The sequence below is a fragment of the Nuphar pumila genome, chromosome 3 (assembly GCF_984573655.1).
Source record: "Nuphar pumila chromosome 3, dmNupPumi1.hap1.1, whole genome shotgun sequence".
NCBI classification, from domain to species: Eukaryota; Viridiplantae; Streptophyta; class Magnoliopsida; order Nymphaeales; family Nymphaeaceae; genus Nuphar; species Nuphar pumila.
Genome location: NC_143251.1, coordinates 30,011,398 through 30,083,486, shown reverse-complemented (window position 1 = coordinate 30,083,486; position 72,089 = coordinate 30,011,398). Strand labels below are relative to the sequence as shown.

Below are 72,089 nucleotides of genomic sequence, written 5' to 3'. Positions count from 1 at the left end.
TTGCAGTCTTCTCTTCTTCTTCATTTTCGTTAGGCAGTATGAAAAAAAGCAATGACGCACAAACATTCCAACAAGTGCCATTAAAGCATCGTGAGTACCTTTCCATGTCATCATGTTATTGTTGAAGAATGTATGTCATCGTGAGTATCATTAAGGCGTTGTTTTGTTATTGCAGGTAGATTATATCATTTCAATGGTTGGAAACTTGAAGATATTTGTAAGGCAGTGAGATCTTCTGACAAGAATGCTTGGTTACATATGTGAGCAAGGGCCTCTACCCCATCCGGTATCATCCATTCACTCAGTATAAGCAATGTAACCAAATCACGGTTGTAGTAACATGTATATCGATTTATGAGATATTGTTTTGTTTGTTAATATCGAATTGTAATATATTATGCTGAATTGTCGTATATCAATTTGTAAGATATTATGTGTTTTCTACTGTCAATTTGTAAGATATTATTTTGTTTGTTGATATTGATTTGTAATATATTATACTGAATTGTCGTATATCGATTTGTAAGCTATTATGTGTTTTCTAGTGATGATTTGTGAGATATTATTTTGTTTGTTAATATCGATTTGTAATATATTATACTGAATTGTCGTATATCAATTTGTAAGATATTATGTGTTTTCTATTATCGATTTGTGAGATATTATTTTGTTTGTTAATATCAATTTGTAATATATTATGTTGAATTATCGTATATCGATTTGTAAGATAGTTTGTGTTTTCTATTGTCGATTTGTGAGATATTATTTTGTTTGTTACTATCGATTTGTAATATATTTTACTGAATTGTCGTATATCGATTTGTAAGATATTATACTGAATTGTCGTATACCAATTTGTAATATATTATGCTGAATTGTCGTATATCGATTTATAAGATATTATGTGTTTTCTTGTGTCGATTTGTGAGATATGATTTTGTTTGTTAATATCGATTTGTAAGCTATTATGCTTAACTAATCGATAACCGTTGTTATATGCATATTGAATAAATCGTAGTAAATGTATGCGCTGGCTAACGCAAATTAATATTTTGCTCATGACAGTGTTGAGCATATCAACTAGTTGCAGTGAAGATGATGTATCTCAATCATTGGGAAGTCATGGAACAACGAACATCCGTACTATCGATGCACCTGAAGAATTGAATATGTGCATTAATAATGCACATGATAAGAAGGGTGCAGGCACTGGATTCACTCTTGACTTGAATATTCCAGCAGACGAAATACAATTTGATAATGAGGTAGACAATCATGACAATGCACTTGACAAAGGTGCAGACACCTCAAGTTTATATGATAGTACACTTGACTCTGTTCGCGTAGATAGAATGCAATTTAATAATGAGGAAGTTGCATACAAATTTTATAATGATTATGCCTTAAAACTTGGCTTCAGTGTTAGAAGGTATTCTTGGGCAAAAAATGCACAGTGTGTCGTGGTGAGAAAGGCATATGTTTGTTCTAAGCAAGGTTGAAAGAAGTCAAGTGGAAATCCAACAAGGAGCAAGCCAGATTCAAGATGCGGCTGTTCAGTGAGAATGGTGTTAAGAAGACTTCTGAATGGGAAATATATAGTTCATACTTTAATCAATGATCATAACCATGAATTAGCCGCTTCATTTATGACTCCTATGTTAAGATCACATTGTATAGTAACTGAAGCGCATGCTGCAATTGTTGAAATACCTGATAGCGCTGGCATTGCACCAAGGAAGACATATAATTTATGCGCGCACGTAGATGGTGGTTGCGAAAATGTAACATTCACACCTATAGATCTAAAAAAATACTTGAGAAGAAAGAGATTAGAAAACATGAAGAATGGAGGAATATGTTCTTTGGTTGATTACCTAAAAAAAAATCAAACATTGACCCTGGTTTCTTTAGTGCAATGCAACTGGATGAAGATGGGTATGCTGTAAATATGTTTTGGGTAGATTCAAAGTCAAGAGTGGATTATGAATGCTTCAATGATGTGCTTGTTTTTTATACGACAGTGAAGATTAATACAAAACAGTGGTCATTTGCGTAGTTTGTCGGAGTGAACCATCACTCACGGAGTTGCATATTAGGCGGTGCTTTTTTGTATGACCAGACCAAGGAAACCATTGAGTGATTGTTCAAAGTATTTACACAAGCATTGAATGAGAAGCACCCTAGAGTTGTACTTACAGATGGTGATCATGCAATTGCAGCTGCACTGTCTCATGTATGGCCATATGGACATCATCACCTATGTTTGTGGCATATCTTTCAAAATGCAACAAGGAACATATGACACATTTTTAATCAGAAGACAGTTTGATAAAAAGTTTAGATAATGTGTACTTGAGAGCATAGGTGAGGCCACCTTTATGTTTGATTGGGAGCAAATGATTCAGATGTACGACCTTAAAGACTATGTGTGGTTACAACATTTATATACAGACAGAGAGAAGTGGGCATTGGCATATGGAAGACAATACTTTTGTGCAGGTATGATAAGCACACAAAGAACTGAATCTATGCATGCCACACTGAAAAAAACCTTGTATTCATGTTTAACAATGTTTCATTTCATGAAACAATATGAATTATTTATAGACAGTCTTAGACAGATTGAGCTTGAACAAGATGTGAAATGCTTCAACACCCACTCTGTAACTTTGAGCATGAAAATATTGACCCAACTTGCTGATTTGTATACACTAACTATATTTGAATAAACTAAGAAGGAAGTTATACAGGGCATGAATTGTAACATAGAATGACGTATGCAATATGGGAATATGCACAAATACCATATTGTATGGGAGGGCGAAGAGCATCCAAAAAGGCAAGAAGCACATGTTACATATAATATTGACAACAGAATAGTTGAATGTACGTGCCAAATGTTTGAATTCAAAGGTATTTTATGTCGTCATGCATTAAAGGCACTTATTCAAGAAAAGATACAAAAAATACCTGAGTCATATATAATGCAAAGATGGACGAGACAAGCAAAGATTGAACTGCTAGATACAAATAATGTCAGTCCATCTAGTGTTGATGAGAAGTGTCAGATAGCCTCTCGTTACTAACAACTATGTAGGTCACTTATGTATGTTGCAAATTTGGCATCGAAAAGCGAAGAAGCCAATGTATGTATGAGAAAAGTGTCAAGGAAATTACTTGAAAAAGTGCAGTTAATTTACCATAAGTCTGTTGCAGCTTGTGAAGACCAATCTAAGAAAATGAGATCAAACAACGTAGGTGAAAATCACATTTTCCCTGACCCTTGTGAGAAGTTACGCTGAAGCGTAAACATCATCTTCGACAAGTCAGGAGTAAACAATGTAGATTATGATGGAAATATTTATCTAGCGAAGGGTATCAAAAGGAAACCTACCTCTGGTCGTAGTCGTCGGAGGACAAAGGGTGCACTAGAATTGGTTGGCAAGAAAATATCTAAAAAACAATCAACCCCTAAGCAACCAAACCCTTCGCATAAACAGGTATGTAATGCAGTATATTGCTTCCCATATAAATTGTATTACGTGCAATCTATCAATATCTAACTTGTATAATTTCCAACATGCAGCAATACCATACATACATGCACTACAATGTTGGAACCTGCAATCCACCCGACCTTTTTAAGTGGAACGATGACATGAATTTGATAAGTCTTTTGGTATGTAACAATTTTGGGAGGATGTTTGCATTTCTTGTTGAACTTAATATAGTGTCTGATATTATTATGTTTCATGACAGACTCTGTTTAATTCAAAAGTGAGCAACATAACACAGGAATCACATGTGGATTTTTCAGCTACAAAATAGTTGTAGTATTTAACTTTCATATCTTATAAATCGTTGTAATGTTTAGCATTATATAATTCTTTGTTGTAAATCGATAATTCTTTGTTGTAATTCTACAATAGAAATCATACTACAAATATCATAAAAATCGATACTAGAAAACACAATATCTTACAAATCGTTATACAGCAATTGAGCATAATATATTACAAACCGATAGGGAAATTAAACATAATATCTTACAAATTGATATCAATAAACCAAACCATATCTCACAAATCGATACATGAAAACACATAATATCTTATAAATCGATACGACAATTCAGCATAATATATTATAAATCGGTATACAACAATTCAACATAATATCCTACAAATCGATATACGACAATTCAGCAAAATATATTACAAATTAATAGTAACAAACAAAACAATATCTTACAAATCGACAATAGAAAATACAAAATATCTTACAAATCGATATACGGAAATTCAACATAATAGCTTACGAATCAATATTAACAAACAAAACCATATCTCACAAATCGATACTCGAAAATATATAATATCTTACAAATCAATATATGACAATTCAACATAATATATTACAAATCGGTATAAGGCAATTCAGCATAATATTCTACAAATCGATATACAACAATTCAGCAAAATATATTACAAATTGATAGTAACAAACAAAACAATATATCATAAATCGACAATAAAAAACACATAATATCTCACAAATCGATATACAAAAATTCAACATAATAGCTTACAAATCGATATTAACAAACAAAATCATATATGACAAATCGATACTCGAAAACACATAATATCTTACAAATCGATATACAACAATTCAACATAATATATTACAAATCGATATACGACAATTCATCATAATATCCTACAAATCGATATACAACAATTCAGCAAAATATATTACAAATCAACAGTAACAAACAACACAATATCTCATAAATCGATAATAGAAAATACATAATATCTTACAGATCGATATACGATAATTCAATATAATAGCTTACAAATCGATATTAACAAACAAAACCATATCTCACAAATCGATACTAGAAAACACATATTATCTTACAAATTGATATATGACAATTCAACATAATATATTACAAATCGATATTAAGCAATTCAGCAAAATATCTTATAAATTGATATAAGGTAATTCTGCATAATATATTACAAATCGATATACGGCAATTCAACATAATATATTATAAATCGATAATAACAACCAAAATAATATCTCACAAATTGACACTAGAAAATACATAATATCTTATAAATTGATATACGGCAATTTAGCATAATATATTATAAATCGATATTAACAAACAAAATAATATCTCATAAAAATCGATATAATATCCTATAAATTATAAAATGTGTCGATTTGCAAGATATTTGTATTATAATTTTGAAACGTGTGCCTGCAGAATTTACATTATTGTGATTTGGGTGCTTGAGGTGCCGATTTGTGTATTCAACACACGTGTGTCAGGTTCATAATTTTGGTTTATAGATCAATGTGAATTTTGTACACAGTCTTACAAAATTTGTTACAAATGTCTGTACATAAAAAATTTGGAAATTGAAAGTTGAACCAAAAATTGCTATCTCTCTCTCTCTCAGCAGTAGAATGTAACTCTCTTCACGTTATCCTTTAGAACAGGTAGACGTTTAAAATGGCTTCCTCTTACTTCTGGGGGCCTCGCATCCTTCATAACTTTCTAGGTAATCTTGCAGTCTGGGTTTTTGTATCTTCCTCAAGTAGAAAATCCTTCAATTTTTTGCATAGTTTTGTGCAGAATCCAGGTATATCATCCTGAAAAAAAAACCTGAAAGTCAGACCAATATAAAAATGTAGTCACCAATAATATGGGATAATAAAATATGTTGAAGTGTAGAGCATACAACAGTGAATTCTGGTGCTCGTTCATAGTATATTGCTTCAATATACTTTATTAGAAAGGCACCACAATCGATGCCATTATTTTGTAAAGGAGCATCATCTGCGACATAAATCCTCTATGGGCCAATGTCGACACCCAACATGTCTCTGAAAAATTTAACCTGTGGTTTATGCAAAAGTAAGTAAATTCTGGTCCATAGTACAAGATACAGTAATCTTAAAGATAAAAACTTACCAAATACACAATGTCACCGTCTACACCAAAGTCATAGTCCAAGGAGTTGTATAGCCATATTTTTTGTTCTCGTAAATCCAACACGTATAAGACCCAATGCTTTTTCGATTGCCACAATCTAGGAATCAATATCTGCAAATCAGTTATAAAATATCTTAAAAAATGGATATGGAAATGCATACTGATATCATAAAAATTGATGTTAAGAATCAACGTATAAATCGATATTCAGAATCAAACCAATATCTTAAATCGATATTAGGAATCAGCATAGAATCAGAACAACATCTTAAATCGATATAAAAAATCCTATTGATAGCTTAAAAGTAGATATTAAGAATCAACATAGAAATCAATATTAAGAATCAAAACAATATCTTAAATCGATATTAAGAATCATCATCGAAATCGATATTAAGATTTATAGCAATATCTTAAATTGATTTCAAAATTCGTATTGATATCTTAAAAATCGATATTAAGAATCAAAACAATATCCTAAATCAATATTAATAATCAGCATAGAAATTGATATTAAAAATCAGAACAATATCTTAAATTGATATGTTGATAGCTTAAAAATCGATATTTAGAATCAGCATAGAAATCAATATTAAGAATCAAAATAATATCTTAAATCGATATTAAGAATCTAAACAATATCTTAAAAATCGATATTTAGAATCAGCATAGAAATCGATATTAAGAATCAAAACAATATCTTAAATCAATATGCAAATTCCTATTGATAGCTTAAAAATAGATATTAAGAATCAAAACAAGATCTTAAATAGATTTAACATCTTACAAATCAATATGGTCACAAACCTTTTCACTTGAACAAAAGTCTCCCATTTGGTCATCGTTACCCCAGTATTGTATTCCGTCTAGAAATCCAACTGTGTATGGCATTTGACAGACAATACTTTGTTGAACGGAACAATAATAATAGTAAGTTTAAAACACGAAGGTACATTAGTAAATAAAAAAAGAAAATAAATATACAATATAACCGATATACCATAAAATAAGGGGTGATGACGCAGACCAACATGGTTCTTCTCTTGCTTTGAATATACATGACGAAATCATGTATAGTCTGTTTACAACAAATGTGCACTTGTTAATATACATACCCATGACATACGTAAATGTATAACTGATAGTGGTTTCATACGTACAAAATTATTGATAGTGTATCCTGGAAATTTATCCTACATCCGGTCGATATTCTCTTCGAGCACTTTGCTGAGTTTTTTGGCACCTTGTTTTGTAGATGTTGCACTGAAATTAGCTGAATATTCAGTAAAATAACTATAACATTATATTCAGTAAACGAACTGTAAATGACGTAAAAAAGATGAAACAAGTTATAAGAATTGAAGGTACCCTTTTTTGTAGATATTCGACAGAATCGTAGCATCCTTTTTTGACATTGATACAACTTTTGCAACGAAGGAGGTTAGAGGAAACATCGATTTTTCTGTTTGTTGCTCATGAAGCAGGTTATAGGAAAGACTTTTTTTCTTCTTTAAATGAAATGTTGCATGTTCCATGCTCTTAAAGAAAACGTCTTGTGTTCCTTGCATAACATGATGTTTCATTCATTTATTCTTCACATTGTTTCACATACTGCCAGTTTTCAAAATTCACGCAAAAAGAATATTAACAAATAAATAAATTATATTATGCATTAATTAAAAGATGTCGTTTCATTTGCTAGTATCATCGAAACGATGTTAGTACGTGTAAATGAATGACACGTCGCATAACATCAGTAGCGTGTCAGATGACGTCTTCCTAAACTACAAAAAAAAAACCCTAAACAAATGTTATGCGACGTTCCTTACAACTAAAGGAAATGCTATAAATAATAAACCCTAAACCAGTAATTGCTTAACGATTGAACAAACCTAAGTACAAATTGTGGTAACTTCATAATCACTATACATAGTAAGCGTTATTACAGGAATTGCTATACAAAATAAACTCAAAACTAGTAATCGCTATAGGATTTAGCAAACGTAAGTATAAATCATGGTAACATCATAATCGCTATACCTATTAATCGCTCTACTAAGTAATAATTATCACATGAAATGCTATAAGTAATAAAACCTAAACCGGTAATTGCTATACGATTTATCAACAGTAAGTACAAATCATGGCAGCTTCATAGTCGCTATACCGAGTAATCGCTATTACAGGAATCACTATACAAAATAAACTCAAAACTAGTAATCGCTATAGGATTTAGCAAACATAAGTACAAATCATGGTAACATCATAATCGTTATACCTATTAATCACTCTACTAAGTAATCATTATCACAAGAAATGCTATAAGTAATAAAACCTAAACTGATAATCGCTATACGATTTAGCAACAGTAAGATCGTTATACCGAGTAATCGCTATTACATGAATCACTATACAAAATAAACTCAAAACTAGTAATCACTATAGGATTTAGCAAACGTAAGTAGAAATCATGGTAACATCATAATCGCTATACCTATTAATCGCTCTACTAAGTAATCACTATCACATCAAACGTTATAAGTAATAAAACCTACACCGGTAATCGCTATACGATTTAGCAACAGTAAGTACAAATCATGGTAGCTTCATAGTCGCTATACCGAGTAATCGCTATTATAGGAATCACTATACATAATAAACTCAAAACTAGTAATTGCTATACAAGTTAGCAAACATAAGTACAAATCATGATAACTTCATAATCACTATACCTATTAATCGCTAAACTAAGTAATCGCTATCACAAGAAACACTATAAATAATAAACCCTAAACCAGTAATCGCTATACGATTTATCAAGCGTAAGTATAAATAATGGTATCTTCATAATCGCTATACTGAGTAATAGATATATTAAGTAATCGCTATCACAAGAAACACTATAAGTAATAAACCCTAAGCTAGTAATCGCTATACGATTTAGCAAACGTAAGTACAAATCATGGTAACTTCATAATCACTATACATAGTAAGCGCTATACGGAGTAATCGCTATCACAAGAATCATGATACATAATAAACCCTAAGCCAGCAAGTGTTATATGTAAGTACAAATCATGAAAGAATTATATAATTACAAACCTTAGTTTATATAGTCTTGTCGATTTTTTAGTGGCACTTCTGTGTTACACTTATTAGGGAAAGAATTATATAATTACAATATAGAATTATCGGAATACACAAATCACATATGTTTATTCACTTGCACTTGACGACACAAATGGACATAGAAATCATCTCTTTCTTGGACTTGGTGGAGTCTCTTTATTCGGTGGCCTCTTTGTTCTCTTGATCTTAACCCACTGGTAATCATCTCAACCAGTTACCCAATTTGTTTACTCAAATTTTGCACGTCCTTTTGTAACTCTTTATTCTCACTCTCCAACATTGCTAACCTTTGGTCGAACGATATCTTCTTGAGTTGTATTTGCTTCTTATCGTGTACTGCAACAAAGGAAATCATAGTATCCACCAAATGAACACGATGGACATTACGTCTATGCTGAAGGATGACATGCTCAGTGACAAGAGTGAACTCACTTTCAGGTTGCTTCTCCTCAGTATGTTGATTTCCACGCATGGGTTGCCAATATTGTTTGAAATAGTTGGGGTCATATTGTCATTCTTTATAATCATATGGTATGGCACGAACACCTCCTTTGTTCCAGCTATCCAATTATTTCCTAAAGTGTTCATGCCAATTTACGTTTCTGGCCCCACCACTATTCATCTTCTTTTTCAATGCCACAAGCAATTTTGGTATCGACTGTCTCAAGCCAGCTTGTAGGAGTACTCGACTACCATGCTGCAACTCGACTTCACATTTGCTGAAGAGCCAAATATCATAGACATATAGTCTCGCAACCTCGGCGACAACCTCGTTATCCTCGTCCTCCCCATCCCCATAAGGTCTTCACACAACTTGTACAATCGAGATTGTGGTTTAGATATAGACATAATTATTCATGCAAAATGTTGAATGTGATAACGATTTGTACTAAGGAAGACAAAATGCTGAATGCGATTATTAGTTAAGAATGTTAAACATTACAATGATTTACGGTAATGAAAGTTAGATGCAAATGTGATAATGATTTGTACTAAGGAAGACGAAATGTTGAATGCAATGATTACTTGAGAATGCTAAACATTACAATGATTTACGGTAATAAAAATTAGATGCAAATGCGATGACGATTTGTACTAAGGAAGACAAAATCCTAAAGCGATGATTACTTAAGAATACTAAACATTATAATGATTTACGCTAATGAAAGTTAGATACAAATGCGATAACGATTTGTACTAAGAAGACAAAATCCTAAAGCGATGATTACTTAAGAATGCTAAACATTACAATAATTTACGCTAATAAAAGTTAGATGCAAATGCGATAACAATTTATAATAAGAAAGACAAAATCCTAAAGCGGTGATTACTTAAGAATGCTAAACCATATAATGATTTACGCTAATGAAAGTTAGATGCAAAGGAGATAACGATTTGTAGTAAGGAAAACAAAATCCTAAAGCGATGATTACTTAAGAATGCTAAACATTACAATGATTTTAAATCATTTACCTCATTTAATTGCATCCCATCTAAAATGAATTAAGCATTTTCCTCCTTAACATTTATTGAAGCCCATTCGTTGATCTTGGGAAAACCACAAATCGTAAGGCCACATTGAGGACGCAAGGCGACAATATGCTCCCACGTTCAGGCCTACAAAAATAATATATTAATAAGACTACAACCTTCAAAGAGTTTAGTCCACAAGCACTAAATATGTAATAAACAAATACCTGAACAAATGACCAAAATCTCCCGATGGTTTTTGTACCCCTACTCGCACGATAAAGTTGATTGTACAAGCATGTGAGCATAGCAGCACCCTATGCCCAGTTATCGACTTCATCTAAGTCTTCAAGGAACTACAACAACAAGTAACTTATTCTCGAAACAGAACAATCGAAAAATAAAGTAAGTCCAAAAAAATAAAGAAGGAAGCCGCACAACTCTTGGTCAGCTGCTTCAGATGCACATGCAGCAGACCGACCTTCTCATTTATTACGAAAAAAATAAACTTTCATTATTAAGGAATTGCCTCCACCAGAAATACACTCATGTCATTCCTCCATCAATATTCCTAGAAGAGTCGTGCAATTGTCCCTTGGGTTATAGTTTGAATCTTGTGTTAGGACAACACTTTTATGGTACTTAAGGCCCGTAATCCGTGTCACATCTTTTAGGGTCATGGTGATTTCAAAACCCCTAATCTGAAACGTGTTTATCTTATGGTTCCACTTATTGACCAAGTGGGCCATGGTGTTCCAGCAATTTTCAAAATAATATTGGTCCAGAAGGCCGCCAAAGTGCATCTTTCGTAATCGGTCCTTCTGATATTCACTCAGCTTTCTGAACCACGACAGAACTACAGACCACTGACACCGCCTTCTCAGCTTTTCACCTGCTGCTCTACTTCTCTTTTGACTTGCTTGTAACACAAAATATCAAATTACAGTTAATCGCTATACATAGTAATCGCTATTGCAGTAATCACTATACAAAGTAATTGTTATCGCAGTAATCGCTATACAGAGTAATCACTATACATAATAATTGCTATACATAGTAATCGCTATACAGAGTAATTGTTATTCATAGTAATCGTTATACATAATAATACCTATAACAGTACACTACGACATACAATAGCGATTAACGTACCTTGGTCACACTTTTTTTCTCTTCATCCACTCCTTTCCTCTACTTTTGTACTTCTTTCTTCCTTCGCATCCATCATATGCTTTTTCCTTTCTTTTTTCTTATCTTCCTCGTCCTGCTTCTTCCTTTTTCTTTCCTTCTGTTCCTTGTCCTCCTTTTCCTTTCTTTGTCTTTCATTCTCTTCCTCGTCCTCCTTCTCCTTCCTTTGTCTTTCCTTCTCTTCCTCATCCTTTTTCTCCTTTCTTTTCCTTTTTTTCTCTTCCTTGTCCTCCTTCTTCTTCCTTTGTCTTTCCTTCTTTTTCTCGTTCACCTTCTCCTTCTCCTTCCTTTGCCTTTTCTTCTCTTCTTCATTCTGATGCTTCTTACTTTGCCTTTTCTCTTCCATCTTCATCATTCGGCTTTTCTTCTCTTCCTTCTTCTTCTTCTTCTTCTTCTTCTTTAACTGCCTTTCCCTCTCCTCCTTATTTTTTTTTGCCTTTCTCACTCCGCCTTCTTCATTTGCCTTATCATCTTTTGCTTTTTAAAATATTTCTGCTTCATTAGTTGCCTTTCCTTCTCTTCCTCCTCCTTCTTTAATTGCCTTTCCCTCTCCTCCTCCTCCTTCTGCTTCTTTCTTTGTCTTTCCTTCTCTTCCTCGTCCTCCTTCTCCTTCCTTTGCTTTTCCCTCTCCTCCTCCTCCTCCTTCTTCTTTTGCCTTCGCTTCTCCTCCTTCTCCTTATTCCTCCTTTGCTTTTCCCTCTCATCCTTTTGCCTTCGCTTCTCTTCCTTCTTCTCCTTATTATTCCTTTGCTTTCCCCTATCCTCCACCTTCTCCTTCCTTTGCCTTGATTTTCTTTGCTTTTTTTTCATTATCCTCCTCCTTCCTTTCATTTTGCTTCTCTTCATCATCCTTCTTCTTTTTCATCTGTACTTCTTCCTCATCATTCTTCGTTGGATTATCATATTCAATATCTGACGGATTAGGCTTTGCTCTATACTTTACCAGCAATTGCTCCCTTTCTTCATCATTCTCAATCTTCATTATTCTGTAGTATGCTTCTAATTGCTCATACAAAGCATACTGTTGGACGATTTTGTCAAGAGTTTTCCTCGTTGACGATGAAGCATTTCTTCTCTTAGAAATGTAAGTCATTGGTAACCTGCACAACATAAAAACTTACTAAGACAGCAAAGGGTGCTTCGACAAAAGAAGATGAAGCGTTAGAATTTTTGTGTAACATTTAAGAAAAAATATTATGAAGAACACCTTTTATAGCTGAGGAGTTTAATGCTTATGGGACCCGCCAAAGATTTTTTATCGGTTCACGTTTTTGGCGGTTCATGTCATATAATAAAAGATTTTATAATGACGTCGTTGTCGACCACAAAGATTTGCCTTTGTTACAAAAATATTGTCATAGTATAACGCAATTCGATGATCAAATATCATACAAATAGATATGAAAATTAGTGTTGATAGCTTATAAATCGATATACAGAATTAGGATAGAAATCAATATTTAGAATCAAGTCAATATCTTAAATCGATATGAAAATTTCTATTGATATCTTAAAAATCGATATTTAAAATCAAAACAATGTCTTAAACTGATATTAGGAATCAAAACAATATCTTAAATCGATATTAAGAATCAACATAGAAATCGATATTAAGATTTAGAACAATATCTTAAATCGATTTGGAAATTCGTATTGATATCTTAAAGATCGATATTTAGAATCAAAACAATATCTTAAATCGATATTAAGAATCAAAACATCTTAAATTGATATTAAAATTCCTATTGATATCTTAAAAATCAATATTTAGAATCAAAACAATATCTTAAATCGATATTAAGAATCAAAACAATATCTTAAATCGATATTAAGAATCAATATAGAAATATATATTAAGATTAAGAACAATATCTTAAATTGATTTGGAAATTCGTATTGATATCTTAAAAATCGATATTTAGAATCAAGTCAATATCTTAAATCGATATTAGGAATCAAAATAACATCTTAAATCGATATGAAAATTTCTATTGATATCTTAAAAATTGATATTTAGAATCAAAACAATGTCTTAAATCGATATTAGGAATCAAAACAATATCTTAAATCGATATTAAGATTCAGAACAATATCTTAAATTGATTTGAAAATTCATATTGATATCTTAAAAATCGATATTTAGAATCAAAATAATATTTTAAATCGATATTAAGAATCAAAACAATATCTTAAATCGATATGAAAATTCCTATTGATATCTTAAAAATTGATATTTAGAATCAAAATAATATCTTAAATTGATATTAAGAATCAAAACAATATCTTAAATCGATATTAAGAATCAACATAGAAATCGATATTAAGATTCAGAACAATATCTTAAATCAATTTAGAAATTCGTATTGATATCTTAAAAGTCGATATTTAGAATCAAAACAATATCTTAAATCGATATTAAGAATCAAAACAACATCTTAAATCGATATGAAAATTCTCATTGATATTTTAACAAACGATATTTAGAATCAAAACAATATCTTAAAGCGATATTAAGAATTAAAACAATATCTTAAATCCATATTAAGAATCAACATAGAAATCAATATTAAGATTCCGAACAATATCTTAAATCGATTTGAAAATTTGTATTGATATCTTAAAAATCGATATTTAGAATCAAAATAATATCTTAAATCTATATAACTAATCAAAACAATATCTTAAATTGATATACAAAATCACAATAGAAATCGATATTACGAATCAAAACAATATCTTAAATCAATATTAAGAATATTATGCTAAATTACCGTATCGATGATTAATATATTATGTGATATGTATATCGATGTGTAAGATATTAGGTATTTTCTAGTATCGATTTGTAAGATGTTATACCATGTATTGTTCTATCGCGATCTACACAATGACGTCTATGTCGGCCACAACTAGATGAAAATCGCATTTTGCATAAGTATAAATCGTGATACAATTGCACAGACAAATCATTGTCTCATCTAGCCTTCAAATTTACACATCGTTTACGGTTTAGGGTTTAAGTATAATGTTTAGGATTTAGGTTTAGGGTTTAGTGTTAGGGTACAGTAAGATATGACACAATTTGTAATATATTTTGCCATATGTACATCGATTTATAAGATTTTATGTGTTTTATAGTGTCGATTTATAAGCTATTAGGCTGAACTTCCATATCAATTTCGTTCACAAAGAAAAAGCTTTGGGATGAATCCATTTTCATGAATCGTGAGCCACAAAAATAGAATTGTTAATATTTTTTTGCATCACCATTCATGAAAATATCTTCATCCAAAAAGCACGTGAATTCTGTTTAATAATGTATCTTTCACATGTACAAATCGTTATAACATGTATCATTCACATGTATAAATCGTTGTCACATCTACCCTACAGAGCTACAATTTTGAAAGTCCTGTTGATAGCATCATACAAATCGATATGAAAAGTCCCGTTGATAGCTTATAAATTGATATACAGAATCAACATATAACTCAATATTTAGAATCATAACATATAAATCAATATTAAGAATCAAAACAATAACTTAAATCGATATCAAGAATCAACACAAAAATCAATATTAAGATTCAGAACAATATCTTAAATCGATTTGGAACACTAGTATAGATATATATAAAACCCTACCCGACACAACCTGACCTGTTGTCAAGGTGTAAAACCCTAGTCTATTTAACCTCTATTTCTTTTTTTTGCAGCAACACAACTTCTTCTTCTTTCTCCTTCGCCTTCATCATCTTCTTCTTCTCCTTCTTCAACATTTACATCAAACACATATCTATCTTTTAGAGACTCTCATTTTTATGGAAGAGATCACCAAAACATCCATAGCGTTCATCGTCAAGTTCATTTCCTACTGCAAAATGATTCTATATGAAGCTGCAGATACATCCTCTCCAAGAAAACGAGCTCGTTAGTAATGGCATCCCACTGCACCATTTTCCTCGGACTGAGGTTGATAGAGACTCTAACAGTGTTGCACTCTTAAGAATATGCTTCACAAACTTCAACGCAGGCATTGAGCCCTTGAAAGAGCTGATGGGCTACATCATAAGTCGCTTTTACATATTTGTCTTCGATATACTTTATGACCAATACATAAAAGAGATTTATGATGTAGCCCATCGGCTTTTCAAGGGGACAATGCCTGAGCTAAAGTTTATAAAACATATTCTCAAGGTGCACCATTGCTCGAGTCTCTATCAGCCTCAGCCCAAAGGAAATGGTATAGTGGCATGCCATTACTAATGAGCTCATTTTCTTGGAGAGGATGTATCCACAACTACAAATAGAATTGCTTTGCAGCAGGAAATAAACTCGATGATGAACGATACAGATGTTTTGGTGATCACTTCTGTAAAAATGGGAGTCTCGTAAAGATAAATATGTGTTTGATGGAAATGTCCTCCCATAAATAGCTTTCCACATTCTTGCACCTGGATTGCATTAGAAGCTCATCACTAATTTAGACGTGGGTTTCATACTTGTGATGATATCTGTTTTCTTTCTTGATGATGGTCATGTATTGTATCTAAGCCAAACCATTGGTCATGATGTATTGTATCTAAATTCTAATATTTTTTGTATATGAATGTGGTTTTAAATCATGTAGATTTGTAGTTACAAAATTGCAGCGAGAACATATGTGTTTGTAAAAGCAAATCACGATAGCATGTGGCCTTCATACGTCATTGTGTAAATCGCGATGGTACGTGTCATTCACTTAGACAAAGCTCATTGTCTAAAAGACAGATGTCATTGTGTAAATTATGATGGTATAACAATTTACACAATGACGTTTATGTCGACCACATCTAGATAAAAATTGTGGTGCATGAGTACAGAGCACGTTTATGCAAATTGTTTCAGTCATTTATCAAAATTTATGCAAAGTGATTCATTACTAATAGATTGCTTTTATGTTTCATAATTCACCATTTTAGACGTTTATTAACTCAACTGTGTAAATCGCAATAGGAAAAACTCGTAAAAGCAGATCCATGGCATTTTCACTGTACACAAGGCTAAATGATTGTTTGATTTTTATTTATGAGCGCCGATCATTATAACGATTTGTTCAGTGACAACAATTTAGTCCATTTGCCTTTGTTACAAAAATATTGTCATAGCATCATACAAATCGATATGAAAATTCATGTTGATAGCTTATAAATTGATATACAAAATCAACATATAACTCTATATTTAGAATCATACCAATAACATATAAATCGATATTAAGAATCAAAACAATAACTTAAATCGATATCAAGAATCAGCACAAAAATCAATATTAAGATTCAGAACAATATCTTAAATTGATTTGGAAATTCATTTTGATATCTTAAAAATTGATATTTAGAATCAAAACAATATCTTAAACTGATATTAAGAATCACAACATTTTCTTAAATCGATATGATAAATCCTATTGATATCATAAAAATTGTTGTAATGTTTAGTCAATTTACCTTTGTTACGAAAATGTTGTCATAGTATAACGCAAATTGATGATCAAATATCATACAAATCGATATGAAAATTCCTGTTTATAGCTTATAAATCGATATAACGAATCATCTTCATAATCAAGGGTTTAGGTATATGGGTTTAGTTTATAGGTTTTAGGGTTAGGGTTTAGGGTTTAGTAATATATTAAGGGTTATGGTTTAGCATTACGGTTTAGTAAGATATTAAGGGTTTAGGGTTTAGCATTACAGTTTAGTAAGATATTAAGGGTTTAGGGTTTAGGGTTAGGGTTTAGTAAGATATTAAGGGTTTAGGGTTTAGGTTAAGGGTTTAGGGTTAGGGTTTAGTAAAATATTAAGGGTTTAGGGTTTAGGGTCTAGGGTTATGGTTTAGTAAGATATTAAGGGTTTAGTGTTTAGGTTAAGGGTTTAAGGTTTAGGATTTAGTAATATATTAAGGGTTTATGGTTTAACATTACAATTTAGTAAGATATTAAGGGTTTAGGGTTATAATAAGGGTTTATGGTTTAGCATTACGGTTTAGTAAGATATTAAGGGTTTAGGGTTTAGGTTAAGGGTTTAGGGTTTAGGTTAAGGGTTTAGGGTTTAGGGTTTCGGGTTTTAGGGTTTAGGGTTTAGGGTTTTAGGGTTCCTGCTTTAAACGTACAAATTGGTGCTTCAAACGTACAAATCAATATAAAAATTGCATCCTTCATAAGTATATATAGTTATAACGTTTGAACTTCAACATTAAACATCGTTGTACGATTTAGCAAACTTGATTACAAATCTTGGTAACTTTATAAATCATAAATCTTTATTGCATTAAATGTATAAATTGTTGTTGCTTTAAATGTGTAAATCATAAATTATAAATCGCTACAACGATTTGTCTTTGTTACAAAAATATGTGTCATTAATTTGTAAAAGAAACATCGTTTCACATCCCGCTCGTTGTAAAAAATTGATATGCCTTGTGAGACCTAGATTTTGATTGTGATGTTTGCGATTTAAGCAATGACGTCTATGTAAGCAACAACGATTTGCCTTTGTATAAAAAATATTGGAATAGTATAACGCAAATCGCAGTTGTAGTAACATACTATCAATTTGCGAGATATTATTTTGTGTGTTAATATCAATTTGTAAGCTATTATGCTGAATTTTTGTATCCATTTGTAATATATTATGCGATATGTATATCGATTTGTAACATATTATGTGTTTGTTAGTGTCAATTTGTATGATATTTGTATTATGATATTAAAACGTGTATATGTGACATTTACATTGTTGCACGATTATGGTGGTGATGTGCGTATTCAAATCGCTGTTCATTTAGCTATTAAAATTAAAATTGCTTCGCAACATCGTAGATGTCATTAAATTGTTGTCTCTTGAATTGCTATTGTCAACACACATATACGATAAGTCATTTCTTTTATTGGCACGATAAATAACAACTCGCTGCATAGTATAGTGCGATATAACTGACGATCGTGACAAATAACATGAAGAATAATATGCATATAGATTTAATTTTGTATGGTCGACACGAAGAAATCCTTTTGCCTCATAAGTGAGCGTAGTTTTCATTCTCCTCCTCCTTCTTTCTTTGCTTTTCCTTCTCTTCGTCATCCTTCTTCTTCATCTTTAGTTCTTCCTCATCTTTCTTCGTTTGCTTTTCATCTTCAATATCTGATGGATCAGGCTCCACATAATAAATATCCAACAATTTGTTCCTGTCTTTTTCATTCTCAATATTTTTTACATAACCCTCATATATATCGGATTAGCAAATGATTTCTCCAAAAGTCATCCCCTCAAACGACGAAGGCTTTCTTGTCTTACGAATTATAGTCATTGCTAACCTGCACAACACATAAATTTAACTGCATCATTGTATGTTACAACCGCTTTCCCAAGTATATATTATTACAAATTATCATATTCGTTACATAATCACCAACATTACAAGCCGTCGTAATATTTGGCTTCATAAATAAACACGGTAGTACGATTTAGCAAAATTAAGTACAAATCGAGGTAACTTCATATTTACACATCGCTACTGCATCAAACGTATAAATCATTGTTGCTTCAAATGTATAAATCGTTGTTGCTTCAAAGGTATAAATCGTTGTGCAAATCGCACCCTTCATAAGTACATATCGTTGTAACATTTTTGCTTCCTAAGTAAACATCGTAGTACGATTTAGCAAACTTAAGTACAAATCGTGATAACTTCATAAATCATAAATATACATGACTACTGCTTCAAACATATAAATTGTTGGTGCATTGAATGTATAAAGCGCTCCTTCAAACGTATAAATCGTTGTAGAAATCGAACCCTTCATAAGTACATATCGTTGTAAATCATAAATCGTTACTGCATTAAATGTATAAATCATTGCTGCTTTAAATGTATGAATCATAAATCGTAAATCGTTACTGATTCAAACATATAAATCATTGCTACATCAAACAAATCGCTACTATATTAAATATATAACTCTTTGTTAATTTCAAACTTACAAATCTTTTTAAAAATTTAGCTTTCATAAGTACATATCGTTGCCTTTCACGACTCTTGTTTGAGTATGAAACTATGTGTTATTTAACATGTATAGTACAACCACTTGTAAGATTTAACATTCGGATTTACAAGTCGATTTGTTTGCATAACGAAAACTTACACAAAACTCACTTTCTAGAACATAAGTTTTGCTAATCCGATAATGAAGGAGAAACACCTAGAAGGTAGATGCAGCCGATGGTGACAATGGTGCTTTGACTATGCTCTAGCGGTAGCAGACGACAATAAAGAGTGCTCCGACAGCAACAAACGATGACAAATATTGCATCATCAAAAGAAACTCTTGTTACAGTAAATGGTGCGTCGTTAAAGGATGATCCGAGACGTTTAGGGTGACATATTGTGAGAAACTCCCTAAAGCATAGAAGTTTACTCCTTAAAGCAAAAATAATGATGATTTTAACCCTTTTTTGACAAGTGAACATTTTTATCCTTTATTTGAAACATCATTTTATAACACTAACGGTGAGAAAGAATACTTCACTATTTGCAGTGAAAAAATATTTGTCTTTTACTCAAAACATAATTTTATGGTGCTAATGGCTATTTGCAAACGCACCGGACTTCGATGCTAAGTGACGGAGAAACACAGGAAACGAGACCCTTATTCATAACCCCCCCCCCACCCACCACACACACACGTGCTTACGTACGGGGCCCTCATTCATAACACTGTAACATGCTTCGGGAGAGTAGGGTTCTCTTTCTCCTTTTTCTCTGTTTATGTGCGCGTAGCTTTCATCCAGGGAGATGGCGAAGGAAGGGGGGAAGACGGTGACCCTGAAGAGCTCCGACGGGGAGGTGTTCGAGGTGGAGGAGGCGGTGGCGAAGGAGTCTCAGATGATCAGTCACATGATCGAGGACGGTTGCGCCGACTCGGGCATCCCTCTCTCCAACGTCACCAGCAAGATCCTCGCCAAGGTCATCGAGTACTGCAAGAAGCACGTAGACGGCCATAAGAACGGCAACGACAAGACTCAGGAGGACGAGCTCAAGGCCTGGGATGCCGAGTTCGTCAAGGTCGACCAGGCCACCCTCTTCGATCTCATCTTGGTATCCTCTCCTTCCCGTATTTTTTTTTCTTTGCTTGTTTCTTCACTAGGGTTAGCTTGATCTGGGTCGCGCACTATTGTGATTTGATTCTTTGCTGCTTCTTCTTCCTTTCTTTTTCAATTTGATCGATGATTCTTATTAGGATTTTTTTCGTCTTTTTTATTTGCGTTAGAGGTCTCGTATTTAGGGTTATGATTGAGTTCTCAGTTCCGCTCTTTGATGTGTCCTGCAATATTTGGATGGTTGTCCTTTTGATCTTCTCGTCAATCGTTGTGGAATAGGCAGCATACAAGTTGATTGCTGTCCAGAAATATTGACCTGTATCACCCGGTGTTTGCTTTGTATAGGATCTGGTAGTTTCCTTGCCAACTCCGTGTGGAGTGTGTAAAAAAATCCAATCCGATCTATGTCCTGGTCAAGTACTTAGCCGATTTATTTGTGTTGGCTTTGGTTTGATTATTTATTTATTTATTTTCTGTTCCAACGGTGAATTTATCTCTGGTGTTTTTTTGCACGTTCTTGGGGTTGCATTGCGTTTTCTTCTTTCTTATGATCTTAATAATGTTGGTCATTTGATTTCAACTATTTGTCTATTGGCTATTTACACCAACAAAACAAGGTCTAGCTTTTAACAGTGGTTTGCAAGAAGCGTGTTACTGGGGTTTATTTATTGGCATTTTTATTAGAAATTTTAGGGAATTGTGTGCAAATCTCAAATCTTTGGCAGTTCACATGACAATGATTACTGGAAGGAGCACATTTTATTGAATAATTTGTTTTGTGATATGATAGGTCTTTTGGTTTCCTGAAGCTTTTATATTTGTTTGTCTGGATTTGAGATTGTTTACCTGCTATGATTGATCAAGTGAGGATTGCGATGACTAATCTTATTGGCATGTGGGCTTCTTAGGATTGCAACTACTATTGTTATACACTTGTAAGCCTTTTCTTCCGATTAATGCTGATAAAACTCATTTATTCTTGGCTTGAGGAAATTGTTTCATAGGCTAAATCATCCCCCCCCTGCTTCTAAACATCAGAAATGGAACTCTGAAGTGCCTGAAACGCTATGATGGGATTCAAGGCAAGAGTGAGGTGCTCAGAAAACCCCCAATGTCAACTACTCATCAAAATTTTACAATTAATTCACCTCCGAGAAGGGAGAAATTGGGTAACAAGTTGCTGATTTATAATTTGATTCAGTTACTATCTTGAGAACAAACATAAAAAATTCTTGATAAGGGTGCCTAAAATCTGCTTTGGGTCATTCATGAAGAACCAATTACAATCTTGTCAGGTGCTGTTCACAGAACCCATAGCCATCCTTAATATGAAATTCATAAGGTACGCTATGTCAAGTGATTTGCTATGTAGGGTACTTTGTGGCCGGGAAGAGGCTCCCTATGGAAGAGAGTCAAGTAGCTGTCTTCTTAAAATGGGGGGATGTGGGGCCTGCAGAAATGACACTGTTTCTGTGCCACATAAATGTGCCTTAAAGTAAAGGAGATGCTTCTTACTTTTTCAATTTCTTAGCACATAGAACTTGGAAGTTAAGAGCTATGGCATTGTTCAGTAGAAAGCAATTAAGGAAAATGCCTCGTTCTTAAAAAAATGAAAATATTGAGCAGATTTAGTTGTATGTTCCTGCATAATATTGATGTGTCCATTTCCTATTGGAGAGGTGAATTTGGTAATTAATGATTTTTGTCCTGAAAAAGAAAAAATGGGAGAAAGACAAGATGTTTGTGCAGTTGCTTCATGTCCATGTCACTTTCATGCTGAGCCACCAAAGCTTTCCTTATCCTTGCATCCTTCCGCTTGTAATAGCATTTACATATGGATACTTAATAGAATTCTTTTTTTATTAAATAATTCAAACATGATGCAGCTGCCAGGCACAAAGTTTACATAGTTAAGAATATCCATTATTGTGTAATGGAATTATGGTTTCCTGACTGTGGTTTAGATAAGATTTGGGGTGTGTTTGGTTGGATACAAATGTGATTTGAAATCTCATGCAAATAAGAGTATGAATCTCATTTGCCCCGCTAACAAAACTTGTGATTTTTAATCTCATGCAAATGAGAGAATGAATCTCATTTCAAAGCTAACCAGACATGTAATTTGGAAACTCATGCAAATAAAAAACGGAATGTGATTTGAAATGAATCTCATGTGATTCCAATTCACATGAGATGCAGCCAAACGTATCCTTATGTTATTATGTGAGAAGCATCTGACATTAGGCTAGTATAATCATAGACTTACATATTGTAAATTGGATTTGGTTTCAGATAGATCTGGACAGATTGGATTTATCAAAATTTTGCATGTGAGGATGCTGAAATCTATTTGTCAACTGGATTTGTAATGTGAATGGAATTTAATACTGAAGTAAAAGCAAAATCTAATAGAGGTCGGTTTTGCATAGACAATTTGATTGCCATAATCTCTATGGTGGCTGAAACTTTGTCAAGCATTGTAATAAATGTTGGAAACATTTGATTTGGAGAAAGAAATATGATGCTACAAAAAAAATTTGAAGGTTATATAAGTGGTGAAGCATCTGAAGGAGTGCATGCATAATGACTTTATCTGGTCTTTATCATCCTTAGGCTGTTGTGACATGCGTCTGCTGTTATTAGGCTATGTAGAGATATTTGCATGTTTTTTCTTGGATACATTTGTTTGGCTATATCTTTCTTCAAAACTGAAAACTCTTGAAATAGTTCTATAACGTGAAAGTCATGTAGATCTTTTACTATTTTTGCATGGAGTTGGAGATCTTCTTGGAAGTCAGTTTTGACACGGACTTACCTTTTTTTTGTGCTAAATGCATGTCACTATACACGAGCGTGTGCATGCACTCGCTCACAAACCATAGTTACTGGAAGCACCTGTTTAGCCTTGGAAGGGTTCTTCTAAAGTGTGAAAACTGTGTGCTTCCCTGTAAGTAAGGGGAGCATTAAAAAACTCATTTTCATATTATGGAGAAGTACACTTTTTAAAGATGAGAACCATTCTCAATATTGAAGGAACACATTCTCATAAAAGCGACTCACATTTCTCTTACATGTAGAATCACACTTTAGAACGAATGACAAAGGTGCTTTGTGAACTTGATTTAAATGATAAAAATGCCCTTAAAATCCAAAAGTCCAATACTTTTTGGCATTTTAAAAATATTTGTGGCAATTTCTTTTGCCTTTGAGTTAGTTTGTTAGGGGCAGTAGGAAGAATTGAGGAAAATAAACTACTTGCATTCTTGGATTGAGAAGAGAGTTACCGGAAACAGAGTTACCGGAAATGCCTAGGGAAGTGGGGAAGCGTGCTTCCACGAAGCGCGTTTCGAAAGCGCAAAACGTCGCTCTTCGGAAATGCCCGGGGAAGCACCATTTTTTTTAGTATGGGAAGCGCGCTTCCCCCTCGCTTCCCCCACTTTCTTCTAGTATTTGTGAAAATTATTCTTTAATTGTACTTTTACATCTCTTTGTAGCAATGAATAGGAGCAAGATTGGTATTGCATTCATATGGATGAGAGTTTAGCTGATAGCAAACTACTAGGAAGTAGATGCATAAAGTCAAGAGCAGGTTGAGCTGATATATGATTATGATCATTTCTAAGCATTGATTACTTGATTCAAGTTAAAAACCTAATCAAAATCCTTCTCTATTAGTTGAAACAGCCCTTATAGCTGGAGTAAGTGGTGAACTGGTGATCCATACTTGTTAAGGTGAACCATTCATGTATTCTTTAGTTGTAGACTGGGGATCCTAGCTTAAGGCATACTCTTCACTGACTAGGGAATTGCTACAAGGCTTGATGTATTCTGCATATCGAGCATTCACAAATAACATGACCCGACTTCATCTTCTCTTGAACTTGTATCTTAGGTCAATTGGTGCTATAAAAACAGAGCCACTCTGCTATTCTGGTATATGAGGCTGCTACTACTGGGAAAGTGAACATTTAATCACTGGTGGGTTGAGTCAGAGTTGGAACAAAGATGTACGTAGCATATATATTGTGTTTACTTTTATTTGCTAGTTTTTGTCACTTGGCTCGCTTTTCCCATTTATGGTTCATTTTTTTTTGGATTTTTTATTTTTATTTTTATTTTTTTTTTCCTTTTCTTGCTTCCGGTTCACTTCCTAGGTCGCTTCCGAGACGATTCTTGATTCACTTCTAAGTCGTCCCACGCTCCTCGCTTCCTAAAATTTTGAAAGTCCTCGTTTCCCGTATCACTTTCTGCTCCCGCTTCCTCGACTGGCAACCATGGTTGAGAAGAATGTTGTGAAAGGCGTTGAGGCGTAGCGAAGCGCTCCACCAAAAAATGAAGCTAGGTGTAAAACGTAAGCCTCAAATTTTTTTTTGAAAACTTCAAAAAAACTTTAAAAAATATATAAAAATATAAATAAATAAAAAATGCTTTATTGATGAAGCAACAACCAATAAGAAATAGAAAATCTCAAATAAATATAAAAAAACATGAGATTAACATATAAAAGTAACATTAATGCAACTTGTTCTATGTAAGTATCTAACAAATAGGAAGGAAAACATCAAGGCCATTCATAACAGAAACCGTATGCGGGGAAGGAAAACATGATTTAAATTAATAACAGAAATTATCTGTGGGGAAGGAAAACAAAATTTACATTCATAACAGAAATTATCTTTAGGGAAGAAAAACAGAATTTACATTCATAACAGAAATTATAAAGAATTCAATGGATTATATAAAGCCTGAAAATTACACTTTGCTTATGTGGTCTACGGAGGGTACAACATGGCAATTCCAAAAAATGTGGGTATAGGGACACAACTATATATATATATAGACATAAATACAAAATAAATTCAAAATAAACTGAATATAATCTAAATATATATGTTATATCTAAAATATATATTATATACTGAACATATAAAGTTATAAACTGAAAATATAATTATAAATTATAAATTTAATACAAACTTGTATGTACAGAGAGTAAAATGACGTGTCCCGGTGTCGACATGGGGACATGGGTACAAAGGGTAAAATGGAATGTTCTGGTACCATAGATTGGGGGCTTTGAACCCCATTTGAACCAAAAACCCTGAGGTGCACCTCGCCATGAGGAGTATGCCTCATAGCCTATGAGGCTCATGCCTCAGGGCATTTATGCCTTATCAGCACACCTCAAGGCTCAAGGGGCCTCGCCTTGAGGTGAGGTGCGCTTTTTGTGCCTTGAGGCGTGCTTTTCACAACTATGGTTGAGAATTACCCTACCTTTCCATTTTTGACTCTTGCTATAGGGTTTGTGGTGGTAAAATCCAGTCAGTGAGGGCTTGAAGCAGTGGGTCAGCTGGTTGTTACCAGCGAGTGCTTGAAGCAGTAGGGTGTGTGGTGATAGAACCCGGTTTGCTGGTTGAGCAGTAGGGTTTGTGGTGGAATCCAGCCCGTTTATGTTAGGATCAAAGGAATGAAATAACAACAACATTTAGATGTATGGGGAGTAGTTTTACCTCTAGTTTTAAGAACATTCGGGTGGTATTTGAAAATGCTGATATGTTTGTTTATGCCTTATGGTTCATCCCCCCTCTCTCCCTCTCTAATGGCATGTATAATATATGCATGCAGGTATTTATATGTATGTACATCTTCCTGTTAAATTCCAAGTCTTGGAAATTTGGTTAGTTTTGAAAACTGTGACAGTTTGAATAATTAAGAATTGCAAATACTCGTCACTCTCTCCTTTAAAAGCGTTTAGAAGATATACATGTTTAAATGGTAAAATCTGCTGCCAAAGCATACCTGGACTCTCGTACAGGAGTCTCCACGGCAAGAGAAAAGAGATAGCCTAAAAGCAACACTGTCATTGCAATGTTCTTCCTTGGAGTCATCCATGGCTAACTGTCGATAAAAACAGCCATCATCATGGCTGTGCTTTGGGTAAATCATTTCTGCATTTTTTCACAGAATTTAAATTTTATTTTCCTATTTAAAAAATTTTAGTTGTACTTATTTTGCTCATATTTTTTTGATATAAAAGTCTAGACCTCTTTTTTCTTTTGAATCTTTTATGGACTTGTTCATTTTAATTTCATTTCTTTGTCGCTTCAGTTTTCGTTTTGCATTCCCTTCCTAGACGTTTTCTTGATGCTTCCTAGACGTTTCAAGCTTTCATGTGCTGCACGTTTAAATTTGCTCACATCCCCGCTTCTGTTTCACACAGCTTCCCATACTTGATTTGTATCCTGGTAACTATGCAAAACATGCACTAATTCATTCTACACGTGCATACACACATGCATGCGTGTGCATGTGTGCGTGTGTTAATATTGAGATTTAACCTTAGGACCATTAAGTGATAAGAATTTTGGTTCGTAGTGATTCTGATACCATGTAATGCTGGCATTATATAGACCATACTATTTCCATCATTAATGGATCACTGCTAGAGTGAAGCACCAAACATAAGTTTACTGGCTTTTAAACATTAATAATGTGTTCCAATTATTATTGACGTAATGTCCCATAAAGGTGATATTGTGCCATGTATGTATCATGACATTATGTGATAGAGTGAGTGATTATGTTTTCAATATCTTCTATCAATGGCGGCATTTGAAAGCATTTCTGCTGTATTATTACTTGCTTTGGGTGGTGAGGAGTCAACTACAGCTTCTGGCATCAATCATTGACATAACAGTTTTACTGTTTTGTGATGTCCTTGAACTTAATGATGGATCCAACCATCCACCCTTAGCTGGCTTGATTGTCTTCGCTGTGATGTTTTTTCTATTGTTGACTGTTTTCTTTATTTTGGGATTTTAGTCAGCCAATTATGATTGGCAAATTTTTTATTATTTTATGGTGCTTTATTTTCTTTTTATGCCCCCTGCCTGTCATGATCTAAATATTCAGTGTTTCTTTTGAGAAAATGTATTGAATGGTGTGTATTCCTGCTTTGAGGATGTGATTGTGTGGAAAGGTTGTGTAAAAATCGGATATGTAGGTGTATAATCCTTCTTCCCACCTAATAATAACAGCTTGGAACTGGAAATACATTGCCTTTTCATGTCTGTACTTAGTGTGTATGCCTCTGTTGTGCACGTGTAAAGAGGTACCTGAGATTAGCTGCTGCACCATCTTAAACAGTGGGATCTCCATGAATTAGTGGTGTAATAATAAATAGGGCATTGTTGTCTCTAGGAAAGGTGCGTGCATTGGAACCCCTGATGCCTAAGCTAATTTTACGTTATACAGATTTGGTTAAAGATTTTGTGGTCCCGACTCCTTTGATTGCTCCATTTGGTTGTCTATTCCTTTGTGAATTTGAAGAGTCTTTTTCCCGTATTTGGTTTTGCTTGCTCTCTTGTTGTTGATGCAGCAATCTAGGTTTGCTCTGGTATCTGTGCAGTAGATCCTTGAGAGGGTGGCTGGCTGGCACATTTTGTTTCTGTTTGCTGCACGCTACTGTTTGAGCAACCAAACCAAAAGCTATCTGAAACTGATAAGAAAATAAATTTTTTGATCATGTGGTTTCAGGCTGCCAATTACCTCGACATAAAGAACCTGCTCGATCTGACGTGCCAAACGGTGGCTGACATGATCAAGGGGAAAACACCTGAGGAGATCAGGAAGACATTCAACATCAAGAACGACTTCACTCCTGAAGAAGAAGAAGAGGTGCGGAGGGAGAACCAATGGGCGTTCGAATGAAAACTTGTGGACCATCCCCCAAGAGATGGTGTGGTTAGTCATCTGCCATCTCGGATTCATGGAGCTCGTTGACTCTTCTCATACAGTTTGCCTTGGTTTTGAACATTTCAGTTGTTTTGTCTCTGGTTTGCGTGGACCCCTTCAGTTTGCTGTTCAAGTTGTAAATAGGAAAAATATGACCATATAGCGGCCTGCACCACCAGGCAGTGACCTCTTTGTCATCTCAAGACCGTCGACTATTTACGTGTTTCTAATGATTTATTCTGTGCCCATGATCTTTTTTCGCTTTTGATTGCAATATATGCAATGCATTCCTATTATTCCTCGATTTTGTTGTATGTGGTGTTAGGCAGCTTTATGCCGAGTCTCTTGGACTTTGTTAACCACTCCCTTCTTATACCAAGCCTGAAGAACTCTGGAATCAGGAATTGAACGACCTTGCAGCCAATTGACCCTGCCTCTTCTAGTTCAACTTCGAGGGTATGCACGGCTCAGGAAGCCCTCACTTCTCAACTAAGAATCTAGGGGTCATGGTCGATGGGCTGAGTCGTCCATTCACTTTGCAGAAGTTCGATTACTCTTGGTACACGAGCCTAGGATAGGATTTTGTTGATTATGCCCTTATTGTTTTCGTGGGGACATGGGTTTTCAGCTCTACACGTAAAACGCCCTTGATTCTCCGTTTCAAAAGGTGTATGTATAATAGGTTAACCAGATCTGCAAAATTTTGTTCTCGAAGTTTTGAACTTTCAAAGTTTATTTATTCATGCATTAGGCTAAGAAATCTGATCAAATACAAAGTGTGCCGTTATCAGACACTGCTGACGGCCTGACACTATACTTGCCGTTTGTCCAAGTTAGTGATCCGAAAAGATCATTGCTTGATGTTGTAGAGCTTGAAGAGAAGGTCGCCTCATTGCTGACTTGTCTTTGAGCGAGCTAGGGGAGACCACCACTTTGAGCTCGGCTGGAAACTTGACGTTAACAACTTTAGTGGTTTCTTCATCACCAATCCCACGTTTGAGGCGCTTCTTTTCACTGTTCTTGCAGTTCCGTTGAATTTGGAGATGGCAATCGAAGGGTAATTCAGGTTAGATATTGAATCTTTGCTGGAATTTGATGGGCAAGTGTTGCCGTTCTGCTTTCTTGATATCATTTGAATTGTTGCTGATGAATAGCCATAGTTACAGAAGAACAGATAGTGTACTCTTCCATTGAGACTTTATAGACAAGTCCTGGATTTAGTGCCCTTGATGGGTTAACTTCTCCTGATCCATAATCATATGGTGTGGCTGTTGAACCTGCATCTGTATGTAGGCTTTCCCCTCGTCGTTTGTTTCAGTTGCTGCAAGATGAGAGTGTCACCACACGGTTTATGGAGGGAAGGAAAATATGGATTCAATTTTCATTATGAGGAGATTTCTGTTAACAAATATAGGACATAACTGTGCATCTCAACATCTGTTATCTAATAGCTAATTTACTGATCATGATTGTAAATTTGTAACATATTAAAAGCACGGAAAGAAAAATCAGTTTCGTTTACGGATAATAAAAGGGAAATAGAATGGATGGTCTTGTTACTGATCCAACGAGGGCAAGAATGTCGGATACCTGAAGTCATGATTGCTGACCTTACAGCAGCAAGACTCCATGTTGGATACTGAGATTTGATAGAAGCAGCAATCCCGGTGACATGTGGGCATGCCATTGAAGTCTATTAGCGGACTCTCTTTGTTGGGTGGTTACCGACTTTAACGGATAAACTGATATTATACCAGATAATTCTCCCAGAGTTATCGTATTCTTGGTATTATCCCTTGATATAACCACCGAACCGACGTCCTAATTTTGTGGATTTGATTAGACTCCATATCAAATGAAGGACCCTGCAGAATGTCGTTATTTTCTGTATTCTACTTTTTATATATTCTGTACCGATATTTGCTGTTCATGCAATCTCATAGTGGAAACCAGTCTAATGTCTTATCCGGCATTATCGTTTTTCCTCTTGCTATCGTTTCTTTCTGGCTTTCGGTTTTAACATGGTATTAGAGCAGAGACGTTTGAGTTCGTGATTTTTTCATCGCACCTGACCTGCTATTTCGGCCAGATCTTCACGTCTCATCTTGTCCTCTTGTGCATCATCTTTGATGGCATCGAACAACACCAACAGTGAGACTGTCTCATCCGAGGGCGCCCAGGAATCGATGCTCAATCCATTTTTCCTTCACCATTCTGATAATCCAGGGATATCACTGGTTTCGCAACAACTCGTTGGAGATAACAAAGATCGAAATAAGCAAAACAACTCGCAGAATGTGACTACATTGCTTCTTCAAATATAGTCTTCGTCTAGACGGCTTAGGCGGCCTTATAGAAGGTTAGGGACTACTCCTAGGTATGATAGAAGTCTAGAGAGTGGTGTAAATACTTGAAACATGTTCATAAGGAAGGCTGATACATTGATTTTCAAGGTAAGTATCACTCTACAATGAAGATAGTTGCACAATCAATGGAGATGCAATCACATCCTAGGCATCAATAGGGGATTTTCTCAGAGAGGGGCATAAGAGAGAGAGATAGCTTCCCTCTAAATAGCCTTCCTCAAGAGGTCTCATAACCAAATAAGGAAACCTAGCTAATTATGACTCCTAAAAAATTTAAGCAACCTAGTTAATTAGGAATCTTAAAATTTTAAGCAACCTAGCTAATTAGAATTCTTAATTTATTAAGAAAACCATTTATACAACTTAGCTAATTAGAACTTCTAATCAATTAAGAAAACAACTTAGGACTAATAAGCCAAGTAGGAGAGAAATGAAGGTCAGGACATCCTACTTTGTGTTGGACTTTGAATTGGCTTGAGTCCTACTTATCTTGGACTATCTAATTTAAGAGGATCAACATCAAATGGGTGTCCCACCTTTGGGTCCTAGTTAACACATTTGAAGTTCATTTTATGATCCAGATACTAAAATTGCAATTATCCATATACAAACAAGAATTAAAACATGAATTTTATTTTTATTTCTCAAAAAATTTATCAAAAATTCCCAAGTGTTACTCCTAACACCCTTACTCTACCAAAATTCTTGCTGAACCTAACCTAGCCTAGTTCAATTTCATATCGAGCCTAGTTTAGGACCCACATCCTCTATCTCACACCTATTTCAGAGTCTGTGCCAAGCCAAAGTGTCATCTGTGCTCCCGCTCTCATTAACGTAGAAAGAGCTATCTAAGCCTGATGTGAGATTTGGTTATTTTAATATTTATTTTATATATTTTTTAAATTTTTGATAGCCCTAACGGTTGCATATCTTTGTTGTTTTCATATTTTTTTCTTGTTTTGGTGGTTTCTAGTACCATACTCATCTTTTTCAAGATTGTGTGTGAGATACATATTTTTGCAATGTTGCCACCCCAAAAACAAAGATTTAAGGTTCTTTATGCAGAGCATCCTGAAGATCCGAGCTTTGAAGATAAATTGGATTCAAATCTAATTCTCATGATCTGATCCAAGATGCGATCCATGGCAGCAGAACCATATGGGTTCAATTGGATCTCCGCATAACCAGATCCATTTTTTAATATCGTGCTGCGATATCTGAGATATTTTGTATCTTTCTCAGATATTATAATTTTATGTTTCGATTCTATTTTTTCATGTTACGGAATCACATTAAAACTGTTTTTATTTTTATTTTTATTTTTATTTTTATTTTTATTTTTATTTTTATTTTTATTTTTATTTTTATTTTTTAAGTATCGGATTCTATAGATTCAGATAGTTCTAGTGCCCTATAGGATTAATTTGCGGCACTAGAGGGTGTATGGGGAAGTCAAGTAGATTTTCTTTTTTCCTACATTTTATTTTTAATGCATTTTTGAAGTTGGATCCAGAATATCGAGCATTTGGATCTTACACAAGATCCAAACCACTTGAGGTCCAATACTAGTTGGTGCCATTTCATGTGGACAGCCAAAGGCTCCAGTCAAACTCCAAGTTTGACTTTGAAAAGGAGCATGTGACAGTTGGAGGCAATGATGTCTTTTTTCAAAAGAAGCTCATGCATTGGGCAAGTGGGCGACAACTTGGAGAAGCCCACCCCCCTTTGTGAGTGATTGGAGCTGGGGTGACATCATCATTTCACGATTTGAGATCTTAAAACCCTCATGGTGGTCGACCATGAGGGTTGGTGGTTGTTGTTCTGAGAAAAAAAAAGAAAAGAAATTCAAAATGGTGATGAGAGAGGGGAAGAGACTGTTTGAAGGGTGAACATAGTCTTAGTATTTTAATCGTATCTCCCTAGATACTGGTCCAAATTGCATGATTTTTAGCTTGCTGGAAATCTAGGATCCTTCTCTACAAGTTTTTTGTTTACTATTTGGCTTGATTTGGCACGGTTAAGCCACTAAAGTCCCAGACAAGTTGCCTACTGATGATATCAAGGAAGAAGGTGAAAGGAAAACGCAAGTTGGAGCTTGGTGTGTGCTTGAAGGTTCGATTGGAGAAGGTCACGTTGGCTGAGTTGCTGCAAAAGTCACATCCATGACTGGAGGGCTTAGCATCTCCCACCTTTCACGAACTGGTGATGGTGTTAGTTGCTGCACAACCGCACCATTTTCTTTACTAAATTGTGTTTGCATCCCTTGATCTCTTGTTATTTTTGTGCTTTGATCTTGATGTTTGTTGAATATAACTGCAAACTAATTAATTGTTGTCAATGTACTGAGTGTTTAGAAGCATTTTATGTTATTGAATATGATTTTCAGTCATATCTTGATTCTGAGTATTGTGGTTTATCCATTTTGTTTTTCTGTCAAAAATTGAAATCCCGATTCCAGAGTTGTCAGAGACGACTCCAAAGAATCAATTGTATCTGCTTAGATACTGGTATGATTTCAGTGTTCTTGGGCTTTCTAAAAAGCCAAGACACATACCTTCAATATTTTTGTTGAGGTCGCAGCCTGATTCGGCCATCAGAGTCCCCAAAATTCTCTGTCAAATCGTCAGTCGGACATAGTCTGTCAGCTCATGTCCTGTCCAGACCACTCTAGATAGTGTTCCATATTTTTGGGATTCCTCCAAATTTCCTCCATAAACATTTAATTTGTTTGATTCTGTAGAACGCTAAGACATAAATCTAAAACTTTTATGTTCAACATCATGGCTGAATCTTCATCTAAGTGTCTCAAAATTATCCATCTATCTGTTGTTGTCGAAAAGTCAGGAATTTAAAGCATTTATTAATATCCTAGTTTAGATTTTTAAGTTTCCCGTTTTCTTGAAATTTTCTGCATGACTTGTGAATCTGGAAATTGAATTAGTTAGCTGAAATACTGTTGAACTTTATTATTATTCTGAGTTTCATCTTATTCGTACGTTTGTAAGTCTGAAATTTACGTTGATATGAATGCATGTTATGAACCCTAGATTACAATTTATAACAAGTATCATATACTATTTCAAAAGTTCAAAAATCTGTAGAGGGTCATGTAAATCTCAAAAAAATCCAAATTATAGCTCGTTAGAAAGGTTTGGATCTAACCTACGACATATCTGTTGGAGGTTTCTACAAACTCCACCATTTGAGAGGTCAAAAACTCTTTCAAACAAATTGCCTATGGAGCTCGAAAAGTCTATCACATACTTGTCTGTTAGTCCCAGTCTCGAGTCCTTGGAATAGACACCTCTGATCCAAATCCATTGATTTTAGATTCATTAGAAAGGCATGCGAGTCATGCACAAGTTTCCTTTGGACCACCTCTGTCGAAACAGAGTGCACGGGTCCCAAAAACTCTATTTCCCATAGTCCTGTTTGGACTCTCCCGTGAAATACTTCTGCACGTATCAAGATCCATTTGGATCTTAGATCATGGATCGATGCTTATCGAGTCCACATCAATTCTTGGTTTGATTGATCTTGCTCAATGAAGGAGGAAAAATACTCAACCTTGAAGAGCAACCATCATATTCATCCTAAGTTTGGATCCAATTTTGAATTTATTTTTTTTTTAAAATATTTTTTGTGGAAACCTTGTGTTTTTGTTATTTTTTCAAAAATCCAAGAGGGGATCCACAATCATCCATTTATCCATATTTTTTCAAGTTCAATAACCTATGTCTTCTTTGAAAGTATTTGAAAAATGGTTGGTCACTTGAAAATATTCAATATAGACCAATTTGATACAAAACCTTGGAGTAAAGAGGTTAAAGTGCATTAGAATGGAAAGTCCCAGCCTTTTATGCATTTGAAACTCTCATTTTCAAGCCTAGATGGTCAAGGAGTCTTGCTCATTTGAAAGTTTGTAGAGTCTCAATCTTTGTGAGATTAGATTGACAGCTATTAAAGCATGAGCTGATACATACACTTTTATGGCTAGTTGTTTTGAAATTTAAATGTCAAACAGAAGATTTATTCTTGTGAAGAATAACGAGCTTATCTATTTTATGATGGCTTCAATTTAAAAAAAAACTTAAAAGTAAAATATCATTATTGGCAAAGAATCAAATTTGTTGTTGAGTAATGCAAGTTGCACACATGCACTTCTACACTCACTCTTTTCATGCCTACAACACTTTTCATGGAAAATATTCAGTCATATAAAATTTTTTATTTAAAATTTAGCAAGGAGTAGTTCCTTCTTTTTGAAAAAAATATAGCTTCATTTTAGACTAAGATCTTTATTCACATTGCATTTTGCAAAGTCTCGCCATGGCACTTAACATTATGTCATGCACCCTTGTCATTTATAAATGTCATATTTGTCTTCACATTTGTTTATCATTAAGTTCTTTAGCATCATGATCTCTTCAATAGCAGTTATATTGCAACCAATCATTTAGGTTGTCTCATTCGACCCACAAAGGTCTATAAGTTGATCTTACAATAATATTTGTTTTAACTAAATTTTATGTAATCTTTTGTTGATTTTATCCAAATTGGATTTTTTGTAATACATGGATCATTGTCAGCTTTTCCAAGAAGTGTCATTTTGTGTCAACTTTTAAAAAAAATGTCTTTGTCTTACTGCATTTCATCTTTCTTGTTTAGAGAACGATGATTGGCTGTAGACAAGACCTCCCACCTTGAACAACTATTCATTCATACTTTGTATAGAGATTGATAGTTGATCATCAGCAAGACCCTCCCACCTTTAACGACTGATCATTAAGTCAGGAAGTGAGAAATGTTTGGAAATGCATTTTGCAACATAATTATTTTTCTTCATCAAAGTTGTCAATATTGACTTTAAGCAAACTAAGGTCAAGTATCTTCTGCATTGTTTTCTCAAAAAGTTTATCATATGCATTTTTTTGCATGTTAGTAACCAATTTTCTTATAGTTAACATGGTTCTTAAAAACCTAATTATCCTATTAGGAAAATCCTACCCAATCATAATTCTAGGATCATCATATAGATAGATGGACGTTAGGTCTATAGGTTGTCCGACAGATTTATGGACCAGTCCGAAGCCCATTTGACAAGTGTATAAATTGTCCTAACCCAATCCTTTTCTCTAAAGTGTGTCTTTGAAACAACACCATTTTCTATCAGATCAAAGTGATTTTTGACTCGTTAAAAAGCTAGAAACCTCTACGTTTGGTTGAAAATGGTTGAGGGTCTAGACCCATTTTGACATGTTTTGGGAAAGTGCCTATAACTCAAGATTTATAAGTACATTTAACTAACGATTTAATGCATTTATGAGCTAACATTCTTGGCTATAAACGGTCTTTTAAGATTAAAAATAATTTCACTATTTGAAATGCTAAAAATTCCCTCAAAGTAGGCCTTACTTTTCGAACAAGTTATTTTGAAATCCAAAAACTTGTTTTGATCATAACTCTTCACCCTAATATCATATTGAAGTGATTTTTGCTCATTGAAAAGCTAGAAACCTCTACTTTGGTTGAAAGCAATTGAGGATGTTATTTTATGGGCCACAATGTGGCAAAATAAACTTTTTCTAAAAGACTTGAAAACATCAAAAACCTTTCAAAAATATTCTTTAAAAGAATTTTATCAATGAAACTTTAAAAATACCTTTTCAAAAATACATGTGTGATCTTGTTCTTTGTTTGGGATTCCTTTTCCAAAATACTTTGCATATTTTACAAATAATGAAGTATTTTTAGGTTCACCCCTAAGACTCGAGGGATGTGAACGAGCACATCTCGATTTTTGATGAGTGTCATGGCATGCCATGATGTTAGTGAACAACAATTGAAGTTGGTTCGAGGAACCCAAAAAATTTTGGATGCCAACAAAAAGGCATCCACCAACTTCAAAAACCATGATATTTAGTTTTCTATTTAAGAAAAAGTCTCACGAGATATCAAAAATCATGTTTGGGGATATGTTAAGTAATTGATTCATAAAAGAGATTTAAAATTTACATAAAGTGATTGTAACCCCCCCTAATAACAATAGTATTTTTTAGTGTCCCAGACCGAGCCTTCAAAATAGGGCATGTGCAATGTGAAGCTCTACTAAGTGGAAAATGCATCGAGTGTAAAAACAAGCAGTATGTGTTGGCTTGATCGATGATGTGCGGTGATAGCACAACATGCGATAGGCAACAATATCATTGCTAGTCCATCATTGTGTGGTGACATAGATGTGGAGCATTATTTGGTTACGCAGTGTCAGCAGATCATAGGATATTGCCTTTGAAGATTTGGTTACGCACCTCTTGACTTAGAAGAGTTTTCCACTGTTATCATGAAAATTTCTACTTTTGCTTTCAAACAAACCTTTTGAAAAGAATTAAGAAAAACTCGCATTTATTTGGAAAATATGGGAAAAATGAGAGAGAATGGGACTCGCTTGTCGGTACGATGTTCAACTGTTCCTGGCGCCATAATCAGGGGTAATCAAACAAAGAATCGAATATTGTGCCTTGCTTAACTGTCTGAAAATTATTCTAAGTCCTATAATGCACAAAGAATCATACATGTGCTATGATTTTTTTAAAAATATTGATGGAAAACATGATGAACACTTGGAATTATTGAAGAATACTTTTGAAAAGGATATATTTTGAGAAAATCATTTTTTTTGAAGAAGGACTGGGCGTGTGGTTTTAGTCTAAATAATGCAACCTTATTCTAAGTGGTGCATGAATGCTATTTTATCAAAACTCTTTTTGGAAAAAGATTTGAGAAAATCATTGAGAAATCCCCCTTTGTTTCAGAAATTTATTTTATATAAAAGGAGTTTTTGTGCCTTATAGAATTTGGATGAAATAAATTCGCTACATATCCCTGACTATGGCCACGAATATGCTTTGAATATATACCATTAAATCCTAAAATGAGGATTTTGAAATAAAAGTTTTGAAAATATGTAATGATTTTTTAAGATAGTCTAAGAGTGTAGGCTATTTGTAATTTAAAAGAAGATAAATCTGAATTTTATTCATATTTTGACTATGACCACAAATACAAACTCTACTAAGTTTATTAACTTCTTAGAAGAAGGTGCACGTGCCATTCGTGTTGTCCATTATAGAATTTAAAATATGCAGATGAATGTTAAACCATAGCAATTAATATCGAAAATAAACTATATGCAAATGCAACCCTAATCTATGCAGAAAAAGGAAATTTTCACTATTTTTGGCTTTTGATTATAATTTATATTGAATAATAAAATAAAGAAAGGAAAAAGGGAAATAAAGAAAATACAATCTTGAGCTTTTCTGCAAAATCAGTAAACATGTTAATAGAAAAATGTTAGCTTTTTGGGATTTATCTAATAATATCTGAAAATTGAGGGATTTTATCCTAAAATAAGCCTTTTTCTCATGCATTATTAAAAAATCTAAATAAACTAAATGATGGATGCATGATTTAATAAAATATGAAACTAAACTGATTATAAAATTAGAAATTTAGAATTAAGGAAAAAATAACTAAAATACCCTTGATAATTGATATTAATTATAAAACAAGATTGAAAATTAGGGTTTTTAAATATGCTTAATTCGAAGATCAAACAAATTCAAAACAATGCCAAATCAGATGGAGAGCACCCTGACATGATCAATAAGATAATCTGATCTTAAAAATATAATTTTTTTTTATGAAAAAGATGAAATAATAGAAAAAGATCAATTTTTGCATGTATTTCTGCAAAACAGGGTTCCTACGAGAACTGTTTTTTGTAAAACAAGAAGATACAATATCAAATAACCTCTAAAAATCATGAAAATTGACACAAAAAATTCTAGCAACCCTAAAAACAGTATACAATTGAAAAATAAATTTATTGAATATGCTGGAAACAAATATTAAATAAAAAGATGAAAAGCAGGTTAAATAACAGGCTATCTTGTACCTATCACGGTGTCAGATCAAAATAAAATATCAAACAGATATAAAAATTTATAAAATTTGTCAGGGATAAACTAGACATGACGATAGAGAGACTCCTTTTTACAGATTGGAAAAATCATCTTCGGTTAGTGAGATATGATTCTTGAAAGATGATCTTGATTCTGGCTAATACCCGACGATTTAAGAAAGACAGATTTTGGTTTTGGGTTAAAATAAAATAGCAAACAGTTAAATAAAATCATAAAAATCACATGACAAAAACTAGACATGCAGACAAATCAGTCACTTTTTATGGATCAGAAATATGGTCTTTGGTTAAGTAGATATCACTCCGGCAAGATGATCTTGGATCTGAACCATGTCTGACGATTTAAGAAGAACAGGTTCTGATTCTGAGATAAAATAAAATAATAAACTACCATAAAAAATAAACTAGATATGGAAACAAAGACACCACTTTTTACGGATCTGAAATACAATCTTTGGTGAGAGAGATATGACTCCGGCAAGTTGCTCCTCATTTTGTACATCGTTTTGATGGTGCAGAAAATAAGTTTCGGTTCTTGAATTTATAAACCGATCATCAGATGCCTAAAAATTATAAAATTTTCTCAGATTTATGCAAACATATGGATATAACCCTCATAAAAAATTCAAATTAAAATGATGAAAAAACATACATAAAATAACGCTGCTAACGTAAAACCAGAATCAAGATTCATGCAGAAACCCTAAAATATAAAGAAAACCTAATTTATGCATGCAAAAATTATAAAAACGTGAGATCAAGGGTTCTTGATCATACATGAATATGTGGATGATAAAAAATAACATAAACACAATGAAATAACTAAAAAGGAAATCGCTAGAGCATGGATTAGATTTAATGTAGCTGATTAAAAGTGAGATTCAATCTATGGAAGATCAAATCTCCTCTTTCCTTATAGCTAAAATAAAATACAGCAATCAAGAACAATATTCATGGAAGAAAATCATAAAAAGAGTAGCTTGAACACCTTTGATCATGTTCTTGATGCTGCCATATGAAATCTTGATGTAAACAATGGAGAAAAGAAGAAAAAGGAGGGGCAACAATGGAGGAAAGCAATAAAAAATAAAAATTAATTAAAAAAAAAAAACAAAGAAAGGGGAAGAAGCTATACCTTGGGGGCTTGAAGGAAGAAGGCTAGAGGAGCGGTTGGAGCTGTTGAAGAGAGGAGTAAGAGAGCATCTGGGCTGGACATCCACCATATAGGTCTATTTATAATGTTTTTTCTAAAATAAGAATAAGGATTCTAATTAACTTAATTATCTACTAATTAGGAAATTTTAAAAGGGGTGATTTTTCTAGAGGAGTTCTAATTGAGTTTCATGTTTTGACTTTGTGTTTTCTAATTAATTAAAACTCTAAGAAAAGGCCTAAATGGATTGGAAAAACTCCAAATGTGGCACCACCTAGGTGGGCCCCATATTTGGTTTTTAAAGAAATTAAAATGAAGGTTTTAAAAAGGGTTTAAAAACAAAGTTAAAATCAAAAGATAAAAGTCAAAAGTTAAAAAATGAAAATAGAGTCTTGAATCCACTAAACTTCTAAAATAACAAAAATTAAAAATAAAATGAAAGGATAATTCAAAATTGATGCCACCTAGGTGGGTCTTTTGGATTTGGACTGGATCTAAGATCTATTTTAAAATCCAAGTTTGATAAAATTCACATCAGAAATCCGATCCGGATCCAGATTTGACACATTGAAAAAGATATTTTTCTGAAAAGCATTTCAAAATATCGAATGTGAAAATACTAGGTTTGGATTAAAAGCATGTGAAAATTAATTTGGGACCCATGTTTGAAATTAACAAAATATTTGAATTTGGATCTGGATCTGAGGTTTTGAGATGACAAATGGATCTTGATCTCAAACCATGACTCTGACCCATGTTAAAAAAGGATGAAAGATCCTTGATAGAATTAAAAAATGAATCTTGGATCTCGATAAAATAGATGGAATGGCTCCCGGATCAGAGATGGACTTAAAAAGTGGATCCTGGATCAAAAATGGATCTTGAATTGAAGAACGGATCCAAGATGGAAAGTGATTGAATTCTGGATATCTGATGAGATAATCCAGGTTCAGAAAATAAATTAGACTCTAGATATAGATAATAGAGTGAATTAAATAACATGATCTAGGTTCAGATAGAAAATGGATATCAGATCCAGTATTGGATTCAATATCCGAATTGAAATATGAATTGGATCTCAAATATAGATAAAATATCAGATAAAAGAATTGATTCAAGTCCAGATTGGGAATTATCCTAGCTTGGAAATTGACCGAATTGATATTCTGCATAAAAATGGTTGAGAAGTGATTTTCGCCCTGTAGGGTGAAGAGTGATAATTGGCTGAACTGGTTTAAACTGGATTGAACTAGGCTCTAGGGTTTCTAAACTCAAATGAACTAAAATGACACTGACTAAACTAGCTCCCTAGACCAGGCGATCGAGAAATGACACAATTCTCAGTGAAATGATGAGAATTTTATTGTAGAGTGAAGTGAACAATGGAAATGTACTAAGTTTAAGCTAAAACTACACTCGACTGAACTAAGGTGAACTAGATTCAGAGCTTAGGCAAGCTAAATTCTAGCTAGGGTTAGCTCAATTTCAGCTAAAATGAGAAAAAATGGGCTAAAATGGACTCCGACAATATGTGAGATGAGGTTTGAACTAAAACTGGACCACTTGAACTCCTGGTGAGCTCAAGTTAGATTAGAGGAATAAGATTGATTGGAATTTACTGGCTCTCAAATAATTGATTGGAATTCGAGCTAGAAATGAGCTCATTTCATGAGAAATGAATCAATTTTAGTTGAAATAATCATAAATGAATATGATCTACTCATCGTGAGCTCATGGGAGCTAGAAATGACTGATATTCTAACTCTTTCGAACTTAAAATGAGCTTGACTGAGTTTAACTCACATGGATCTAAAGTGACCTAGGGGCAAAAGAGTAATTTTACTAGCAAAATGAGGGTGAAATGATACCTAAACTAAAATGGACCTAGGCGTTAGACTTCTACACTGTACTACAGGGTTGGCATCTGTGAAAGGGGATTATCCGAAATGAACTTAGAAAATTTGGGGTATTTACACCTACGTGTAGCTTGTGGACGCACAGAGGTGCATATGGGTTAGGGTTAATTCCCCCAGGGATCACTTTAGGTGATTTCAATCGAGTATGATGACTCAGGGCTAGGTGAGTAAATACTTAGGCACCAACGAATTAGTCTAGGTGGTGCTCTTTGCTATGATGTTCTATCATCAACTGGTTTTTGAACTAGGGACTGCAAGGTCTTGTTCCTTCAATGAAAAGGTTTTGCTGTAACGTGCCCATGAAGTCGCAATATATTTCATTTCACACAAGGCTAAGGCAAGTCTGTGCCCTTTTCGATATTGATAGCTGGTATGGGATGGCTATGCATGAAGTAGTATGTTCCAGATAAAATACGTATTTGGAGATATGCTTGATCAGCTTTTGCTAGGCAGTTGTGCATGAGGTGGTGATTATAATATTGAGTTGATTAAGATCACATAATATCATGCTAAAGTTATGCATTCATGATAAAAAGACTATATAAAAGTATGAGAGAAATGACAAATGCATGTTGTTATAGGTAATAACCACAATTGACCTGAAAATGACCTCGAACGGGTCCTAGAAGACCTTGAACCTATCATGCACTTTAAAGGTTAATAGGGTTTGGTTCTAGACATGACCCAACCCATAATGTGGTATCTAGGTCAGCTCATTTAGATCCATAACCGATCTGCCAAACCGGACCCACAACTTAGGCTAGATCCAAGGATTCAGACCCGATCCGCTAACCAAGAACCCAAACCTAGGCTCGATTGAAAGATCCAGACCCTGTGCACCCAAAAACAGGCACCCTAATTAGGTTCTGGGTCAGGTCTAGACCTGGTTCAATCAAAAAATGGGTCCCAGGTCTGGATGAAGCCCGGGCATGTTGGGCTTAGACCCAGTCCACCCAAAACCTCGGTATTAGGTTCAGGTTTGGGTTAGGTTCAGGTTTGGGTCAGGCTCAGACCTGATCCACCCGAAACCCCAATACTCAGTTCAGGTCCTAGACTAGGTCCTCCGTATCGATGATTCACGAGAGGGTTGTGTATGTTCGCCCCCGATGATTCACTGAATCCCACGTCCGTGTTCGGGGGATCGAATGAGCGCCACGTATTCATGCACATGGGGCTCGTATTCCCGTGTATGTTGACATAACTTTGCATCGGACTCTGGTGATGTTGCAAAGACTTAATCACCCTTACTTGCTTTTCTTGCCCTGAAATGACGGTTCGAGGAAATGACAAAAATATCCTCCATTCAAAAGTTGTGAAACGACGGGTGGGGAAAAGGACAAAAAAGCAGAAATTCCAGAAAGTTCGATGTTAACCATTTAAAGTGGAGACGTTCGCCTGCGCCATCTGCTGTAACGGTGCTCCCATTATCAACGTTCCAGTGTTACAAAACATTCCAGTGTCTTCTCTTCATTACTGCTGTCGTTAGGCATCATGGAAGAAAGCAATGATTCACAAACATTCCAACCAGTGCCATCAAGGCACAGTGAGTAGCTTTTCATCTCATCATGCTATCGATGAAGAAGGCACGTCGTCTTGTGTGCCATTAAGGCATTGTTTGGTTATTGCAGGTAGATCTTGTTATTACGAAGGTTGGAAACTTATCGATATTTGTAAGACGCTGGGACCTGTTGACAAGAACGCTTGTTTGCAGATTCTAGGAAGGGCCTCTACCCCATCAAGTATCCTACAGTCACTCATCATATGCATTGTATCTCAAACCGCTGTATTAGTAAGACTCTCCTTTTTGTGAGATACATTTTTGTTAGTTAATATCGATTTGTTTGCTATTATGTTCAAGTTCTTCCTTATCGATTTGTAATTTATTGTGCGATATATTTATCGACCTTTTAGATAGTATGTTTTTGTATCGTCGAGTTATAAGTTATAAAAACTGAACTGCTGTATCGATTTTCAATATCTGACAAATCGCTATACATATCGTTTTGTAAGATATTATATGTTTTGTAATATGTATTTGTAAGATATTTGTACACAGACTTTGAAAACGTTTGGGTGCAGAAACACATCTTGACACGCATGGCGGGGCGATTTTCGCATGCATATCGTTGCTCTCTCAGCGACTTCTATTGAACTCGCTTTAGAGCCTCGTGGATATTATGAGAGCGTTATCGTCAACACACATGTATGACATGTTTATTTTATTGGCATGGTAAGCGACACGTCGATGCTCAGCACAAGCAAACATCAAACCGCACTTGCTTTGATACTTTCATTCATTAAATTGTTGCTTTGACTTGCGTAACCCTAGTGGTATCCGTTCTTATATGCATCCTGATTAAATCGTAGTAAACCTATGCCGCTTGCTAACGGAAATTGATATATTGCTTACAAAACATTCCACTGTCTTCTTTTATTTGTCGTTGTTGTTAGGCATTAAGGAAGAAAGCAATGATGCACAAACGTTCCAACCAGTTCCATCAAGGCGGCGTGAGTAGCTTCCCAGCATCATGCTATCGATGAAGAAGGCATGTCGTCTTGTGTGTCATTAAGGCTTTGTTTGGTTATTGCAGGTAGATCTTGTTCTTACGAAGGTTGGAAACTTATCGATATTTGTAAGACGCTGGGACCTGTTGACAGGAATGCTTGTTTGCAGATGCTAGGAAGGGCCTCTACCCCATCAGGTATCCTACATTCACTCATCATATGCATTGTATCTCAAATCGCTGTATTAGTAACAGACTCTCGTTTTTGTGAGATAATATCGACTTGTTTGCCATGTTACTGCAAACACAAATTGATATATTGCTTAAAACATTATTGAGCTTATCATCAGGTTGTAATAAAGACGATGTAGCTCAATCAATAGAAAGATCTGGAGAATTGAATATCTATACTTATGACCCAACTGAAGAATTGAACATCTGCACTAACGATGCACATGAAAAGAAAGGTGCAGGCATTAGACCCACTATTGACTTGAATGTTCCAGTGGAAGAAATGCAATTCAATGATGAGGTAGACTACCATGACAGCGCACATAATAAAAGTGTATGCACCGGGAATGTACACGGAAGTACACCTGACTTCAATGTTCCAGGAGAAGAAATGCAATTCAGTAATGATCCTGATTTTGATGTCAGTACACTTAAGAAAACCGTAGGAACTGGGAATGTACATGGAATTGCACTTGACTATGTTCCTGTAGAAGGAATGCATTTTAATAACGAAAAAGATGCATATAAATTTTACAATGATTATGCCTTAAAAGTTGGCTTCAGTGTGAGAAGGTTTTCTTGGTCAAAAAATGCACAGGGTGTCTTGGTTAGAAAGACATATGTTTGTTCCAAGCAAGGTTGGAAGAAATCAATGGGAAATCCAACTAGGAGCACGCCAGAATCAAGATGTGGATGTCAGGCGAGATTGGTTTTGAGAAGACATCCGAATGGGAAATTTGTCGTGCGTACTTTAATCAGTGATCATAATCATGATTTATCTGCATCATTTATGACTCATATGCTAAGGTCACATCGTAAAGTAACTGTAGCTCATGCTGCAATGGCTGAAATAGCCGATAGCGCCGGCATTGCACCAAGGAAGACATACAATTTGTTTACCCGCATAGATGGTGGTCGCGAAAATGTGCCATTCACACCTTTGGATCTTAGAAACCACTTGAGCAGGAAGAGGACAGATAACATGAAGAACGGAGAAATATGTTGTTTGGTTCGTTACTTACAGAATAAATAAAGCAATGAACATGGTTTCTTTAGTGCAATGCAAGTGGACGCAGATGGATATGTCGTGAATATGTTTTGGTCAGATTCAAGGCCTAGATTAGATTATGAATGCTTCAGTGATGTGCTTGTGTTTGATACTACAGTAAAGATTAACACTGAACAGTGGCCATTTGCGCAGTTTGTGGGAGTGAACCATCACTCACAGAGTTGTATATTAGGCGGTGCTTTTGTGTATGACCAGACCAAGGAAACCTTTGAGTGGTTGTTCAGAGTATTTACACAGGCAATGAACGGGAAGCATCCTGAAACTGTACTCACAGATGGTGATCACGCAATTGCGGTTGCAGTGCTTCATGTGTGGCCAGATGCACATCATCGCCTGTATTTGTGGCATATCTTTCAAAATGCAGCAAAGAACATAGGACACATATTTAATCAGAATACAGGGTTTGACAAATATTTTACAAGGTGTGTACTTCATAGCGTAGACGAGGTCACCTTTAAGTCAGATTGGGACAAAATGATTAAGACATACGACCTTGCTGACTGTCTGTGGTTACAAAATTTATATACAGAAAAAGAGAAGTGGGCATTGGCATATGGAAGACAATACTTTTGTGCAGGTATGATAAGCACACAAAGAGCCGAATCTATGCATGCCACGCTGAAGAAAACCCTGTATTCATGTTTAACAATGTTTCGTTTCATGGAACAATATGAATTATTTGTAGACGGTTTAAGACAGAATGAGCTTGAACAAGACGTGAAATGCTCCAATACACGACCTCTAACTTTTGGCATGAAAATATTGATGCGACCTGCAGCTCTGTATACACTAACTGTATTTGAATGGATCAAGAAAGAGGTGTTTCATGTCATGAATTGCAGAATAGAAGAACTGGTGCAAACCGAGAATATGCACAAATACCATATTTTTTGTCAGGGCGAAAAGCATCAGGAAAGGCAAGAAGTGCATGTCATGTACAATGTCGACAACGGAAGGGTAGAATGTTCGTGCAAAATGTATGAATTCAAAGGTATCCTATGCTGTCATGCATTAAAGGCACTCAATCAAGAGAAGATACAAGAAATACCTGAGTCTTACGTAATGCGAAGATGGACGAGACGCGCGAAGATTGAAATGCTCGTTATGGACAATGCGAGTAAATCTGGTGTTGACGAGAAGTGCCACATAGCCTCCCGTTACCAACAACTGTGTAGGTCATTCATGCATGTTGCTGATTTGGCATCGAGAAGCGAAGAAGGCTATGCATGTGCGAGAAAAGCTGCAACGGAGTTACTTGAAAACGTGGAGTTAATTCACATTAAGTCTTTTGCAGTGAATGAATACCAGCCGAAGAAAATGGGATCGAACAACGTAGGTCAAAATCATGTCTCGCTTGACACTCCCGAGAAGTTGCGCCGAAGCGTAAACATTATCTTCAACAAGTCAGTAGTGAACATTGTTGATTATGATGGACATATTCATGAAGCAAAGGGTATCAAAAGAAAACCTGCCTCTGATCGCAGTCGTTGGAGGGCAAAGGGTGCACTAGAATTGGTTGGCAAGAAAAGGACTAAGAAACAACCAACCTGTAATAAAAAACAACAAAGCCCTTCGAATGAACAGGTATGTAAAACATTATATTGCTCCCCATTGCGTGAAGCTTGTCAAATAGCTAAGTCGTGTAATGTCCATCATGCAGCAATACCCTGCAGAAGTACCGGCAAACGTTCAAACCTACATTCCTCCCGACCAGATTTCCGGCAACGATCGCTACAGTTTTACAAGGCTTTTGGTATGTTATCGATGTTGCGAGGAGGTAGGCATTTCTTGCGAAACTTAATTCAGTGTCTAATATTTTCTCGTTCATGACAGGCTACGATGCAGTCGACCGATTGGTTTGGGACACAGGAATCTCGTGTGGGTTATTAACTTAGTTGGCATGCCTCTTTGCATGACCCGATCTCCACAATGCCGGGTTTTTGGAGAGTTTATAGTCGTTTGTCATTGACGACTTGCAGTTGAATTTGTTAAAATCGATAGATAGCTGGTTTTTGCTTCTAGTTGTTCTAGTTGTTTCAATAATATACCTATGTTTTCTTTCAGCTAGACTGTTTTGTTGTGGTGTTTTTGGACAAGATCTATGATGAACTATTCTATGGTTTTCAAGATAGTTTTTAAAATCATTTGAAAGATACGCTCCTCCGGAATCAACTCTAAAGATTTTTAAATTATCATTAAATTGATTTTTAATCATAATATGATATGTCTTAAACGATGCAAATACTTCATGCTTACGTTTAAGGTAGTATATCCAACAAAATTGCCTCAAAATCCGAGTGCACAAGTTGAAAAGATTTGTTTGTAAACGTAGATCTTTGTTCGGAAGTCAAGCTTCTCATTTTTCCAAAAATGCAATGATTACAATTGAAATTAATATTACAGAGATCTTTGTCCTCGCAGTCGCTGTATTTGTCTTCGCCTCGAAAGAATAGCGCACAAAGTATTGACGAAGACAAATACAGCGATTGTTTGTCATCGCTGACTACAGCGATGCAAATAATCAATAGATAAGGAAAGGATTTGTTGTCATCGCTGGATACTTCGTGCTTTGAGTCGGACAGCGATCTGTTGCATCGCAGCATAAATCCGAGTGCACAAGTTAAAAAGATCTGTTTGTAAACGTAGATCTTTGTTCGGAAGTCAAGCTTCTCATTTTTCCAAAAATGCAATGATTATAATTGAAATTACTATTACAGAGATCTTTGTCCTCGCAGTCGCTGTATTTGTCTTCGCCTCGAAAGAATAGCGCGCAAACTATTGGCGAAGACAAATACAACGATTGTTTGCCATCGCTGACTACAGCGATGCAAATAATCAATAGATAAGGAAAGGATTTTTTGCCATCGCTGGATACTTCGTGCTTTGAGTCGGAAAGCGATCTGTGGCATCGCAGCATAAATCCGAGTGCACAAGTTGAAAAGATCTGTTTGTAAACATAGATCTTTGTTCGGAAGTCAAGCTTCTCATTTTTCCAAAAATGCAATGATTACAATTGAAATTACTATTACAGAGATCTTTGTCCCCGCAGTCGCTGTATTTGTCTTCGCCTCAAAAGAATAGCGCGCAAACTATTGGCGAAGACAAATACAACGATTGTTTGCCATCGCTGACTACAGCGATGCAAGTAATCAATAGATAAGAAAAGGATTTGTTGTCATCGCTGGATACTTCGTGCTTTGAGTCAGACAGCGATCTGTGGCATCGCAGCATAAATCCGAGTGCACAAGTTGAAAAGATCTGTTTGTAAACGTAGATCTTTCTTCGGAAGTCAAGCTTCTCATTTTTCCAAAAAATGCAATGATTACAATTGAAATTACTATTACAGAGATCTTTGTCCTCGCAATCGCTGTATTTGTCTTCACCTCGAAAGAATAGCGCGCAAAGTATTGGAGAAGACAAATACAGCGATTATTTGTCATCGCTGACTACAGCGATGCAAATAATCAATAGATAAGGAAAGGATTTGTTGTTATCGCTAGATACTTCGGCTCTGAGTCGGACAGCGATCTGTGGCATCGCAGCATAAATCCGAGTGCACAAGTTGAAAAGATTTGTTTGTAAACATAGATCTTTGTTCGGAAGTCAAGCTTCTCATTTTTCCAAAAATGCAATGATTACAATTGAATTTAATATTACAGAGATCTTTGTCCTCGCAGTCGCTGTATTTGTCTTCGCCTCGAAAGAATAGCGCACAAAGTATTGACGAAGACAAATACAGCGATTGTTTGTCATCGCTGACTACAGCGATGCAAATAATCAATAGATAAGGAAAGGATTTGTTGTCATCGCTGGATACTTCGTGCTTTGAGTCGGACAGCGATCTGTTGCATCGCAGCATAAATCCGAGTGCACAAGTTAAAAAGATCTGTTTGTAAACGTAGATCTTTGTTCGGAAGTCAAGCTTCTCATTTTTCCAAAAATGCAATGATTATAATTGAAATTACTATTACAGAGATCTTTGTCCTCGCAGTCGCTGTATTTGTCTTCGCCTCGAAAGAATAGCGCGCAAACTATTGGCGAAGACAAATACAACGATTGTTTGCCATCGCTGACTACAGCGATGCAAGTAATCAATAGATAAGGAAAGGATTTGTTGTCATCGCTGGATACTTCGTGCTTTGAGTCGGACAGCGATCTATGGCATCGCAGCATAAATCCGAGTGCACAAGTTGAAAAGATCTGTTTGTAAACGTAGATCTTTCTTCGGAAGTCAAGCTTCTCATTTTTCCAAAAAATGCAATGATTACAATTGAAATTACTATTACAGAGATCTTTGTCCTCGCAATCGCTGTATTTGTCTTCGCCTCGAAAGAATAGCGCGCAAAGTATTGGAGAAGACAAATACAACGATTATTTGCCATCGCTGACTACAGCGATGCAAATAATCAATAGATAAGGAAAGGATTTGTTGCCATCGCTGGATACTTCGGCTCTGAGTCGGACAGCGATCTGTGGCATTGCAGCATAAATCCGAGTGCACAAGTTGAAAAGATTTGTTTGTAAACATAGATCTTTGTTCGGAAGTCAAGCTTCTCATTTTTCCAAAAATGCAATGATTACAATTGAAATTAAAATTACAGAGATCTTTGTCCTCGCAGTCGCTGTATTTGTCTTCGCCTCAAAAGAATAGCGCGCAAAGTATTGGCGAAGACAAATACAGCGATTGTTTGTCATCGCTGACTACAGCGATGCAAATAATCAATAGATAAGGAAAGGATTTGTTGCCATCGCTGGATACTTCGTGCTTTGAGTCGGACAGCGATCTGTGGCATCGCAGCATAAATCCGAGTGCACAAGTTGAAAAGATCTGTTTGTAAACGTAGATCTTTGTTCGGAAGTCAAGCTTCTCATTTTTCCAAAAATGCAATGATTACAATTGAAATTACTATTACAGAGATCTTTGTTCTCGCAATCACTGTATTTGTCTTCGCCTCGAAAGAATAGCGCGCAAAGTATTGGAGAAGGCAAATACAGCGATTATTTGCCATCGCTGACTACAGCGATGCAAATAATCAATAGATAAGGAAAGGATTTGTTGCCATCGCTGGATACTTCGTGCTTTGAGTCGGACAGCGATCTGTGGCATCGCAGCATAAATCCGAGTGCACAAGTTGAAAAGATCTGTTTGTAAACGTAGATCTTTGTTCGGAAGTCAAGCTTCTCATTTTTCCAAAAATGCAATGATTATAATTGAAATTACTATTATAGAGATCTTTGTCCTCGCAGTCGCTGTATTTGTCTTTGCCTCGAAAGAATAGCGCGCAAACTATTGGCGAAGACAAATACAACGATTGTTTGCCATCGCTGACTACAGCGATGCAAGTAATCAATAGATAATGAAAGGATTTGTTGTCATCGCTGGATACTTCGTGCTTTGAGTCAGACAGCGATCTGTGGCATCGCAGCATAAATCCGAGTGCACAAGTTGAAAAGATCTGTTTGTAAACGTAGATCTTTCTTCGGAAGTCAAGCTTCTCATTTTTCCAAAAAATGTAATGATTACAATTGAAATTACTATTACAGAGATCTTTGTCCTCGCAATCGCTGTATTTGTCTTCGCCTCGAAAGAATAGCGCGCAAAGTATTGGAGAAGACAAATACAACGATTATTTGCCATCGCTGACTACAGCGATGCAAATAATCAATAGATAAGGAAAGGATTTGTTGCCATCGTTGGATAGTTCGGCTCTGAGTCGGACAGCGATCTGTGGCATCGCAGCATAAATCCGAGTGCACAAGTTGAAAAGATTTGTTTGTAAACGTAGATCTTTCTTCGGAAGTCAAGCTTCTCATTTTTCCAAAAAATGCAATGATTACAATTGAAATTACTATTACAGAGATCTTTGTCCTCGCAATCGCTGTATTTGTCTTCGCCTCGAAAGAATAGCGCGCAAAGTATTGGCGAAGACAAATACAGCGATTGTTTGTCATCGCTGACTACAGCGATGCAAATAATCAATAGATAAGGAAAGGATTTGTTGTCATCGCTGGATACTTCGTGCTTTGAGTCGGACAGCGATCTGTGGCATCGCAGCATAAATCCGAGTGCACAAGTTAAAAACATCTGTTTGTAAACGTAGATCTTTGTTCGGAAGTCAAGCTTCTCATTTTTCCAAAAATGCAATGATTATAATTGAAATTACTATTACAGAGATCTTTGTCCTCGCAGTCGCTGTATTTGTCTTCGCCTCGAAAGAATAGCGCGCAAACTATTGGCGAAGACAAATACAGCGATTTTTTGCTATCGCTGACTACAGCGATGCAAGTAATCAATAGATAAGGAAAGGATTTGTTGCCATCGCTGGATACTTCGTGCTTTGAGTCGGACAACAATCTGTGGCATCGCAGCATAAATCCGAGTGCACAAGTTCAAAAGATCTGTTTGTAAATGTAGATCTTTGTTCGGAAGTCAAGCTTCTCATTTTTCCAAAAATGTAATGATTACAATTGAAATTACTATTACAGAGATCTTTGTCCTCGCAGTCGCTGTATTTGTCTTCGCCTCGAAAGAATAGCGCGCAAACTATTGGCGAAGACAAATACAACGATTGTTTGCCATCGCTGACTACAGCGATGCAAGTAATCAATAGATAAGGAAAGGATTTGTTGTCATCGCTGGATACTTCGTGCTTTGAGTTGGACAGCGATCTGTGGCATCGCAGCATAAATCCGAGTGCACAAGTTAAAAAGATCTGTTTGTAAACGTAGATCTTTCTTCGGAAGTCAAGCTTCTCATTTTTCCAAAAAATGCAATGATTACAATTGAAATTACTATTACAGAGATCTTTGTCCTCGCAATCGCTGTATTTGTCTTCGCCTCGAAAGAATAGCGCGCAAAGTATTGGAGAAGACAAATACAGCGATTATTTGCCATCGCTGACTACATCGATGCAAATAATCAATAGATAAGGAAAGGATTTGTTGCCATCGCTGGATACTTCGGCTCTGAGTCGGACAGCGATCTGTGGCATCGCAGCATAAATCCGAGTGCACAAGTTGAAAAGATTTGTTTGTAAACATAGATCTTTGTTCGGAAGTCAAGCTTCTCATTTTTCCAAAAATGCAATGATTACAATTGAAATTAATATTACAGAGATCTTTGTCCTCGCAGTCGCTGTATTTGTCTTCGCCTCGAAAGAATAGCGCGCAAAGTATTGGCGAAGACAAATACAACGATTGTTTGCCATCGCTGACAACATTAGAACAAATATATGCAAGATTGAATCACTAGAATTTTTTTGACAACCGTAGAACACATATATGCATGATTCAATCACTATAATTTTTTTTTACAAACTTAGAACACATATATGCATAATTAAATCACTATAACATTTTTCTACAGCGGTAAAACACATATATGCATGATTGAATCACTATAATTTTTTTTCTTCAAAAGCTTAGAACATATTTATGCATGATAGAATCACTATTATTTTTTTTCTTACAACCTCAGAACACATATATTCAATATTGAACCACTATGATATTTTTTTGATAGCCTTATAACACTTTTTTGCATGATTGAATCACTATGATTTTTTTTTATGAGAGCCTTAGAATACATATATGCAAGATTGAGTCACTATGAAAATTTTTTTGGTAGCCTTAGAACACATATATGCATGATTGAATCACTATGATTTTTTTTCACAACCTTAGAACACATATATTTAATCACAAATATATGCATGATTCAATGTCTAAGATATTTTTTTTTACAGCAATAGAGCACATATATGAATGAGTGAATCACTATAATGTTTTTTGACAAGCTTAGAACACATATATTCATGATTGAATCAATATAAAAAAATATTGACAGCGTTAGAACACATATATGCATGATTGACTCACTATAAAATTATTTGGCAACATTACAACCCATATATGCATGATTGAATCAACATAATTTTTTTTTTGACCGACTTACAACACATATATGCATGATTGAATCACTATGAGTTTTTTTTTACAACCTACGAACATATATATGCAAGATTGAATCACTATGATTTTTTTTAGGGCCTTAGAATACATATGTGCAAGTTTGAAATTTTTTTGAAAGCCTTGGAACACATATATGCATGATCGAATCACTAAAAAAATTTTTAACAGCCTTAGAACACATATATGCATGATTAAATCACTATGAAATTTTTTTGTCAAACTTAGAACACATATATGCATGATTGATTCTAAATGAACTTTTTTTTACAGCCTTAGAGCACATATGCATGATTGAATCACTATGAATTTTGTGTCAAACTTAGAACACATATATGCATGATTGCTTCTAAATGAACTTTTTTTACAGCCTTAGAACACATATGCATGATTGAATCACTATGAATTTTGTGTCAAACTTAGAACACATATATGCATGATTGCTTCTAAATGAACTTTTTTTTACAGCCTTAGAACACATATGCATGATTGAATCACTATGAATTTTTTGTCAAACTTAGAACACATATATGCATGATTGCTTCTAAATGAACTTTTTTTTACAGCCTTAGAGCACATATGCATGATTGAATCACTATGAATTTTGTGTCAAACTTAGAACACATATATGCATGATTGCTTCTAAATGATCTTTTTTTTACAGCCTTAGAACACATATGCATGATTGAATCACTATGAATTTTTTGTCAAACTTAGAACACATATATGCATGATTGCTTCTAAATGAACTTGTTTTTACAGCCTTAGAACACATATGCATGATTGAATCACTAATTGGCCACATCGATTTATCATACTCAGGTTACAATTTACCGAATAGAACATACCCATCAGGCTATGTTTTACAAAAATGAAACAGTCGAAATAGGCTAATGGAAATTAACATAATCAGGTTATATTTTTCAGAAGAAAACACATGTTATTGGCCAACATAGATTTATCATACTCAGGTTACAATTTACCGAATAGAACATACAGGTTACATGTTATTGGCCAAAAGCCGTATTTATATTTTTTTTAAACGCAATCAATTAATTAGCTTCGTGCTTTGAGTCAGAGAGCGATCTGTGGCATCGCAGCATAGTGATTTGTGGGTATTGTTCGAATGTCAAATCACACGTGGAAAACTTATTTTTGAATATTTAAAACCTAATGAGCAGCATGGAAAGACGTATTTTTGAATACTTCGAACGAAAGCATTTAATTTGGCACGGTTATCAAAAAAAGGCGGCATGCGAAAAGCCGTATTTATATTTTTTTTAAACGCAATCAATTAATTAGCGGGCTGTTTTCAACAAATGGCTGCACGTTAAAGGACTTTACCTTTGGACGACGTTTCAGTATCTCCGTTGCAAAGGTGCCATCGATATCTCCGTCCAGGCATGGCGCCGAAGAAGGGGACAATCAGAGCAGTACGACCAGCCATGGCGGACAAGAAGAGGACTAGTGGAGCAATACGACCCGGCACGACGCCAAAGACGATGGGAGCCCTACGACCGGGCACGGCGCCAACGGAGAGGACGATGGTAGCAAAACGACCAGGCACAGCGCCAGAGGAGTGGACGAGGGGAGAAAAACGCCAGGCACGGAGCAAACGGATAGGAGGATGGGAGCTAAACGACCAGGCACGTTGTCAATGGAGTGGACGATGGCAGCAAAACGGCCACGCACGGCTCTGAACAAGAAGACAACCACATCCACAGTCTCGGGTGGGCGGCAATGCCCTGACGAGTTCGTAGATGACATCGAGCAGATGCAAGATGAATTTGCAGATGGGAACACTATCAGTAATTTTGTAAGTATTTGTCCACTATCAATTTCTAGGTCATCGGTTTGCATGTTCTGAAGTTCGTAACTTTGTGCAACCAGACAATGTGTGATTTTGTCAATTACATTCAGAGCAACCCAACGAGCAATACAGTACGCATCCTCAGCCCGTATTTCATGGTATGTCTGTGCCGCTGTTGTTCTGTTTGCTTTCATGACGTACTCACGTTTCTTGGTGGTTAAACCTTGCTATTTCGTGCAACAGATGTACGTCCGGCGAAAGCCATACGGCATAGGATTCGACGATGCACTACCTTGTTGGAACAACGATAATGAGTGCATAGACATTTCGAAATTTGGAAAGGTAAGTGAACAAACCTCTTATCCAAGGTTTATTCGTAACATCTCCATCACGATAAGTCTCTGGAACGAAAAATGATTTTACCGATTCGCAGATTTTACTCCCTACACTCTGGCAACATCCAGACCATTGGGTCCTATACGAGATGAATTTTCAGCTAAAACAACTATGGTGCTACAACTCATTGGACTGCCACAGTGGCGTTGAACGCGATGCTATGCATTTGGTAAGCTTGTACCCAAAGGTGAAGTAGCTATTCGCGGTAGACCGGACTGTAATATATTATCCCTTTTTCATAGGCGGGATTCCTTAACGGGCAAATGGGTGTCGACATTGGTGAGTGGATGTTGCTCTGTGCTGACGATGCTCCGTTACAAAGTAATGGGGTCGATTGTGGCATATTCGTAATGAAGCATATTGAAGCAATATACAATGGAGAACAACCTTGTTTCCACGCTGTATGAGCTTCGTATCCGATGTTATTGGGTATTCCTGTTATATATTGGATTTCACATTACCTGTTTTGTTGCAGGAACATATTCCGGTAATACGCGACAAAATATGCGGAAAATTGATTGAGTTTAAAATGAACGGCAGACAGAATAATATAAAGTGAAACCTATCGATTGCTCTGTCTGTACAACCTAACGAGGCCCTCCATCACCGTTCTCGCCGTCCTCGACAGTAACCTAGTGGTGCAGTCGCGCTGAGGGTGGCCAGCAGGAGCTCCGCCAAGTCATGTAGTGTATAACTGTAATGTTTCAAGGTGTTAGTGGGTATCTAAATTTTTGTCATGTAGTGTAAAAGAGGGTCGACCGCTATATGTTGTAACCTTTTCAGGGTTTTGCGCTAATGAAGCTTAAGTTGTCTTCCCTCTCTATTCTCTAGACATTTCCTTTTGTTCTTGCTGGTTTCCCGATTTCAATATGGTATCAGAGCTCTATTGAAAATGAAAGGGTGCTTTGAGCAGTGTAGTTTGACGTTAGACCACCAAGCGTATCGCTTTGTACTATTCGTAAAATAAGAACGCGACATTGAAGCGATGTTTAAGCATACAACATTTCATAGCGATGTTGAATATTATCATTTCGAACATTAGAAGTCTTTGTTCATTGCACACATCGCAGTCTCACCCTGTGACTGTCAATCACGCGGGTTGAGCGCACATCTTTTATCAATTACAAGCCTTTTAGACCTTGCCTCCGTCAGTTTCTCCTCCGAAATGAGAAACGACGTCAACTTTTTGCAGAGTTCTTCGCAGAATCCGGGTATATCAACCTGCATAAACAGATTGTAAACTAGAAGCAATAGACATGCCCTTAATTGCCAATAAGAAAGGCCAAGGAATGGCATACAGCGTTGAAACAGGGTTCTGCACCATTGTATATCGCTTCAATGTACTTTATTACAAATACGCCGCAATCAACGTCATTATCTTGTAAAGGAGCATGGTATGCCGTGCGAAAGATCCACTCGCTGACATCGACTCCCAAAATGGCTATGAGGAAACCGATCTGAGAATAATGCGACCGAAAGTAAATTCATGACCCCAGTACACTACACAATACTCATATAGATGGAATCTTACGAGATGGGAAATGTCTAGCCGTAAACCACTGTCAACTTCCAACGAATTGTAACACCATAGTTGTTTTTCGCGTAAATCCATCACGTATAAGACCCAATGCTTTTCAGACTGCCAGAGTGTAGGAATTAGTATTTGCAAATAGATAGAAAAAATGTTGTTACCACTGTCAAGCTGTAATATTGCACTGTAGGTTTGTTTGCTTACCTTTTCACTTGTCATAAGGTCTCTGCAGTGATTACCGTTAACCCAATAAGGTTTTTCGTCTTGAAATCCACTGGAGTATGGCAAACAGCGTAATATAGTCTGCAAACTGAAAGAAACATTGCTAACACCAACGTTAACATACGAATCAATTGGACTAAATCAATAATGAAAAGCAACATAAAATACAACCGATATACCATGAAATATGTGCTGACGACGCTCACAGTCTGGCTTGGTGTGTTGCTTTTAATATAATTTACAAAATCAGATATAGTCTGTTTGCAGCAAATATGGTGTTGTATTGATCATACGTACACATGGCTTATGTTTATAGACAACTACTACTAGTTTAATACTAACAAAATTACTGATCATGTTGCATTGTGCGAATTCACTGCGCATTCGGTTGATGTCCTCCAAGAGTGATTGACTAAGTTTTTGCCCAACTTCGTCGGTGGATGTTCGATTGAAATGAATGCGGACATTGCAACGATTGATATTTAAATTACATTATATAGTACACAAAAACAAATCGCAAAAAATGCATGAAAGAGACGGATTTTGCTGAACATGTAGACTATGTGTAGACAATATACCCATGATTCGCCATTGTTGGTCGTGTAGCTGTCTTCGTCTGCCTCACCGACTATAATTTTCTATGTTCGAGGGCGGATCTCCAGGTTTATGAAGGAACCGTCGGTTTGGTTGTTGCTGGTTCACGAAGTAGAAGAAAAACACACCTTCCAGTGCTTGTGCGACTATTTATGACCTAAAAGATGTACTGCTCAACCAACATGATCAATGACTACTGTACGACAACTCAAACATTTATGGGTATCCGTTGGAAAATACACATTGAGTAGTCTTTTATTTATAATATATGGATACAACTTTTCACAAGAGAACTGACAATAATGATTTCAAAAGGCAAGTGGAGGTGTCGGGAACGCGAAAGATTTGCTGGAGAAGAAGTTCACTGGAGGTGTATGGCGATTTGTGGTTATCGTTGAATAGCGATCTGTGGCATCGCAGCACAGTGATTGACAGTCCTACGCTGCGATGCCACACATCGCAGCACACTTGAACAATCCTTCGCATCACGCTAAGATTGACAGTCCAACAATAATCAACAATGTTCTACGCTGCGATGCTACATATCGCTATCCACGTGTGATTAGACATTCGAACAATACCCAAAAATCACCATGCTGTGATGCCACAGATCGCTCTCTAACTCAAAGCACGAAACTAATTAATTGATTGCGTTTAAAAAAAATATAAATACGGCTTTTCGCATGCCGCTTTTTTTTTATAACCGCCGCCAAATTAAATGCTTGCGTTCGAAGCATTCAAAAATACGTCTTTCCATGCCGCTCATTAAGTTTTAAATATTCAAAATTACGTTTTCCACGTGTGATTTGACATTCGAACAATACCCACAAATCACTGTGCTGCGATGCCACAGATCGTTGTCCGACTCAAAGCACGAAGTATCCAGCGATGGCAACAAATCCTTTCCTTATCTATTGATTACTTGCATCGCTGTAGTCAGCGATGGCAAAAGCCATCGCTGTATTTGTCTTCTCCAATACTTTGCGCGCTATTCTTTCGAGGCGAAGACAAATACAACGATTGCGAGGACAAAGATCTCTGTAATAGTAATTTCAATTGTAATCATTGCATTTTTGGAAAAATGAGAAGCTTGACTTCCGAACAAAGATCTACGTTTACAAATAGATCTTTTCAACTTGTGCACTCGGATTTATGCTGCGATGTCACAGATCGTTGTCCGACTCAAAGCACGAAGTATCCAGCGATGGCAACAAATCCTTTCCTTATCTATTGATTACTTGCATCGCTGTAGTCAGCGATGGCAAACAATCGTTGTATTTGTCTTCACCAATACTTTGCGCGCTATTCTTTCGAGGCGAAGACAAATACAACGATTGCGAGGACAAAGATCTCTGTAATAGTAATTTCAATTGTAATCATTGCATTTTTTGGAAAAATGAGAAGCTTGACTTCCGAACAAAGATCTACGTTTACAAACAGATCTTTTCAACTTGTGCACTCGGATTTATGCTGCGATGCCACAGATCGCTGTCCGACTCAAAGCCGAAGTATCCAGCGATGGCAACAAATCATTTCCTTATCTATTGATTACTTGCATCGCTGTAGTCAGCGATGGCAAACAATCGCTGTATTTGTCTTCGCCAATACTTTGTGCGCTATTCTTTCGAGGCGAAGACAAATACAGCGATTGCGAGGACAAAGATCTCTTTAATATTAATTTCAATTGTAATCATTGCATTTTTGGAAAAATGAGAAGCTTGACTTCCGAACAAAGATCTATGTTTACAAACAGATCTTTTCAACTTGTGCACTCGGATTTATGCTGCGATGCCACAGATCGCTGTCCGACTCAAAGCCGAAGTATCCAGCGATGGCAACAAATCCTTTCCTTATCTATTGATTATTTGCATCGTTGTAGTCAGCGATGGCAAACAATCACTGTATTTGTCTTCGCCAATACTTTGCGCGCTATTCTTTTGAGGCGAAGACACCCGTAGTATCTAAGGGAGGATTAGCTTACTATGTTATTTTTTTTATGATTATTCAAGATTTTGTTGGATATACTACCTTAAACATAAGCATGAAGTCTTTGCATCGTTTAAGACATATCATATGATGATTAAAAATCAATTTAATGATAATTTAAAAATCTTTAGAGTTGATTCCGGAGGAGAGTATCTTTCAAATGATTTTAAAAACTATCTTGAAAACCATAGAATAGTTCATCATCGATCTTGTCCAAAAACACCACAACAAAACAGTCTAGCTGAAAGAAAACACATGTATATTATTGAAACAACTAGAACTTTACTCATTTCTCAAAACATTCCAAAAAGTTTTTGGGCTGAGGCGGCTCTTACATCCGTTTATCTTATAAATCACATTTCTTCAAAAAATCTAAACAAAACTTCAGCTTTTAAAATTTTATACCAAAAGGAACCCGACTAAAATAGGTTAAGAATCTTTGGATGTAAATGTTTTGTCCTTACCGACAAAAATGACAAACTCTCACCAAAAGTCATTCCTAATGCATTTCTTGGATATTCTGAAACTCAAAAAAGATTTAGATGCTATGATGTTAAGAACGACAAACTATACGTTTCTAGGAATGTGACTTTCTTAGATAACGTTAGTGGTTTTGAGAAGGATGAATCCCATAAAGAGAATATGATTACTGTTTCTTGTTTAAGTTACTATCTAGAAATGATGATATTTTTATTGATGATGAACTCAATTAGTTTAGTAAAAAAGAAAATATAGATGAAGACAACCATCCTTCTTATCAACCTACTAATCCTCCCATAGAGGAAAGTTTATTTATTACCGAGACCCAAAGTCGGAAAGATGTAATAATAAAGAATTAAAAAGTAAAAGAATTTCACGTTACCGCAACTCATTATACAATTACAACAAATGTATAGCGTGATAAAAAATAAAGTCTAGGATTTATTCCGAGTCACTGGACGAATCAGATGAAATTTCATAGACTTGTCTCTCACTTTTTATTGGTGGACCGTCTATCCTGGGTGGCCTCCACGTTGCGACACCTTGCCTAAGAAGACTGGTCATCATGTCCACCACTGCATTCAATTGGGTCCCCATAGTGCTTACTTCTGTCCTTAATTTCTTATTCTCCCTCTCAATAAGTTCGAACCTTGCGGCAGAGACAGTCTTCTCTTTTGGAGCAAGAGTTCGGTCTTCCTCGTGATTTGTTACTGATGGACTAGTCGTATTAACCTGACCGAGGCGACGTTTTGGTTGTAGAGGCTGGGCTACAACATGAGAAGGGACAGTTGGGAGGCATGGGTTGACAATTTTCTCAATCTTCCGATTTCGCCGCATTGGTTCCAAATAGCTTTCGAAATAGAAGGGATCAAATTGTCGTCCTTCATGATCATACGGTACGGCACGGACACCACCTGAATTCCAATTCAATAATTCGTCCCTGTACCGATCGCTCCAATTCACGTGCCTGCCCCCACCATTATTCATCTTCCTTCTCACCTCCAAAGGCTTATTTGGGATAGACTGCCCCAAGCCAGATTGTAGGAGAACTCGACTACATTGCTGCATCTCGGCTTCAAAATTGCAGAATACCCACAAATCGCGGCCAGACAATCTGGCAGCCTCCGCAACAACGTCTTCATCATCGTCCTCCCCATCTCCATAAGGTCTCCACAAAACCTGTACATTGGTAATTCTTTTTAATAACGAATGACAAATATATTAAAATTTATTTACGCATGATATGAAAACAACGATATGCACTACGGAAGACAATCCTGCAGCGATGTATACTTAAGAATGCTGAACATTACAACGACTTATAATACTCAATGGTAAATGCTGACGCGATTATAAACAATTTTAGAACGTTTACCTCGTTTAATTGCAGCCCATCCAAAATGGACTTAGCATTATAAACTGCGACGTTTATTCTGGCCCAGCGACCGATCTTTGGAAAACCACAAATCGGAGGGCCACACCGTGGATGCAATGGGATAATATGTTCCAACTCCCAGGCCTAACAAAAAAAAATATTATTAGCAATGCCACAGACTGCAATGAGATTTGTCTACAAATACTAAGTATGTAATCAACAAATACCTGAACAAATGGCCAAAATCCGCCAACTGTTTTCGTACCATTAATCGCACGGTGGAGTTGACTGTACAGGTATAGTTGTCGACTTCGTCTAAGTCTGCCAGGTACTGCAGCCACATAGAACTTATTCTCGAACCAGAACAATCGGAAAATAATGTAAGAGCAAAAAAATATAGAAGGAAGCCGCGCAATTCTTGGTCAGCTGTTTCAGATGCACAAGTAGCGGAGTGGCCTTCCCATTTATTACGGAAAACTGAGACCTTCATTGATGTGGAATTGCTTCCACCAGAAATACATTGACTTCATTCGTCCATCGACATTCCTAGAAGGGCAGTGCAATTTTCCCTTGCGTTATAGTTTGAATGCCGTAATAGGACAGCACTGCCAGCGCACTTAAGGTCAGTGATCCTCGCCACATCTTCTAGAGTCATGGTGATCTCAAAAGAATCAAACTAGAATGTGTTAGTCTTATCATTCCACTTATTTACCAGGTGAGTCATGGTATTCCAGCAAGTTTCAAAATATTGCTGGTCCAAAAGGCCACCGAAGTGCATATTTCGTAGTTGGTCCTTCTGATATGCACTCAGTTGACCATACCAAGACAGAACTACAGGCCATTGACAGCGACCTCCGAGCTTTTCACCTGGTGCTCTACTTCTCCTGTGACCTCCCTGTAACACAAAATAACATATTATTCCTACAAATTATAAATTACTTTCATTTGTACTTATAAATACTATTCTACTAACCGCTATAAATAATATCGGTTGTAGACATACTATCGCAGTAATCGCTATAAATATCAATACCTAACACAGTAATCACTATACCAAAATCGCTAAACATATTATTAAATCTTCGCAGACAGGACAGATATATTTACCTTGGTCGCTATTTTCTGCTGTTCTCGCTCCAACCTGGGACTTTCTGGTGGGTCCACTGCCTCGAACTGGCTTTCAATCTCCATCTCTACCTGCTCCACCGTCGCCTTCCTTTCTCTCACCTTCTTTTCTCTCGCCTTCCTTTTCTCATCCTCCTTCTGCTTCCTTTCTCTGTCCCTATTCTCCTCCTCCTTCTGCTTTCTTTCTCTCTCCTTTTCCGCCTGCTCCTTCTGATTCCTTTCTCTCTCACGTTTCTCCTCCTCCTTATCCTTCCTTTCTCTATCCCTTTTCTCCTCCTCCTCATTCCTTTCTCTCTCCCTTTTGTCCTCCTCCTCCTTCTGCTTCCTTTCTCTCTCCCTTTTCTCCTCCTCCTCCTTCTCCTTCCTTTCTCTCTGCCTTTTCTCATCATCCTCCTTCTGCTTCCTTTCTCTCTGCCTTTTCTCCTCCTCCTCCTTCCTTTCTCTCTCCCTTTTCTCCTCCTGCATCCTTTCTCTCTCTTTTTTCGCACCCTCCTCCTTCTCCTTCCTTTCTCTCTCCTTTATCTCCTCCTCCTTCTGCTTCCTTTCTCTCTCCCTTTTCTCCTCCTCCTCCTTCTCCTTCTTTTCTCTCTCCCTTTTCTCCTCCTCCTCCTTCTGCTTCCTTTCTCTCTGCCTTTTCTCCTCCTCCTTCTCCTTCCTTTCTCTCTCCCTTTTCTCCTCCTGCATCCTTTCTCTCTCCTTTTTCACATCCTCCTCCTTCTCCTTCCTTTCTCTCTCCTTTATCTCCTCCTTCCTTTCTCTCTGCCTTTTCTCCTCCTCCTTCTGCTTCCTTTGTTTCTCCCTTTTCGCCTCTTCCTCCTGCTTCTTCCTTTCCCTTTCCTTTTCTTCCTCCTTCTCCTTCAGACACCTTTCTTTCTCCTCGATTTCTTGTTTCCTTCTTTGCAGCAGTTCTTCCACCTGCTTCTTCCTTTCCCTTTCCTTTTCTTCCTCCTTTTCCTTCCGCCGCCTTTCTTTCTCTTGCAGTTGTTGTTTCCTTCTTTCCTGCAATTCTTTCTCCTGCTTCTTCCTTTCTCTTTCCTTCTCTACCTCCTCCTTCATCTCCTTCCGTTGCCTTTCCTTCTTTTCCTCATTCTCCTTCTGCTGCCTTTGCATTTCCTTAGCTTCCTCGAACTCCAACTCCCTCCTTCGCCTTTCCTTTTCTTCCTCAAACTGAGGAATATTTTGTTCCTTCTCTTCCTCCTTATTCATTTGCCTTTGCCTCTCCTCCGCCTCCTTCTGTCGCATTGCTCTACTCTCCAAGTTTCTCCTATGAGCCTCCGCCATCATATTGCTAACATCCCTTTCCCACTCCTCCGTATTCTTCTTCCTCTTTTCCCTCGCATGTGCGTCAATCCTCAACCTTCTTCTCAAATTCTCAGCAATATTTCTTGCCTTTGCCTTCTCTTCGTCATCCTTGTTCTGTATCTTCCGTTCTTCAGAGTTCTTCCTTTGGTCCGCAGCCTCGATATCTGATGGATAATCCTCCGCAAAATACGATTCCAAGGCTTTTTCCCTGTCTTATCGTTCTCAATCTTAAGTATATTTTGGTATCTTTCAAAAACTTTAGATAGATGGGACTGGTGGATCACTTCTCTAATAGACAACCCATAGAACGACGGGGTATCTCTAATCTGATGAAGCGCAGACATTGCTAACCTGCACAACACAATACACGATCATCATCATTAGAAATCGTCGGAATATTTGGGTTCATAATACAAATCCTTGTATAAGAACCAATCTTCAGATTGAAGAAAGAAAACTTACACGAAACTCACCGAAACGCTGAGAATTTGGATATTCCAACTGTAGAGTAAGCAACAGTAACAACTAATACGCAACAAAAGGTGACAACGATGCTGCGACTGCGCGTAAGACGGAAACAGATGCTTTGGTAAAAAGGAAAGGATGCTCCGGCAACTCGAGATGAAAGCAAAGAATCTCCGGTAGAGTGCTTAGAGCGGAAAAGGATTTTTTTGAACTATTTGTATCATACAACATAACGCTTGCTACATACGCAAACTCTGCGGAACATTTTCCCGCGATATCGATGGAGGGCAGTTTTGTCATTTTCACAAACCGACGATTCAGTTTTCTAGAAGGAGGGCATTTATGTCCGTCCGAGGAAGAGGAACCGACGATTCAGTTTTCTAGAAGGAGGGCATTTATTTTTGTAAATTTTCAGCGATATCTATTGTAATTTCATTCCCCATTTTAACTTCAACGATACATTACAACCACCTGCGTAACGTTTTCCCGCGATAACGATGGAGGGCAGTTTTGTCATTTTTACGAACCGACGATTCAGTTTTCTAGAAGGAGGGCATTTATGTCCGTCCGAGGAAGAGGAACCGACGATTCAGTTTTCTAGAAGGAGGGCATTTATTTCTGTAAATTTTCAGCGATATCTATTGTAATTTCACTCCCAATTTTAACTTCAACGATACATTACAACCACCTGCGGAACGTTTTCCCGCGATATCGATGGAGGGCAGTTTTGTTATTTTCACGAACCGACGATTCAGTTTTCTAGAGGGAGGGCATTTATGTCCGTCCGAGGAAGAGGAAGCGAATGGCGGTAAAGGTTACTTGAGTCTTTGCTGCGGCACCAAATTATGATGCAATATGATGGCGACCCACATGGGGATACATGCCAGTCTGCATCTTAACGTGGCCCGGTTTGGAACCCCGAACATGAGATCTCAGTACCGGCTCTGTAAATAATTCCGCAAATCGCTATAGTGATTTGTAGTGTCTTCCGCAAATCGCTATAGCGATTTGTAGTGTTATTCAGTAAGCAAATCGCTGTAAATCCCGACCCGAATTAGGACCAACTTGTCAGGGCCATATCTTCCTAACCGGAGATCATATTTCAAATCCGTAAAAAGTGGTGTCTTTGTTATTGAGTCTAGTTTATTTCTGTAAATTTTTAGCGATTTCTATTGTCGGTTCATTCTCCATTTTAACTTCAACGATACATTACAACCACAATCATCAAAAGAAAGATTGCCCAAGCCTTGCCGGATTCTGCACTGTTGCTTTAGAAATTGTTGGGGTCCTCTCGAGCGAGCTCTCCAAGCAATGGGAGTCCCATCATCGCCAAATCTTTCAAGGTGATCGTCATCTCTCCCCACGGAAACACAAAGGTGTTGGTCTCCCAGCACCATGCTTCAAACAGAGCCCTTATCACGTTGGCCTGGCACTTTATGTTCCCTAAGGATGCCTTCAAAGCCCCGTAGATCCCAACCTTGTTCCAACCTCCTCCGAACTTGGGTTCCAGTCGCCGGAACCAGTCGGACAGCCCGGGCAGCGGCCTCATTGAACCTTCTAACCTGCAATTTCCGGACCAATCTGCCCTGCCGGACTTGATTTCGGCTTCGAGGGGTGGCATTTCCATCGATGTCTCAAACGCCGCAACCTCCTCTTCTTCTTTCACCTCTCCAATGATTGGCTGCAACAGTTGGGCTTCACCCTTCCAAACAACTATGCTCAGAGCAACATGTCAACGTCCCACTGATAGGCAAAACAACATTTCAAAGGTTATTTATCATAATGCCAGCTTTAGTTGAATCTGTTTTGATTGCAATGTTTGAAGCATCTCTTTCTTGCTTTGATTGTTTGTGTTTGTTGCTTGCTGCTTAAGTGCTTCTCAGTAAGCAGAATCTGGCCCTCATGCTCATCTCGATTGGATTACTGAGATTCCACCAATAAGATCCGTAGTCCTTCTTGCTGCTAACTCTTTACATTTGCAGGTTGTTTCTTCAAATGATTATAATAATGACAAATATGCGAAGGAGTTCAGTATCAGTGTTTCTAATGCGCTTGCTACTTGTCCTGCTCGGGTTTTGCCAACTCCTCGTGTGAGTTGATCATATGTAATTTATTGTTTTGTTCATTATTCTGATTGTGGTTGATAGACTACCATGATTGTGGTTGTAATGTATCCACAATCATCAAAAGAAAGATTGCCCAAGCTAAGAGTCTTGAGAGAGTAGAGGAGGGCCTCACCACCCACCGAATAACAAAAAATACAACGACTCAACTTCAAGTGCAGTAAGGACCCAGAGTCGAATAAATTTAGAGGCAGCTCATCAGTAAGGACCCACAACAGTCAATGTGCAGGTCAGTCGGTGCTTGATGGAGCAATGTAGGATCTTCTGATGGATGTGCACAGAAGCATAAATAGAAGGGAGAGAGAGCGAGAGAGGGTTGATGAGCCCCCGGACCCCCCTCCTGTAAGGGCAAAAGGCCATGAACACGCTGGGAGGAGCCCTCAGACCCCCCTTCTGTAAGGGTAAAAGCTCTGAATCAGACTCCATAACTCTTCAAGTTGAATGATGCTACCCACACTGGGAGGAGCTCTCAGACCCCCCTTTCTGTAAGGGTAAAAACTCTAAATCAGACTCCACAACTCTTCAAGTTGAATGATGCTACCCACGCTGAGAGGAGCCCCTAGACCCTCCTCCTGTAAGGGTAAAAACTCTGAATCAGGCTCCACAACAGTAAATGTGCAGGTCAGTCGGTGCTTGATGGAGCAATGTATGATCTTCTAATGGATGTGCACAAAAGCAGAAATAGAAGGGAGAGAGAGAGAGAGAGAGTTGAATGATGCTACCCACGCTGGGATGAGCCCCCAAACCCTTCTCCTGTAAGGGTAAAAACTTTGAATCAGGCTCCACAACAATCAATGTGCAGGTCAGTCGGTGCTTGATGGAGCAATGTATGATCTTCTAATGGATGTGCACAGAAGCAGAAATAGAAGGGAGAGAGAGTGAGTGAGAGGGTTGATGGCACTGGTTGGAATGTTTGTGAATCATTGCTTTCTTCCATGATGCCTAACGACAACAGTAATGAAGAGAAGACACTGGAATGTTTTGTAACACTGGAACGTTGATAATGGGAGCACCGTTACAGCAGATGGCGCAGGCGAACGTCTCCACTTTAAATGGTTAACATCGAACTTTCTGGAATTTCTGCTTTTTTGTCCTTTTCCCCACCCGTCGTTTCACAACTTTTGAATGGAGGATATTTTTGTCATTTCCTCGAACCGTCATTTCAGGGCAAGAAAAGCAAGTAAGGGTGATTAAGTCTTTGCAACATCACCAGAGTCCGATGCAAAGTTATGTCAACATACACGGGAATACGAGCCCCATGTGCTTGTATACGTGGTGCTCATTCAAAGCCCCGAACACAGACGTGGGATTCAGTGAATCATCGGAGGGGGGAACATATAACCTGCTTCGATGATTCACTATAGCTACAATGCTACAGTGAATCCCAACCCCCCATCGAGATAACTATTTTTTTAGGATTACGCTCCCTCCCACTTTCCTTTACTGCCTCCCCCAACAGTGACTACCATCGGCGACTGCAATGGCAAAAAACAAAAACTAAAAAAAAGTAAAAAGAGGAGGGACACTGAGTGGGTCTTGGTTCTCGGTGACTCTACTCACCGGCGGTGACCACCACCGACCTTGATGAGGACTTCACAACGTTAGCTATAGGCTTGCAGGAAGTTGGTCATCGGTCGACACCTCCCCCCTCACTACCGACTTCCAAATCTGAACGGGAGTCTGATGAGGGAGAAGAAACTGCCGGCAAATCTCCCCCCCCCCCCCCCTCTTTTATATGCCAGTGGCATGCATTGGTGACTGACGTTGATGTCCAAACCCAACTGGTCATTGACGACTGACTGAAACTCGAGCGGCATGGACTAGATAGAAAATGAGAGAAACAAGAGGAAGATTTTGATGAGCAAAACATGGACGTCGACTCACCCACAACCATAACACGCGCAACGAAAGCAACATGACGTGGGCCCATAACCCATTGTTAGAATAAAATACTAGAAAAATGCCAGTTACCGAAAGTGGCCATTGTCGATCTGAACAATGCTTCGGTTGAGGTGAGTTGTTGGCGTTCTCCTCAACCAATTGATGAACCCATGCCGTCAAGTCGAGAAGTGAGCAGGACCCTAGAACCCCCAAAGATTGAGAGAAATCAATATCATGTAGCACTCGTCATACTTCCTTGGTGATTTATATAATGGGAACATTACTTAGCGGCATGAGATCTCTTAACATTCTCATAACATTTTTCTAACTGAAACCTCTAAAAATTGAAAACCTTACTTTTTCCTTTGATGTGCCAATATGGGTCACATCAAGTTAGATCTGATCCAAAGTCAAACACTTAAATCAATGAATTCAGGCCGAAACAGAAGAATTGGTCTTGCCTGAATCAGCCGATTTTTCATGAGTTTTTCATTTTCAATTTTTTATTTCCACTTCAGTTTCGCACCACAGCCGGCTTCACTCACCCTTCTGTTTTTGTCTCTCCCAGATTCAGCTAACCCTACCCCTCCTCTGCCACTGCACTCGCTCAGTCGCCCCTCATCGATTTTTCTGGCGGCACTCCTCCTCTGCCCTTCACTCCTCTGTCATCACAGTGCCGTGGTCAACCTCTCTCTCTCTCCCTCCCCCTCTCTCTATCCTTCAAGCAGAAGGCAAGAGGCCTGGAATTAGGAATTTGGGATGGCACTTTTCCGACCAGCTACTATTGTTGGAGAAGGGCCTCAAACATTGAAGTGTTTTGCTGTGAACTTATGTTATTGTTTACATGTTATAAATTGTTTATTTTTTTTTATATTGTTTTTTTTATTTTTTATTTTGAATTTTTTATTAAAAAGTATTTTTAAGTAGACCGATACCAATTGAGACAGGTCCGATATGATACAGCCCGATACGTGCATTTTTTTGGAAAAACGATACAGGCCATATTAACATTGGTTTAAAGATTTTGAATTGCAAGCGCCGAGAGTGAAACCTATTGTGCATGTGATGTAGTCTTGAAAATTAAGTCAAGGTCATGTTTGGACATCTGCAGAATTATAACCAATTTGGCATTGGACGTGCGAGTTCATGAACTTGATCACGTTTTTCAAGGTGCCCAAACATGGCATGATGTCATTGTACTCATGTCAGTGGCTTTAGCTTTTGTCTGCGCTAGAGTTTAAACTATGCTATGTATTGCTGCTGCTTGCATCCAAAAAGAGGTCATGGGCTTTGTTCCAGTGCCTTTGTTTGTCCTAACATTAACATCATCTGGGTCCCATTTGGAGCACTGAAAATGGTTGCCTCTCTCTCTCTCTCTCTCAACTGACTCGATGCCCTTAATGGCAGTGGACCGGGGAAAGCGGGGCCCCGCCCCGCCTCGCCCCGTTTGGACCGGGGATGAAGGGTATGAAACGGGGATGGAGGCGGGGGTGGAGGATAAAATCCATCCCCGCCGCGGAGGCGGGTGGGGGTGGACGTGCACTTTTCCCCGCCCCGCCCCGTCCCCGCCACGATCCCCACCTAATCCCCGCCCCAACCACTTTTCCCCGCAATATCCCCACCCCGCCTCATCCCCGTTTGGACCGGAGATGAAGGGTATGAAACGGGGATGGAGGCGGGGGTGGAGGATAAAATCCATCCCCGCCGCGGAGGCGGGGCGGGGCGGGGGTGGAGGATAAAATTTTGAGGCAGGGCGGGGCGGGGGTGGAGGATAAAATTTTGAGGCAGGGCGGGGGTGGAAACCTTGTCCCCCGCCCCACTGCCATCCCTACTTAAATCTGAGAAGTTTAACTTGACTTCGCTCCATCTCTATTCATACTTTTTCCTAACGAAGCCATAGATTAGGAGGGTAGGGTGCCTTTTAATAATCACTAAGCATTCTTTAAAATATTTAGGTTCATGCATTCATGATCATCACGTTCATACGAGTCAATCATGGACGTTTTAATACACGTAAACGCTCCATCCCGTGCAAAGATGGAGGTTCGAATTTTGAGACGGGGCAGGAGTGGAGACCGTGACACCCACCCCCGCCCCGGTGGACTGCCATCCCTATCCTTCACGTAATGAAAAGCATATGCCTTGACTTTGCTGAGTTGCAACTTGTTTAACGTGCCTACTTCCTTATGTGCACGACAAGAAGCACGCACATCCCCGTATCAATAAAAAATAAATAAATATAGGGCTTTCAATGGGTCGGGTACCTGACCCAACAGTGTACTTGAATCCGCTCAGGTAACAAAATGTGGAGCTCAGGTTTTGTCGGGTCATGAAAATAAAATGTCAAACCAAGATTCATGTAATTTTAGAAGTTTACTTTTACTTCAAAAAATAGATATAAAGCACTTGAGTCGGGTTGGGTATCCAGCAAAATCTCCAACTCCGTTCGACGGTATGTCATGTCAACATTTTTGAATTGAAGCATCTCTATATATTTCAAAAGCGGAAACGGCTTCATTTCGAAGGGTTGCTCAGCTTTCAGTTTATAAACAATAAAAGGTTGGTGATCAATCTCAAGGAATCTGACCTTCCCTTTTTGTATGACAAGGAACCCCTTACCAAAGTCTGAACAACCTCGGGTGGTGCCCCCACGACACGACCACCTTGTCTTACCATCTCTGAAAGTTAAGAACACACTCTTATACCAGCAGGATTTGATCCGACGCCTTTATCTCAGCACCCTCATAACCATCCTGCGGGCCAACCCGGGCGGTGGAATCCTATTCTTGACGAGGAACTTGGACCACCCTATAAACCTCTTTGGTGGTGCAACGTGTGTGTTTTTTCACGTTATAAAAATCCTTTTTGGTTTTCTTACAAGGAAGGATGAGGGCATCTATAATTAGTTGGTCTTTTTTTTTTTTTTTTGAGAGA

The 72,089-nt window shown here is 36.8% G+C and overlaps 1 protein-coding gene across 1 annotated transcript; it reads left to right on the top strand.

The window, feature by feature from the left end:
* Nucleotides 1-20,572: 20,572 nt before the first annotated feature.
* On the top strand, nt 20,573-28,933 carry LOC149842461 (SKP1-like protein 1A). The gene is made up of 2 exons (XM_089999193.1): nt 20,573-20,938; nt 28,477-28,933. Exons 1-2 carry the CDS (start codon nt 20,636-20,638, stop codon nt 28,648-28,650), a joined length of 477 nt encoding a protein of 158 aa, XP_089855319.1. The 5' UTR covers nt 20,573-20,635; the 3' UTR covers nt 28,651-28,933.
* Nucleotides 28,934-72,089: the final 43,156 nt, after the last annotated feature.

What these genes read in the sequence shown, in the direction of transcription:
- LOC149842461 (XM_089999193.1), top strand. Translation starts at nt 20,636, where the DNA reads ATGGCGAAGGAAGGGGGGAAGACGGTGACCCTGAAGAGCTCCGACGGG. An exon ending in CCCTCTTCGATCTCATCTTG is followed by an intron (nt 20,939 to 28,476) that starts GTATCCTCTCCT and finishes ATGTGGTTTCAG; the next exon opens with GCTGCCAATTACCTCGACAT.